The 72,089-nt window shown below is 36.0% G+C and overlaps 4 protein-coding genes across 8 annotated transcripts; 2 read left to right on the top strand and 2 right to left on the bottom strand.

Moving 5' to 3' along the window:
- Nucleotides 1-20,225: 20,225 nt before the first annotated feature.
- On the top strand, nucleotides 20,226-30,909 carry LOC110791020 (mitochondrial import inner membrane translocase subunit TIM44-2-like). 5 transcript variants are annotated; one of them, XM_021995782.2, is made up of 14 exons: nucleotides 20,226-20,451; nucleotides 20,527-20,633; nucleotides 24,196-24,279; nucleotides 24,911-24,986; nucleotides 26,767-26,829; nucleotides 27,184-27,600; nucleotides 27,677-27,745; nucleotides 28,066-28,130; nucleotides 28,229-28,297; nucleotides 28,376-28,448; nucleotides 28,558-28,662; nucleotides 29,733-29,804; nucleotides 29,905-29,967; nucleotides 30,496-30,909. In XM_021995782.2, the coding sequence occupies exons 1-14, from the start codon at nucleotides 20,374-20,376 to the stop codon at nucleotides 30,625-30,627; spliced, it is 1,473 nt and encodes a 490-aa protein (XP_021851474.1). In that variant the 5' UTR covers nucleotides 20,226-20,373; the 3' UTR covers nucleotides 30,628-30,909. The 5 variants fall into 5 exon arrangements, with proteins under 5 accessions (XP_021851474.1, XP_021851473.1, XP_021851476.1 ...); XM_021995781.2 differs by having other exon boundaries at nucleotides 20,521-20,633; XM_056828449.1 differs by having other exon boundaries at nucleotides 20,227-20,451; nucleotides 26,767-26,811.
- A 6,328-nt stretch (nucleotides 30,910-37,237) lies between these two features.
- On the top strand, nucleotides 37,238-43,871 carry LOC110791021 (protein BREAST CANCER SUSCEPTIBILITY 1 homolog). Its single transcript, XM_021995786.2, has 14 exons — nucleotides 37,238-37,473; nucleotides 37,652-37,705; nucleotides 37,807-37,877; nucleotides 38,663-38,776; nucleotides 39,524-40,002; nucleotides 40,304-40,411; nucleotides 40,538-41,452; nucleotides 41,533-41,630; nucleotides 41,881-42,067; nucleotides 42,177-42,274; nucleotides 42,375-42,498; nucleotides 42,586-42,751; nucleotides 42,871-42,989; nucleotides 43,314-43,871. Exons 1-14 carry the CDS (start codon nucleotides 37,418-37,420, stop codon nucleotides 43,647-43,649), a joined length of 2,925 nt encoding a protein of 974 aa, XP_021851478.2. The 5' UTR covers nucleotides 37,238-37,417; the 3' UTR covers nucleotides 43,650-43,871.
- Nucleotides 43,872-44,033: 162 nt separating this feature from the next.
- LOC110791013 (uncharacterized) lies at nucleotides 44,034-45,867 on the bottom strand. The gene is made up of 2 exons (XM_021995773.2): nucleotides 45,512-45,867; nucleotides 44,034-45,147 (listed from the first exon to the last, which is right to left on the bottom strand). The coding sequence occupies exons 1-2, from the start codon at nucleotides 45,588-45,590 to the stop codon at nucleotides 44,309-44,311; spliced, it is 918 nt and encodes a 305-aa protein (XP_021851465.1). The 5' UTR covers nucleotides 45,591-45,867; the 3' UTR covers nucleotides 44,034-44,308.
- A 20,305-nt stretch (nucleotides 45,868-66,172) lies between these two features.
- LOC130461857 (uncharacterized) lies at nucleotides 66,173-68,097 on the bottom strand. The gene is made up of 2 exons (XM_056830095.1): nucleotides 67,111-68,097; nucleotides 66,173-67,034 (listed from the first exon to the last, which is right to left on the bottom strand). Exons 1-2 carry the CDS (start codon nucleotides 67,241-67,243, stop codon nucleotides 66,844-66,846), a joined length of 324 nt encoding a protein of 107 aa, XP_056686073.1. The 5' UTR covers nucleotides 67,244-68,097; the 3' UTR covers nucleotides 66,173-66,843.
- Between the last annotated feature and the right edge of the window lie 3,992 nt (nucleotides 68,098-72,089).

The raw sequence follows: 72,089 nt of genomic DNA, 5'->3' as shown, positions 1-72,089 counted from the left end.
TGGACCTTTAATGGAGGGGACTACACCAAGTTCACCTATGAACTTCCTTAGCCAAATAGCTTCCTTTGCCCGCTTCATGTGCAGCAATGTACTCCGCTTCAGTTTTAGAATCCGCAATGGTGCTTTGCTTAGCACTTTTCCAGCTTACTGCACCTCTGTTGAGGCGGAAGACAAACCCAGACTGTGATCTGTAATCATCTTTTTCGGTTTGGAAACTTGCGTCCGTATAGCCTTTAACAATTAATTCATCATCTCTACCATAGACCAGGAAATCACCTTTGTGCCTTTTCAGGTACTTCAGAATATTCTTGGCAGCAGTCCAATGCGCCTCTCCTGGGTCTGACTGGTATCTGCTCGTAGCACTGAGTGCGTACGCAACATCCGGGCGTGTACATATCATAGCATACATTATTGAACCAATCAATTATGCATATGGAATCCCATTCATTCGTCTACGCTCATCTAGTGTTTTTGGGCACTGAGTCTTGCTTAGAGTCATTCCATGAGACATGGGTAGGTAGCCTCGAGTCTATCATATTGAACCTTTCAAGCACCATATTGATATAAGTGCTTTGACTGAGTCCAATCATCTTCTTAGATCTATCTCTGTAAATCTTGATGCCAAGTATGTACTGTGCTTCTCCTATATCCTTCATCGAAAAACATTTCCCAAGCCAAATCTTGACAGAGTTCAACATAGGAATGTCATTTCTGATAAGTAATATGTCGTCGACATATAATACTAGAAAAGAAATTTTTCTTCCACTGACCTTCTTCTATACACAAGATTCGTCTGCGTTCTTGATGAAACCAAAGTCACTGACTGCTTCATCAAAACGTATATTCCACCTCCTTGATGCTTGCTTCAATCCGTAGATTGATTTCTTAAGCTTGCATACCTTTTTAGCATTCTTTGGATCCTCAAAACCCTCAGGCTGTGTCATAAACACAGTTTCTATTAAAACGCCGTTTAAGAAAGCGGTTTTGACATCCATCTGCCATATTTCGTAATCGTAATATGCAGCGATTGCTAACATTATCCGAATAGACTTTAGCATTGCAACTGGTGAAAAGGTTTCATCGTAATCCACACCATGGACTTGCCTGTAACCTTTTGCAACCAATCTAGCTTTGAAAACTTCAAGTTTCCCATCCTTGTCCTTTTTCAGTTTGAAACCCCATTTGCTTCCTATGGCTTGGTAGCCATCTGGCAAATCGACCAAATCCAAACTTGGTTTTCAGACATGGAGTCTAATTCAGATTGCATGGCTTCTTGCCATTGCTTGGAGCTAGGGCTTGTCATAGCTTGTTCGTAAGTGGCAGGTTCATCACTTTCAAGTAATAGAACTTCATAGCTCTCGTTCGTCAAAATACCTAAGTATCTTTCCCGTTGAGATCTATATCTCTGCGATCTACGCGGGGTTACATTTCTAGATGGTCCTTGATTCTCACCAGATACTTCTAAAGATCACTGAGTTTCATCCTGAATGTCATCTTGAGCATTCTCTAGAGTTTGTTGTTCGACTCGAATTTCTTCGAGGTCTACTTTTCTCCCACTTGTCATTTTGGAAATGTGATCTCTTTCCAAAAAGATACCATCTCGAGCAACAAACACCTTGTTCTCAGATGTATTGTAGAAGTAATACCCCTTTGTTTCCTTTGGATAGCCCACAAGGATACATTTGTCAGATTTTGGATGAAGTTTGTCTGAAACTAATCGTTTGACGTATACTTCACATCCCCAAATCTTAAGAAAAGACACTTTTGGAGGCTTTCCAAACCATAACTCATATGGAGTCTTTTCAACAGCTTTAGACGGAGCTCTATTTATAGTGAGTGCAGTTCTATTTAGTGCATGTCCCCAAAATTCTATTGGAAGTTCGGCCTGACCCATCATTGATCTAACCATGTCTAGCAAGGTTCTATTCCTCCGTTCCGACACACCGTTCCATTGTGGCGTTCCAGGAGGAGTCAATTCTGATAGAATTCCACATTCTTTAGATGGTCATCAAATTCATAGCTCAGATATTCACCGCCTCTATCAGACCGCAGTGCCTTAATCTTCTTGCCTAATTGATTCTCTACTTCACTCTGAAATTCCTTGAATTTGTCAAAGGATTCAGACTTATGCTTCATTAGGTAGACATAACCATACCTACTAAAGTCATCAGTGAAAGTGATAAAAGTAGCTGAAACCACCTCTAGCATTTATACTCATTGGTCCACATACATCTGTATGGATTAAACCCAATAGTTCATTTGCTCTTTCTCCAAATTTAGAGAAAGGTTGCTTTGTCATTTTGCCAAGTAAACATTATTCGCACTTACCATAATCCTCTAAGTCAAATGGTTCTAGAATTCATTCCTTTTGAAGTCTTTCTATGCGTTTCAAGTTAATATGGCCTAATCGACAATGCCACAGATAGGTGAGATCTGAATCATCCTTTTTGGCCTTTTTGGTATTTATGTTATAAACTTGTTTGTCGTGATCTAGTAAATAAGTCAATTGACTAATCTAGCAGATCCATAAAACATCTTTTTAAAATAAAACGAACAACTATTGTCTTTTATTAAAAAGGAAAATCCCTTAGCATCTAAGCAAGAAACAGAAATGATGTTTTTAGTAAGACTTGGAACATGGAAACACTCTTCCAATTCCAAAACTAGCCCAGAGGGCAATGACAAATAATAAGTTCCTACAGCTAATGCAGCAATCCGTGTTCCATTTCCCACTCATAGGTCGACTTCACCCTTGCTTAATCTTCTACGTCTTCTTAGTCCATGTGAATTGGAACATAAGTGTGAGCCACAACCTGTATCTAATACCCAAGAAGTTGAATTAGCAAGTATACAATCTATAACGAAAATACCTGAAGATGGAATGACTGTTCCGTTATTCTGATCTTCCTTAAGCTTCAAGCAATCTCTCTTCCAATGCCCCTTCTTCTTGCAGTAGAAGCATTCAGATTCAGAAGTGGGTTGGCTCACCTTCTTCTTTTCAGATTTGGTGCCGCCTGGTTTCTTAGTCTGGCTGGCCTTGTTGCCACCTTTCTTAGCATTCCTCTTCTTGCCAGATTTCTTGAACTTGCCCCCACGCACCATAAGCACATCTTGCTTATTACTTTTGAGCGTCTTTTCAGCGGTCTTCAGCATACCGTGAAGCTCGGTGAGCGTTTTGTCCAGACTATTCATACTGTAGTTCAGCTTGAACTGATCATACCCGCTATGAAGAGAATGGAGGATGGTGTCTACATCCATTTCCTGAGAGAATTGCTGATCCAGCCGACTCATATTCTCAATGAGTCCAATCATTTTGAGAACATGTGGACTTACGGGCCCGCCTTTCTTAAGCTTGGTCTCAAGAATTTGCCTATGAGTCTCGAATCTTTCGACTCGAGCCAAATCTTGGAACATGTTCTTTAACTCACTGATGATCGTGAAAGCATCTGAGTTGATGAACGTTTTCTGTAGATCTGCACTCATGGTTGCAAGCATTAGACATTTCAAATCCTTGTTGGCATCAATCCAACGATTGAGGGCTGCCTGAGTGACCCCGTCGCCCGCGGCTTCGGGCATCGCCTTTTCCAGGACATACTCCTTTTCTTCCTGCATAAGAGCTATTTGCAAGTTCCTTTGCCAGTCAAGGAAGGTTTTCCCGTTCAACTTCTCCTTTTCGAGAATTGATCGGATGTTGAATGAATTGTTGTTTAATTTGCCATAGTTAAAACTACAAATGAAAAAGAATAAACAAATAAATAACCATTCACAGTTTCTCTTAATAAACTTTAAATTCTAGCAAACATGCATAATTTATCATCTATTAAGCATCTTATTCAAGTTTATGTGTTCCGGCAGGTGTGAATAAAATGATTCCAAGATCCTTAAATCATTGAAGAATTAAGCACATTATGTATTTAGACTCAATTCTAAAATATTTTAGGTAAGCAAAGCCTTTGCTAATAGTCTAGAAACTACTCTTGGTTGAGAGGTACGTCTAAGAACTTATTAGGTAAACCTATCTCATTTGCCACGACATAAAAGGACTCCTTACTTATATCGTTGAGTTTCACAAAAACTAACATGTACTCACAATTATTTGTGTACCTTACCCCTTATGGCGGAAAACTATTACTAAGATTGATGTAAAGGTTATCCAAGTAAGTGTTATTTTGGCATGCCACCTTTTAACTCAATTTTAAAGTTTGGAACTTAAGGCTCTTACTATGTTGGTTAGATTTTAAGTGAACTAAAATCCTTAATCATTCAACATAATCAAGCCACAATCTCATGCATAATTAAGACATATTTAAAGCAATAAATAACTTAAAACATGCATAAGATATAAATGTGATCTAGTATGGCTCGACTTCATCTTGAAGCTTCAACTTCAAAGTCCGTCTTGAAAATGGATTGGAAACTTCGTCTGGAATTCTCCATGGGAGGCGCCATTTTCTTCAAATAGGATAATCTATAATTAAACTAATTACAACTATTTGATGGTACGCAGACCATATTTAAATTAAAAACTTTGGTGCATTAGACTAATTTTACATTCAAATTAATGGTACGCAGACCATATTTACTATCCTATTTGGGTCATACTAGTCACTTTTCAATAACCTGCAAAACAATACATATACAATATATACCATTCACCCATTCATTATCATGAATGGCCCACATAGCTGGTTAGTAGAACATATTATGCATCACATAAACATTTGCAGCAATTAATCAAGGGTTCCAATAATCTACCAATTATTCAATCCTTATTAATTCTAATCAAGTTGTTTTAACCTTAAAGGAATGTAGACCTAATCAAAAGTTTATGGCTAAAAGGCTCCCACTTAAACCAATAAATTTACATGCTTTACTAATTTTAAATATAAAATTGTATTTCCTAGTCTAACCAGAAACATACAAATTTAATTAAAATTTAAAGCTCATATAAATTTATAATTGAATCCTTTAATTTATTTTCAGTTGAATTAATAAATGAATTTAAATTTATTCAAGGTTTTAATTTTAGTAAAATAATTAGTATAAATTAGAATTTATAATAATTAGATTATTCAAAATTAAATTCCGAGAAAACAATTTAAATTACAAATTTCAAAGTTAAATAAAATCGTTTCCGAACTGAAAATTCAAAACGCATCAATCGTAACACGACGAGGCACTTGGGCTTGCGCCCAAGCCCCATCGAGTCATGAGGCATCTGCGCCCCATCCATTGATTGCTCGGCATGCACGAGCAGGCCACACGCACCGCAGCCAGCCCAGGCCACGCTGCGCGCAGCCCGCCTCGCTTCAACGCGTCTGGTCTTGTCGCTGGGCGAGGCAGCGCGCGCTGTGACGCAGCACGCTCGCTGGCCACACGCGACTGATCGCCTGGCTCACGCCTTGCCTATCGCCCATCGAGTCACACACGGCCAGCACCTTTGCCTCGCGCCCGTGCCTCTTGCTTGTTGCTAGCTGCATTCGTACCACACGGGCGACGAGTTCCCTTGCTCGTCGTCGCGTGCCCGCACTATACAACACCCCTTAAGGGTAACATGTAGCGTCCATTGCTTTGTGCGTGCAACATTTATGAGCGAATTTCATAAAAATTAAAACTTTTTAATTCAAAATTAATGACAAATTAATAAATCATATTAATTTCATAATTTTAGGGCGAAAAAATCGAAAATTTATTAATCAATTAATTTCCGATTATCATGGATTCAAGTATAGGTCATAAAAATTTAAAATTTATTATAAATTAACAATTTTATGGTGGTTTTTAATCATGGATACCTAATTAAATCGTCAATTAATTATGAAAATCAAATCAATTCTAAATTATTCGAATTTCAACAAATTAATTACAATTACAAATTAGATTGTATAATTAACAAGCTTAGGCATTCAAATTTGTTAAACATATACAGTAGGTCAATCAAAAATTCAAGATTTAACAACAAGAAGCGCAAATATTTATTTTAACATCTTAAAATTACAAACTTTTGCGTTCGAAAAACTAAAACCTCCGAAAAGTCATAGTTAGGCTCGAATTTGGGAACTCTGGGTTCGGCCGAAAATTTTTTATTATTTTTGTCAAAATTTTAGAATGCCTTTTACATGCAGAATTTACACAAAAATTACTCGATTTCGTTGATAACGAAGAAAATGCCGAAAAACTACGTACATATAATTAAATAAACGCAAATTTGTAATTAATTACAATTACGAAAATTAATCACCTCTTTTAATTCCTTGCAGATTTATAAATTTTAACCATGTTAAGAAATTATTATGTAATTAATTAGAGGCTCGTGATACCACTGTTAGGGTATGATACATATAAATGAATATAAATCATGCGGAAAAACCATTAAAGCCAGGATTCCAAATTAATTGCCACATAACAATTAGCATAATTTAGGATGCATACTCTTTGTAGCGTGCCCTCCCTTGCTGCGCCCGAACCGAACAAGAACAAGTTTAGGACTCTAAGTGTCGTCCCTCCGTAGAAAGTCCACAGCACGTCCGGATCCGCCTTAGGTTTAATTAACTAGAATCACCCCAAAGGTACTATGTATTTTCGGTTATTATGAAGCAAATAAGTGACTGAATTTTATGCCTAAAACTCTCTTGAATACTTGAAAAACTCCTTATAAATCGTGAGCATTGATCACCTATTTATAGGGTATGGAAACGGGTATTGGAATCCTACTAGGAAACGAATTAATTAATTTGAATTTAATTAAAACTCTATTAATTAATTTATCTAGTAGATGTAGGAATTTAATCTTTAAACGAATCCTACACGTTTTAGGTTTCGTAGTAAGCACAAACACACACGAGCATGACCCGCATGCGCGCAGGCCATGCCCGCGCATACGCAAAGCCCACGAAGCCCACGCGTGCTTCCTTGTGCTCGCAGCCTAGGCGTGCGTTGGGCATGGCCTTTGCGCTGGGCCTGGCGTGGCCTTGGGCTGTTGTGAGGCGCGCCAGGTTGCTGGACGTGGGCCTGGCTTCGCGCTGGGCCTTCGTCTAGCAAGCTCGTCCGATGTTAATTCGTACGACGCGCTTCCGATTAATTTCCCGATTCCGGAATTCATTTCCGATACGAACAATATTTAACATTTCCGATTCCGGAATTAATTTCCATTTCGAACGAATATTTAATATTTCCGTTTCCGGAATCATTTTCTGATTCCGATAATATTTCGGATTCCGACAATATTTCCGTTTCCGGCAATATTTCAGATTCCGGCAATGTTTCCATTTCCGATAATATTTTCCGATACGTACCATGTTTCCGTTTCCGGCAACATCTACGACTTGGATAATATTTATATTTCCGATACGATCCATATTTTCGTTTCCGGCAATATCATCGTTTCCGGAGTATTCATTATTTGCCTTTGACGATCTCAGCTCCCACTGAAACCAAGATCCATCAATTCCGAATATCCATAGATGGAGTATTTAATGCCATTAAATACTTGATCCGTTTACGTACTATTTGTGTGACCCTACGAGTTCAGTCAAGAGTAAGCTGTGGATTAATATCATTAATCCACTTGAACTGAAGCGACCTCTAGCTAGGCATACAGTTCACTTGATCTCACTGAATTATTAACTTGTATAATTAATACTGAACCGCATTTATTAGACTTATCATTAAATTCATACTTGGACCAAGGGCATTATTTCCTTCAAAAACTAGGTCGTTGCTAGTCTTACTCCTAAATCAATCCAAATACCTAGACCAACCACTAAAAGCAAGTAAAGTGGCAAGCAAAGGGTCGAATCCACAGAGAATTGCGGGTTTCTTAGCTAAAAGTGATAATACGAGCTAGTTCGAAAAGGGGGTTGGTTGTTAAAAAGGAAAGTTCAAACTAAACAATTAGAACGATAAACAAGGGTTAAAAACACTAGGGAATTGGGGTTCACCAAGGGGCACATGCGATAGGGGATTAAGGATTACGAGGATCAACTAGACATGCAAAGACAAGACGAAAAGGGTAAACGATCTTTAATACTCTCAAACAATGAATCATGCTTCCGCATCAACCCAAGGGCTAAGAATCAATCAAAATAAATCCGATCGAAATCATACAACGCAGTGACTCACAATCCCTTGCCAAATCAATGCATCGTATTCCATTGACCTTACGTCTAACCAAGCAAGCAACAAGGAACCCCCCAACTTATGCATTTAATTGCAAAATCTAATAAATCCTACCTTAAAACCCCATACATGGAAACCCTAGGCTACACCCAAACCCCTAGATGAAGATTACTCACTCATGGAATTGACCACAAATTTCAACATGATAAATTCGATAGGAGTATGCATTTCCGAATAATCAAAGAAAAAATCTCTAACCAAATAGTTTAGGCTAATTTCATAATGGAAATCAAATCTATAAGCGAAACTGTAATCCCCCGTAAATTTATAAATTTTATTAATATATTTTAACGTATATTATTTATATTTAAATAAGAATTTATGAATTTTAAAAATAAATATATAATTAACGTATATTTATTTATTACATTTTAATATTTTCAACGATTTATGAAATTAAAATAATTTAAGAATTCGATGTTGAAAAGTTTTTTTTGAATTACGAAAACACAGTTGAATTTAGAAAGCAATCATAAGCGGTGTTGAATTCAAATACTAAAACCCAGATCCTAATCCTAGCCCACATGGAAAAAGCCCAAAGAAAATTACCCAAAACTCTTACCCTTTCACTTCACGTGAACCAGAAAAAAAAAAAAGAGTTCCAAACCCTGCTCTTCAACTTCACGTGGACTCTCATTGCACCGCCGCACCAGCCACCGCCGCCGTCAACCACAGTGCTGTTCCTCCTCGATCCAACGGTCGGTATTTCTCATTCTCCTTCGCTTGTTCTTTCATTCTCTTTTTAGTTTTATCCCTCCTCACTCGTCGTTCTGTTTGATGAGACAACAACCACAACCACCTGGTCACCGCGGTTGCGCCACCCCCCTTTCCGCGCCGCTGAGACGCCGCCATGCTTGCTGCGCCGGTACTCTCTTATTCCTCCTCCCTCTCTTGCTTATTCTTCCTTGATCTTGTTCGTTTTTCAACAACCTTACTCGGTCTTTTTATGTTTTCGCAAAGCCAGCACCACCACGCTGCCACCAGCGCACCTCCGTGTGCAACCCTACCGCCCAGCCACGCCTCCAGTCGTGCCCTCGTCCGCCGGCAGCCTTCCTCTCTCCTCTTTAATTCTTGGTTATTTCTTAAACTCTAAGTAACTAATTATTTTAATTATAGTTTGTTAATTTAAAATTATGTTCTTGAATCAAATTTAGAAATTTTATGGTTGAATATGATTTTCAGATTTGGTTATGATGTTATAAACGAATTATTTTCAATCTGGTTGATTAAAATATAAGTTAGGTCTTAATCATGTTTTATCAATTCGAATTATGTTTTCTTGAATTAAAGTTATGGTTTTTGTGATTTAAATTATAAATTTAAGATTATACGAATTATATAATAAAGTTATTAATTTTCAGATTATCTAAATACTTTGAAATATTGGTTTTTGATTGTTTAAAGTATGAAATTCAAGGTTTTTATGATTATAAATCATGGTAGGTTGAGTATGGATTAGTAAAATTATTGTTTTGATGTACTAGGAACGTAGATTGACCTTGGTGAAGTTTTTTAATGAATTTATATTGCTGAAAATTTAAACTACGATGTTTGCAAAAAGTTTTCAACGAATTTCAGTCACTAGTTCAATACTTATGATGCTAGGAAATCAAATGTTTAAGTTTTGATATTGGGGAAGGTTCTAAATATGCTTAGGATGCATTTAGAATGCTTTATTATGGTTGTCAATGATTAGAAATTGATTGGGATTATTTGTTGGTTATTTTAGGCGAAAAAATCTCTTTAGGCGACTTTTGAAAGTGTTAAAGTGGCCTATCAGTTTGTTTACACAAGGTACGTACATACCTGTGTGCTTGGAATGTGTGTTATTTGTTGAATCCATGTTGAAATTTGTTGATGAACTTGGTTATGTTGGAATTACATGTTTAATATTGTTGGATGGACGTGTTGAACATATATATTTCGTTATGAGAATTATAACATGTTAGTATGGATGATTGATACAGACATGTTGGTTGGGAACACTAGATTATTTTATATATATGTATATTGATTCAGATCGATTGATCGTTGTTCCCTTTTAGCTTTTCACTGCTTTATGAGGGCCGAGGACCTTGTTTAGTAAGTTGAAACCTTATACCCATATAGAAGGGTTGTTCAGTATTAAAGGAAAGGTTGAATTAATTGGAATAAGTCTTGATTGATACCTCTGTGATCACTTACTTAATTCCAAGATAAAAACAGTTGAGAATAATTGTTGATTGTATGACTTATGTGATTGTTGAGTCATAACAAAGTATTAATCTGTAAATCATGTAAAGTGAAACTGAGTAGCAATAGCTTTAGACTGTGCACGTCTAAAGTGACGGACAATCAGGAGTTGGGGTCATGGGTCGCCTATGGCTTTCTCTGGGCCGGATTGATCACCGGTCTATTTTAGTCAAAAGTTCCTCGATATCGCAGGTCATTGGGGTTTATGGAGTCGCGCCCGTACCTCGTCTTTCTTAATGAAGAAGTTTCTAGTAGACAACTCAGTCCATTGACTATTTCAATTAAAATAATATTAATGTTATAAAAGTCTAGTCTAGTCTAGTTAAGTGTGGTTCCAAATTATTATGTGTTGGTTGTCCATATTTACGTTATTAGTATCATGTTAGGATTGTTCGTTTAATAGGATCATGTTAGGATTATTATGGATTTAGTATGTAGTACTCAGCTTTGCTGATTACGTGCTTTTGCTTGTGCATGTTGATCATGGCTATGCCTTATTGATCTTGTGATGACCCAATCTTTGGTGAGCAGTCTCTAGGGATCAATAAGCATTGTCCATTGCAGGTTTGAAGATGATGCATCACTGGGGTTCGGGATATGGAGAGATTTGTGTAGTCGTTATTTTATTTCATTTGAATTTGGTTTTTGAACTTGTTTTAATGGACTTGAATTTGATTTGAACTAATTAGGTCGACTTCGGTTTGTTGGTTTTGGTAGTTGACTTATTTAAATTATTAAAGTTATTTATTATGTTTTCCGCTGCAAAATTCTGAATAAGCCGAAACTTTTTCACACGGGCGATAATGCCTTGATAATTCTCTACGTTTTATATTAAAAAGGTACTTTAGAAAAGGGAGAATTGTCGGGGTGTTACAAAGTGGTATCTAGAAGCTTATGGTTTTACTTCAATGATTTTAGGCGCCTAAACTAGCTAGTTTTCTAAAACGAATTTCCTAGAATTGAGCTCCTACTCATTATATCATTCAAAAATGCGTACTTTTTTTTTGGGGGACCAAATTCATTTTATTTTGTTTGAAAGAATATTAATATTTCTTATGTAAGTTCGAAATTGACTTATTTATTTGAAACTTTTCGTTTATTCGAATTAAGTACGTTCTTTTTCTTTTCGAATTTAATTAAATATATTTGAAATATAAAAAAAAAACAAAAAAAAAAAACTTTCTTTTATTTTATTTATTCGTTTTATAAAATTATTTCTTATTAATCGTTCTTGTTATTCTTTAAATTCTTCAATGTTTGACATATTATGATTTATTATGAGAGATGGGTAATATAGGAAAGGGCATATAGGATAGAATTATATGTGCATTAGTAGTAAATTGCTAGCATAAGAAGTTAATTGCTATGCGCATGTGTTAAATGTTTAAGTATTGCATGTAAATGTGCATAGAAATTGTTTGATTCCACCAAACTTATTGTTTTATTAAATTCTGATTATGCTTTGGTTGGGAAATCGTTAGTAAGATCTTAAGTTGTTTGTTTCATGAATAAAATGCTTCTTTCCAAGTACACCAACATAGGATCCTTCGAGAAAATCGACGAATACTGAGGATCTAGATTTCACTTTACAAATTTTCAAGGAAAGAACAGATAGACAAGATGCCTTAAACATTTGAAGTTGTAATAGTTAGTTTGTTCTTAAATGTTTTGGAGAATAAGTAGCAAAGCTACAACAGTTTAAAGTTAAAGAAATAGGAGTTTGAGTTATTATTTATTCTTTTCAGGGATGTAATAAACCTTTATAGAATTAGCAATAAAAGTTCAAGTATTATTTTCATTTTGAGAATTCCATAATACTCCAAGTTCTAAGTAGCACGCAAGATATTAATTCTTTTATTGTTTGCATACTCAATGTGAATTGTGGAACAATTGAATTGCCACAAGAATAATAAGTGATTTGAGTGCATAAAGGAAATGAGGGGAAATCTAGACCCTTATGACCGATATGATTCAAAATGTTATGCCTTAGGTGAATATTTTTCCTGGATGAGTGATGATTACTCTAATGATTGTGTACTTTCCTGGATAATTGTTTGTTGATGCGATCTCTATGGTCAAATCAAAAATTTCCTTTTAGAGAATACATATAAGTTATGCATCGAACCTCAAATAGAGTCAGTAATTTCAGGTCGCATAATAGAATGACCACCAACAATAATGACCTAGCTGTTGCTATTTGCCTCTTGGCGGAAAAGCTGACACATGAGAGAACTGAAGGCCCTTATCCTTCTGGGGGCATGTTTGAGAGACTAGCCAAGGTTAAGAAACATTACTTTAAAGGGCAAGCTTGTCCTACCTTCTTAGAAAATTAGGTTAGAGAGTTTGAGAAACTGTTTGGGGATGTGAACTGTCTTGAGAACATGAGAGTTGGTCAAATTGTACTGTATTTGAAAGATGAAGTTGATTTATGGTGGAGAGATAATAGAGCTAGGCTTAACGCTGCTGAGAGATTCAATTAGGATTCATTTTTTTACTGCCTTTTTATGGGGAAAGTTTTACCCTACCTTTATTGAGAAAGCAAAAAGCTTATGAATTCATAAACCTTAGAATGGGGAGCATGACCATCGTTGAATACTATAGCAAATTTATAGCGCTGTCGAGGTTTACACCTGAGGTTGTAGCCACAGAGAAGATAAAGGCTCATAGGTTTGAGCAAGAGTTGACCGATGAGATCCAGTTGGGATTAGGTGGAGAAACCTTTACACCTTTAGATAATGTGCATGAGAGAACCGCTCATATTTATGGTTTGCAGTCCATAAGGGACGAGAAAAATGTTATTGGGGAGAAAAGAAAAGAGTTTAATGTCCGGGAAAACCAAGGGAATTTCAAGAGGAATATGAATGAGAATAGGAATGGGAATGGAAATGGAAATTTTCGAGGAGGAAACAGTCAGGGGCACAACAATAGGAACCAATCTGAGAGAGTGTATCACTGTAAGATGTGCAATAGCAACCATCACAAGGCCCCGGGTAAACTTCCTGTGATAAGTCGAAATGAAGCTGAACGGCCTGCTGACTTAGTTTCTGTTACTTTTCTATTAACTCCGTGCTAGTTAGAAAGTTATTTGATTAGGGGAAGCTTATTCTTTTGTTTCGTCATCTCGTATTAGGAGTCTGAAGTTAGTAGATTTTGAGGTGATTGATTTACCTGTTAGTATACCTACTGGTGTAACCTTAAGGTGTACCAAGTTATTTAAGAACTTTCCTTTGAAGATAAAAGATTGCGTTTTCTTTCTGACTTGATAGAGTTTAATGGGAAACCTAGATGTAATTCTGGGAATGGATTGGCCAAGTTTTTACAAGGCTAAGGTAGATTGTGAAATTCCGAAATAAGTTTAAGGAACCCTATGGGAAGGTTGACCTCATGTAGACGTTTTGAGAAGTCCAAGAACCTTTAGTTATTTACGTAATGCAAGTGAGGAAATTGACGAATAGGGAGTGTGAACTATTTTTCTGTAGTGTGTTAGAGGTGAGTAAAGAAGTTGGAGTGAAAATCGAGGATGTTGCCATTGTGAGTGGATTCATTGATGTGTTTCCGAGTGAAATTGCAAATATGTTACCTGTTAGAGCCTTTGAGTTCACTATAGAGTTAGTTCCTAGAACGACACCTATATCTAAAGCACCATATAGAATGACACCTCCTGAAATGAGCGAATTAAGCCACAATTACAAGAGTCGTTTCGTTAAGGGGTATATTAGGCCTAGTGCATAACCGTGGGGAGCTCATGTGTTGTTTATTAAGGGAAAATAAGAGTATGGAATTATGCATCGATTTTAGGGAACTAAACACCGTCAAGAATAAGTATCATGTACCTAAGATAGATGACATTGGATCAATTGAATTGGGCGAGTGTTCTCGAAGACTGATTTGTGTTTGAAGTACCACCAATTGAGAATAGCTGATAAGGGCCTAAGACCTTATTTAGGACTCGTTATGGTCAATGTGAGTTTACAGTAATGCCTTTTGGGTTAACCAATGCACCTGCCATATTTATAGATTTGGTGAATATGATTTTCCACGAATTCCTAAATAAGTTCGTTGATGTATTTATCGACGATATCCTGATTTATTCAAAGAATGAGAAAGAACATGACGAACACTTGAGGGTTATTTTGGAGACGATTAAGAAGAATCTAGTTTTATGTGAATGAAGTATACAAATCTTGAAGTCATGTGGGTATAAGTGACACTGGCGGAAAAGTGAAGGACTAAATTGATTGAAAACTACGTTACGTAAGGGAATAAAATTAAGAGAAGATTCGAGTGGTCCAGGATCGTTAGAAATCGTGTGTTGTCTTGAAAAGATGGGAGGAATTATATGAATTAATGAAAGAGCTAAGAGTTAAGCCCAAAATTTATGCATACATGAAAGGCGTGATGAGGTTCGGTAAAAAGAAAAGTTGAGCAGAAGGAGTCTTTGTAGATCCTGCTAAGATTCAAGCTGTGAGTGAGTGACCTACTCCAAAGAACGTGTCTGATATCTGAAGTTTCCTAGGCTTAGCTGACTATTATAGGAGGTTTGTGAAAGACTTTTGGAAGGAAGCAAAATCAATGACAAACTTGTTGAAAAAGGAATCGAAATTCGAGTGAAGTGAGAAAAGTGAGGAAGCTTCTAGATTTTAAAAGACCATTTGACCTCCGCAGCTGTTGTCGCGTCAATTGAAACCTTTTGAAACTAAGATCTTTACCGACCATAAAAGTCTGAAATCTTGGCAAAAAGGTACAGTGAATCTTGGGGACGACATTGAAAATGAGTATTGCTTTCCACCCTGCAACCGATAGACAGATTGAGATTACTAACGGAATATATGTTGAAAACCTGTGTTATTGACTTTAAGGGTAATTGGGAAAACCACCTAGAGTTGATTGAATTTCTTGCAACAATATTTACTTTACGAGCTTTAAGATGGCACCTGTTGAGACATTGTGTGGAAAGAATGGTAGAAATCCTACATGCTACGATTTTAGTGGAAATATAGAATTGGGGACGTGATTCGTTGAAGTAGAAATATCCAAAGTTATTCCCTGAGGTGAGTTACGAGGGCGTAACTCGTTTTCTTTAAGGGGGGTAGAATGCGATAGAAATTCGCGCTTTTTACCTATTTTATGGCATTTTTATGCTCATTTTAGCAAATTTAACAAGTTGATACAAAGCAAATAGATTCTTCGCATAAGAAAAGGTGTTTATGAGTAACACAAACAGCTTTGAGTTGGAAAAAGAGTGCACATAGGTGGCACAAGTACTTCTCTAGTAAGAATAAGTTAAAAGCTTTTGGGGAAAATGTGGGGAATTTCGTGTCAAGTTTCGGGACGAAACTTCTTTTAAGAGGGGTAGATTGTAATCCCCCGTAAATTTATAAATTTTATTAATATATTTTAACGTATATTATTTATATTTAAATAAGAATTTATGAATTTTGAAAATAAATATATAATTAACGTATATTTATTTATTACATTTTAATATTTTCAACGATTTATGAAATTAAAATAATTTAAGAATTCGATGTTGAAAAGTTTTTTTTTGAATTACGAAAACACGGTTGAATTTAGAAAACAATCATAAGCGGTGTTGAATTCAAATACTAAAACCCAAATCCTAATCCTAGCCCACATGGAAAAAGCCCAAAGAAAATTACCCAAAACTCTTACCCTTTTCACTTCACGTGAACCAGAAAAAAAAAAAAAAAAAAAAAAAAAGAGTTCCAAACCCTGCTCTTCAACTTCACGTGGACTCTCATTGCACCGCCGCACCAGCCACCGTCGCCGTCAACCACAGTGCTGTTCCTCCTCGATCCGACGGTCGGTATTTCTCATTCTCCTTCGCTTGTTCTTTCATTCTCTTTTTAGTTTTATCCCTCCTCACTCGTCATTCTGTTTGATGAGACAACAACCACCACCACCTGGTCACCGCGGTTGCGCCACCCCCCTTTCCGCGCCGCTGAGACGCCGCCATGCTTGCTGCGCCGGTACTCTCTTATTCCTCCTCCCTCTCTTGCTTATTCTTCCTTGATCTTGTTCGTTTTTCAACAACCTTACTCGGTCTTTTTATGTTTTCGCAAAGCCAGCACCACCACGCTGCCACCAGCGCACCTCCGTGTGCAACCCTGCCGCCCAGCCACGCCTCCAGTCGTGCCCTCGTCCGCCGGCAGCCTTCCTCTCTCCTCTTTAATTCTTGGTTATTTCTTAAACTCTAAGTAACTAATTATTTTAATTATAGTTTGTTAATTTAAAATTATGTTCGAATCAAATTTAGAAATTTTATGGTTGAATATGATTTTCAGATTTGGTTATGATGTTATAAACGAATTATTTTCAATCTGGTTGATTAAAATATAAGTTAGGGCTTAATCATGTTTTATCAATTCGAATTATGTTTTCTTGAATTAAAGTTATGGTTTTTGTGATTTAAATTATAAATTTAAGATTATACGAATTATATAATAAAGTTATTAATTTTCAGATTATCTAAATACTTTGAAATATTGGTTTTTGATTGTTTAAAGTATGAAATTCAAGGTTTTTATGATTATAAATCATGGTAGGTTGAGTATGGATTAGTAAAATTATTGTTTTGATGTACTAGGAACGTAGATTGACCTTGGTGAAGTTTTTAAATGAATTTATATTGCTGAAAATTTAAAGTACGATGTTTGCAAAAAGTTTTCAACGAATTTCAGTCACTAGTTCAATACTTATGATGCTAGGAAATCAAATGTTTAAGTTTTGATATTGGGGAAGGTTCTAAATATGCTTAGGATGCATTTAGAATGCTTTATTATGGTTGTCAATGATTAGAAATTGATTGGGATTATTTGTTGGTTATTTTAGGCGAAAAATTCTCTTTAGGCGACTTTTGAAAGTGTTAAAGTGGTCTATCAGTTTGTTTACACAAGGTACGTACATACCTGTGTGCTTGGAATGTGTGTTATTTGTTGAATCCATGTTGAAATTTGTTGATGAACTTGGTTATGTTGGAATTACATGTTTAATATTGTTGGATGGACGTGTTGAACATATATATTTCGTTATGAGAATTATAACATGTTAGTATGGATGATTGATACAGACATGTTGGTTGGGAACACTAGATTATTTTATATATGTGTATATTGATTCAGATCGATTGATCGTTGTTCCCTTTTAGCTTTTCACTGCTTTATGAGGGCCGAGGACCTTGTTTAGTAAGTTGAAACCTTATACCCATATAGAAGGGTTGTTCAGTATTAAAGGAAAGGTTGAATTAATTGGAATAAGTCTTGATTGATACCTCTGTGATCACTTACTTAATTCCAAGATAAAAACAGTTGAGAATAATTGTTGATTGTATGACTTATGTGATTGTTGAGTCATAACAAAGTATTAATCTGTAAATCATGTAAAGTGAAACTGAGTAGCAATAGCTTTAGACTGTGCACGTCTAAAGTGACGGACAATCAGGAGTTGGGGTCATGGGTCGCCTATGGCTTTCTCTGGGCCGGATTGATCACCGGTCTATTTTAGTCAAAAGTTCCTCGATATCGCAGGTCATTGGGGTTTATGGAGTCGCGCCCGTACCTCGTCTTTCTTAGTGAAGAAGTTTCTAGTAGACAACTCAGTCCATTGACTATTTCAATTAAAATAATATTAATGTTATAAAAGTCTAGTCTAGTCTAGTTAAGTGTGGTTTCAAATTATTAAGTGTTGGTTGTCCTTATTTACGTTATTAGTATCATGTTAGGATTGTTCGTTTAATAGAATCATGTTAGGATTATTATGGATTTAGTATGTAGTACTCAGCTTTGCTGATTACGTGCTTTTGCTTGTGCATGTTGATCATGGCTATGCCTTATTGATCCTGTGATGACCCAATCTTTGGTGAGCAGTCTCTAGGGATGCATCACTGGGGTTCGGGATCTGGAGAGATTTGTGTAGTCGTTATTTTATTTCATTTGAATTTGGTTTTTGAACTTGTTTTAATGGACTTGAATTTGATTTGAACTAATTAGGTCGACTTCGGTTTGTTGGTTTTGGTAGTTGACTTATTTAAATTATTAAAGTTATTTATTATGTTTTCCTCTGCAAAATTCTGAATAAGCCGAAACGTTTTCACACGGGCGATAATGCCTTGATAATTCTCTACGTTTTATATTAAAAAGGTACTTTAGAAAAGGGAGAATTGTCGGGGTGTTACAGAAACCATCATCCACAATACAATCAAAATCACCAAATCTTAAAAGATTAGCAAAGAAACTAGTAAGTCTAATCGTAAAGGATTAGGAAAAGATAAATAATCAAACAAGTAGGAAGGAAAAACATAAAAAGTGCCTATTTTTGGGGGTTTTTTATTAATGAGAAAATAAGAGACAAAAGTAAGAAAAATCAGAAATTAATGACAATAAATGGAAATAAGAGTTGAGAATTTTTACAATGAAGCTTCAAATCCAAGATTAGGGAGAATCCCAAGCAATACAATGAGAAATGAATGAAGTTATCTCACTTTCTCTCTCTAAATTAAATTTCAGACTACTTTTGTAAAAAACTAGGTATTCTAAAAGTTCCTAAAATGCTTTAAATAGTCCCGAAAAAACGGCTCAGCGCTGGCAGCAGGTTCGGCCGAACATTAAGAAAGTTCGGCCGAACTAAGAGGCAGGTTCGGCCGAACCTGAGGAGGAACAGGAACTGCTCTTGGAGAGGTTCGACCGAACTTTTTAGGGGAGTTCGGCCGAACATAGGGAAGTTAGGCCGAACCTTCAGAATTGATCGGCCAAACTTCTGGGCTTGTTTGCTTCAGAAATTCTGCTTCAAGTTCGGCCGAACACTTCTGAAGTTCGGCCGAACATCTTGAGTTATTGATTCCTTGACTCCTTTTTTCCACTTCGAGCTTTCCTTGGGTACCGTTGACTTCCATTGACTTTTCCGTCCGTTTTACTTGTTTTCCTACACATTAACAAACCCGTGAAAAGCAAAAGTTTGACAAAAAAATAAGAAAAACAAGGCGAAAGGACGGTAATTAGGAAAAACTGAGTCAAATAAGCATGTAAGAGCAAAGGGGACTAAAATAAGCACAAAAGGGGAAGAAAACAAACAAAAACAAGAATAAAAAGAGGCAAAGTACTATCCTAAGAGTGACATAAATGTCACTCATCAAATCCACCAAAATAAAAGCAAATAAATACAAAATTAAACCAAAATTATGAGTATCTGATTCGTAATTATGTATCTTTGAATCTTTAAGCTGGAAAGTAATCGAAGAAGGAGCCGTGAAGAAGCAGACGAGAAGCTTGAAGCTGTGACGAGGAGACAGTGAGATGAAGCCGAGAAGATAGCAGAGACTCAGAGAAGATACTCGACAGAGAGGACTCGAGGAGACTGAGAGAGCGCGAGGAGAGCTAGAGGCCCAAAGAGGCGTCGCTCCTAAACAAAGGTTAGGGTTTTCGTGAAATGACTCAACGGGGGAGAACGTGAAATAAGGGGCTAAAAAAGGCGCTTAGGATTTTCCAGTTTTTTTTAGCTTTGTTTCTTGGGATTATTATTTGAGTAGGGTTAAAAAATTCTGAAAGTTCGATTTATTCGGTTTCAAACTTTTCACTCCAATCCAAACCATAAAATCAATTTTTTTTTAAAATCTCGGTCCAGAATCGAACCGAATAGGAAAAAAACCGAACCGAATTAGATATTCGATTCGATTTTCGGTTTTTTACTACCAAACTTTCACCCCTAGCACTAATGTCCTTCTAATGACCCTAACTCGACCCACTAAAAAAATTTGAATGACCCTCTAGCGACCCGCACCCTGCCCCGCCAATAACCAGGCCTACTCTGACTCTCCAAGCGAACAACAAAGCGGGGGCTTTTCTCCTTCTTTCTGTGTCGTCGTCTTCCTTTAAACGCTGGTTTTCCTCAAACTTTCTTTCCCAAATCCTAAAATTACGCCATTACTGCAATAGGTCTTCTCCAAAAATGGCGAGCAGAAAAATTGTTCGTGATTTCTTCTTCTCCAGACAACGCCTTTACCTCCAATTTTTACCACATCAGCAGGTTCTTCTTCTTCCCTCTAATTTGTCCTATTTTTTAGATTCTTTTCTGTGTTTTATAATTTAGCTTCAGTTGCAGCAATCGATTCCGAAGCTAAGGTTGATTACTGGAAATGGATATTCGTTGAATCGTCAATTTAGTGTGTTTAATGAGTTTTCCAACAAGATTAAAGGTGAAGCTACCAGGTAATTTCACCAACTTATGATTCTTTTTGGTGATTTTTTTTTTCATATTATTCTTCTAATTTACTTTCAATTTGAGTTCATTTTCTTTCTTTTGGTGCAAGTAATTAAATTACGTTGTCAGAGCTTATTGGGGTTTTTTCTTGGAGTATTAAAATGTTGTTCTAATTGTATTTTTATGTCGATTTGCTGAAAGACATACGGCTGTTCAGGAGACTTGAACAATTAAGGTTCAAAGGGATCACACTAAGTAGTGTTTGCTTTCAATTTGTGCAATAGCTGAAAACTCTGTGTTTCCTAATTCTTGCTGAATTGATTCTGTTACTAATTTCCAACTTGTTCTACCTCCTTGATATCAGAATAGCAGGCCTTTGTTTCGTATTTGAATCATCTTAGGTGTTGTGCTTCTCAACCCCCTTCCTTCCCAATTCCCAGCAATTGCAATAGCTAAACCCCTTAAAAAGTAGGTACATGATTATATTTGTGTCATTCAGTATGTGATTACTTGTTCAGGGCGTGCTCTATTGCAACATCTTCTTTTCTCTAAACCTTATTTTAAGTTTTGTAAATCCACGGACATTGCTCTAGGAAAATTTATAATCCTGCTGTGTTACTTACAGTTGTATAGAAAAGGATTACATTTGGAGTGAGAAGTGTTGTTGCAAAACTGATCACATGAATGTTTTATACGGAATAGTTGACATATTACGCAATTATGTCAATACTATGTAATACAAGAACTTGTTGTGACCAATGTACAAAAAAGCACAAAGCGCACTAAAGCGATATGAGTCCTAGAGCCTAAGCGCAAGCGCAAGGCACACGCTTCATCGAAGTGAAGCGCACTTTTAAAAATTAAAGGTTTCTTTACTATTATGCATATATATCTTGCGAAAATAACCACAAAAATATATAAACATCAGATTTGCTTCCAAAAATATATTACAGAGTACTTTTTTTTTTTAACAAAAATAAAACAAATAACATAGTGGCCTGTTTGGATATGGGCATTTCATTTCAAATGTTGGAATTGGGCCAAATCAGTTGTTTGGGAATGCAATGTATTTGGAATTGGATTTGGCCCAATTCCATACCTTTTAAGAATTAAGATCTAAACCTGGAATTTGAAATTCAACCTCAAACCCAGTCATTTCAATTCCTTGGGCTTTGGTCTGTCAAATCTCTCTCTCCTTCAGCCGACCCTATTGAGTATTGTCATCTACCTTTGTTCTTTCTGTTACAGAATCCTCAACTCATTTTCTCTCTCCTCCGGCCACCGTCTCACACTCTCACCACCGGTTCTCCACTACTCTCCCTCCTCTTTTGCAATCGATTTTCTCTTTCAGCCATTATTCATTTTATGTTTTTGATTTTATGCCGATCGAGAAAGACATGAATTGGCAAGTTCAAGGATACTTCAACCGATCAAATCAAATCGAAGAGCCCAAACCAACGACGTACTTTTCTCCATTCAAATCCAGAACCTTGCCATGTTTAATCTTCAGAAAACTACAATGACGATCAAACAGTGAAAATTAGAGATCTCAATAATCATACTCCTCTCCGATCTAAGTCGGTGTCTAAGGATGGAAATACATGATCAAATAGCATATGTACTCGTTGAGAATTAGTTCTTTTAATTGTGAAATAATATTTCAATTTCTACCCAAATAATTTGAAATGATGGAATTTGAGTTTTTATTTTTCCCAAACAAGTAATTTGGAATTGAATGCATGATTTGAAATGAAATACTTATATCCAAACACTACCTAGTGTTTTTCAAGAAGCTTGTGACTGTTGTCTTCTTTTTTTCCCTTTTTGTTTGGACCCTTTGCCCACTTTCTATTGATTAGGATTAATATAGGGTGGTCCAAAACACAATAACAACATAAAAAAAACCTTCCAGCATAAATAGAAAAAGAGAAAGAATTTAAACTGAAGCGCAAAAAAGCACGCTTCGTGCGCTTTGGCACGGTTCTTCCTAAACGCTTCCCCTAGGCCTAATTAAGCGCTTTGCGCTTAAGTTCACCTTTATACACATTGGTTCACTGGTTGTGAAGAATTTGCTGACAAGTTATACTGCCAAAAGAAGTACACATGGGGATGACTATTTATTTAGCAGTGAAATCAATATTAGCAGTTTAAGAGTATTTTAATAAGCAGTGGTTAAATATACTACTAATACAATCAGCTGTCTACTACTTCTTGCTACTAGTTCCAATATACTACTGTACTATCTGCTAATTTAAACAGAGCCCTGACATTTTTTAATAAATTCAGAAACCCTTTTTGGTAAATGTTCTTCCATTATCGAGAATCAGCAACCCCATCACCAATTAGTGATCTTTTATTTTAGTTGCTGAGTTCATTCTATTACTGGGTGATTTTGTTGGTGCGTTTGAATTCTTGTGCCAAAGGATGGGTATCGGCGCTATTATTTTATTTTACTCCCTTCATCCCACATTACTTGTTACACTTACCTTAGTACAAAGTTTTAGGTGATAAGTGGTTGTTTGATTATCAATTGTTATTTTATTGAAAAAGTAGATGTGATAGGAGTTAGTGGTGTATTGTTTTAATTGAATGAGAGAGGGTGTGGGGACCAAACTTTTGTTAGTGGGATGAGAGATACAATATAATAATTGTGGGGTCATACCTAATTTGGAATAACAAGTAATGTGGGACGAATGAAAAAAGAAAGTGTAATAAGTAATGTGGGACGGAGGGAACATATTTTATGTAGAATCTATTTTAACTTGTTAATTTTCTCCAAGACTTGCTGTTATTTGGTGAAATTGAGCAATGAAGTTTAAAAGGGATAATTTTAAAAAGTGAATGCTTTGCGTTTATAAAAGCTGAAAAACTTGTGTTGTTAGTTCTTGCTTGGGTATTTTAGTTCTTAAATTGATTTGACTACTAGGTGGTTGTTTTGTTTGTGCATATCTATTCTTGCGCCAAGGGAGGGGTATCAACTATAGAGCCACCACTAAAAAAGGCGCAACTCCTTTATCTTTAGAGTTTAGATAGTGAGGGATTCGTTAAAATTGTTGGCAGTAATGCCTCTTAGTTTGCTACTCTTTTGCACTGCCATGAAGGTTCAAAATTTGTGATTAAAGGAGTAAATTCAGCATGCCTAATCATGTAGTCCTTTCCCCGTCTTGAAATCAATTGATTCTGAAATCGAGGTTTAGAACTTTGGGTAGAGCTTGTATTTTATTTTTGCGTTCTTTTAATCTCTACTGGTCTTGATTGTCTCGGTTAAGGTTTTGATATGAAAAGTTTCTTTATTTATCTCAGTTTGATTTTGCATGCAATAACAATATTGAAGTTGAGCAATAGACACTATGAACTTAAATACAATGCTTTGGTACTTCTTAGGAATCAGATTCTATTTGACTTTTTGTTCAAGAACTATAAATTTCCCTCCATTTTGTTGATCTTTTTAATCAATTGATGTGAATCTAGTGGCTATTCATGGTTGTTTAATCTAGGCGCGGGTTTTCCCCTTTTTTATGCGTATTTGAAAATCTCTTTTTTAATCCCTCTTCTTTCATTGCATGATAGTAATAAGGAATTCCAACAATCAGTTAAGCAGCTGAAAGAGAAAGCAGAGGAGTTGAGAGGAGTAAAAGAAGATCTGAAAGTCAGGTAATCTTTTCAACTACTCCTTGGCAATATGGCGCTCTTTGACTTTTGTCTGGTTGAGTGTTTCTTTTAAAAAGGGAGGGAAGGAAGAGGGAGAGATACACCATCACTAGTTTGGTTATGAAATGGGGAAAGGGAAAGGAATCGGAATTTCTTTTTCTTGCTTATGACTAAATCCTTTCAAAATTGGAAAGATTTGGAAGGAATGCTAGTGCACTCCTCTTTGGCTCTTCTGCTCTTCCGTTATCTCTCCTTCCCTTCACTTTCCTCTATGTTAACCAAATACTTCCTCCGTTTCAAAATAGTTGCACCATTTTGGCTCTCACGTTTGTCAATGCATATCTTTGACATCAATATTTATAATTATGTATTAGTAAAAATTTATAACAAGTTGATATGTTTGAATTATACATTGAGTCAAACCAATACCAATTTATATGTTCAAATTTTGTTTTTCTTTATTAGCAAAAAATTATGGTCAAAGTATGATAAATAATTAGTTCCAAAAAGTCAAAATGGTGCAACTATTTAGAAACGGAGGTAGTACAGTAAATCTCGGTTGAAGCAGATGGCTACCAGCCTACCACTTGGTGATAGCTCATGTGAGGCCTGACATGATGAATGTTTTATGTAGAGTAAAGCAGACAACTGAGCAGCTACACAAGCATGTTGATGGTGTATGGACAGAAGCTGAAGAGACTGCAAAGAAGGTCTGTTCCTGAATTAAGTTTTAAATGTAGTCTTATTATAAGGCCAGGATTACTATCTGAACTCATTCTAACAAAAACAGTCACTATAAGTTGACTAATTTTATGAACTCATTCTAACAAAAGCATTTACTATAAGCTGACAAATTTTTGGTGCATGAGGATTTTCCTATTTCTCTAATATGCTAGATTTCTTCACAGATTTAGACGTTCTTCTTTTCCATCTTACTTTTACTTATTAAAAAAAGATTAGAAAAGCAAAGTTTTAGAAAGGTTCAACAAAATTAACACTTTGTTTGGATAAGAGGAAATGGAGAGAAAGGGAGGGGAACTCATTGTTTTGGGGGAAGGAATCTGTCCACAATTAGAGATATTTGGAGGGAAATGAAGCTCCACCTTCCCCCTCCCTTTCTTTCCATTCCCCCTCCTCTCCTTTCCCTCCCTCTCCTTTTCCTTCTAGCTTGCTATCCAAACTAAGTGTAAAATAAAGTCCGGCAAATTTCAAAAAGTTTAGAAGACTGTAAAGTAGTTTGGACAAGTTCACACATAAGTTCCGAGTCTTCTGACCTATTTAGAAAAGTTATGAATAGTTTATTAATAAGAGAGGTCTACAAAGTTCAGGGAAATTTTAAATGATCAGAAGAATTTTGGTAAGAAATTGTTATTCCAGGGAGCAGTGTATAAAAATTCCTGCTTAGGCGCTAAGGGGCAAGGCGTTTGGAACCAGCGCCCTTTATTGTTTTGGCGAGGCGCACCTTGAGTTGAGGCGCACTAAGGCACACAAAATTTTCACAAAATTTTTACTTTTTATTAGGGGTTGAGTGAGGCGCGTCTCAAGCAGCTGGGAATTTCAAAGCGTCTTGTTGCGCCTTGAGCCTTTCTATACATTGCCAGGGAGTAGGTCATAGTTGGTTGAAATGCTTAAACATGACTCCTTTTTCTTCTTGCTCCTGTTTTTTATGGGGGCCGGATTACTAGATGGTATATAAAATTAGGAAGGCTTGCCACATTGGTATAATAAAAAATTCCAGCAACTAGTTGGAATATTAAATAGAAAAAGAGCGTTAACAAATTCACCAAATTGTGTATATTGTGGTTTCCCCCATATTAACCTTTTTTCTGATATAATATTGTAGTGTTTAATACTTGTACTCTCTAATTAATTATGGATAGGTTAAATGTTTAGGCAGTAGAGAAATTATATTGTTATGTTATGGTGCCTTCTGTTACAATAATACTCCGTATCAGAAAATGATGTTGAAAGAGGGAAAATGTTTGAAAGTACAATTTATGGGCTAATTAAGATAAATATTTGGGTAAATTTTTCGATGTCTTTGTTTTATATACCAAAATGTTGCCGGATATTTTTATATCAATTTCAAAAACCCCCTTATTTGTATACACCAATTTGGTAATTCCGCCCTTCCTAAGGTAATCAATTCAAAACATACCTCCTACCATTGCTGTTTTCATGTCCACAATGTAGAGTCATTTTTCTCGTTTTGGTCATGATTTACATGTGAGGCCAGCCAGCTCCATTTCTGTTAACCAAGTTGGTCATTCGAACCATTTCTAATTAGCTGATTTAAATGACAATTATAGTTGAGCACTTGAGCATATCTCTCTATCATTTGAGCTGTATCCTATCTTTTCAATTGTGGCTTGTGGGGTATTTAAATTATTAACATGTAACTTTAATTTGCTTAAAGTCTCATTTGAATGAAAGAAATATGGAAGATTGTTTTACATTATTATCAACAAATATCTGTTTTACTTCCTGTAGGTTTCCACAAATATGAAAGAAAAGATATCATCTGCAAAAGAGGAGGTCTGCCTAGTTTCTTATGTACTCCCTCCATTTTTTGTTGGTTACACTTTCTATTTTCATCCCTTTTTTTGTTTGTTACACTTCTACTTTATTCTTATTTGGCAAAGTTTTGTCCCCTAATAACCCACACAAAACCCACTTGCAACATATCTCTCCTTTTTTTTTTATTACACCAAGCCCGCCTGTTTCACTCTCTCTCCTACCTTTTCTTACAAAACCCCACTAACTTTCTTCTCTCTTACTCTCCTAAATTCATTTATCTATGGTAACAGTAACCATAGAAAAAACAGAGGTCGTAGTTGATTTTTTTTTTCAATTAATACAAATTCTAAATCTGATGCAGATTTATATCTTCTGCATTTCCTTATGTAGGTTAAAGGGACTCTTGGTTTAGGGAGCCAAGAACCTTCAACATCTAACAATACTACGACAAATGATGGTGATAATGTTAAAGATGGGGCCAAACCTTCATCTGGTGAGGAACACCAGCAATCTGAGCCTAGTGGTACTGCAGAGACTTTATTTAGTACTTTTAGGTCAACATTCGCTTCATCTTCTCCCAAGATTTCATCAGCCTTTCAGAAATTAAAGGAAGCAAAGGTAGTCGACTTAGCCAAGAAAAGTTATACTATAGTAAAGGAAGAATTGAGTGGAAAGCCAAATAGAAGGAAAATAATGCAGTATGCTGCTTCAACGTCAACAGGAGAAACAAGTGACAGAACTGAAATTGTCGTGGTACCGGTGAAGCAGTCCCCATGGAACAAAAAGTTGGAGTCACTAAAAGAGAAGGTGAGTTTGCTGCTATATGTTGGTGCTGTTCTTGCTGTAAATGTTTATTGCTGATCTAGAATCTTGTTTTACCTAGATGCGAGGCAATCCAATGTTCAGACGCATCACTAAGATGGGTGAACCTGTAGTTACAAAGAGCCAGGAGGTATGCTTTAGATGTAATTGTTTATTGACTTGATTACAGCCTACATAGGGTTGAGCTTGCATTTTCTTTTATCATTTTGGATACATAGCTGGTTTTTTCTTTTTTTCCCCAATGTGTGTGTTACATATGTGTGGTGAAGAAGAGGATCGTGTGGATGACCACATAGGATAGGTTCCTGGTTCATGTAGCCGACACGTTCCTTTTGGGAATAAGGCTTTGGTTTTGATGTTCTTTTAGTTGTGTCATTTTTTTGATATTTTTGAGTTTCTTATTGTATCCCTAAAATTTGATTTGATAGTATTTCTTCAAATCTCTGTCAGTTGGCTGAAGATCTGCAGGAAAGATGGGAAACTAGTGACAGTCCTGTTATACATAAAATTCAGGAGTAAGTTCAGGTACACAAACTGCGTTAGTTCTGCATGTATGTGCTGATTAGATTAGTAAGCGAAATTTACGTTGGTGATTTCCTTTCTTTCATCTCAGTATTAACGACAAAGTTTTTGGAGAAAATGATTCTGGAATGTCATTCAAGGAGATACGTCGTCGTGATCCGTATGTATTTGTCAATAGTAATTATCTAGTTTTTGAACTTCTTTAATAGCACAACCAAATTTATCTCTTCTCTGCCAGATCTTTTTCTTTGCCTGAATTTGTAGCTGAGGTTCAGGAAGTCATCAAGCCAGTTCTGAATGCTTACCTTAAGGTAAATATTGAATACCTCATAAAAATTGCTGCACCTTATTTTTGCAATTGCCATTTCGTTTCCTTTGCAAACATCACTGTTAACATCTCTTTAAAATTGTTTCATCCAGGGGGACTTCAAAGTCTTGGAGAAATATTGTAGCTCTGAAGTAGTGGAACGGTGTAAAGCCGAGCATAAAGTTTTTCAAAGCCAGGATATTTTCTTTGATAATAAGGTCAGGTGCCGCAACTTAATCACATATTGATGTTGGCCTGAATCAGGCATGTAGTCTCATAATTGCCATTCTGGAGCTCCATTGAATGGAGTTTTTACAGAGCTCAAAACCTTTAATTCTTTCCTTGTGATTCTAATTTATATTTCAGTTAACACCTTAAATTGTTGTGTGACTTAATCCCTCCGTTTTTTTAAATGCATCACTCGCATGGGCGCATAGTTTTAGGAGATTCATGCATAATTATTATTGTGTTGTGCAAGTGGGATCATAAGATGACTCAGGATCACTTTTAGTATTGTTATTTTGATGAGGAAAAACATTTCTATATTCTGCAAGAATGTGTGCAAGTAGTGCACAAGCTGTCCAACCCAAAAGATAACAAATTTAAAATCTTTTTTAATATCTCCAATCAAATGATTGTTAAAAGCCCTAGCCATTTTGGCCCACAACTGTATTAGAAAAGTTAATTTATCCCAGAACAATCCCACATTACAATTTGACAAGCTCATGAAAGATACATGAGCTTTGTTCCAACCACACACAACACATAATCGCCATAATAGCATTTCCTCCCAGCAGCTTTTTCTCTTTTACCCTTCCAGACCAAAACATTTAGTGGACAATCACAGTGCAAAATAAACGTGAACATTATTCAGGATCATATGCTATTTCGACTTATCATCACCGGATCATGGAATGGGTCTTAATTCTGCTTTTAACCTATTGCTACTGGTTCTGGCACGTCTATCTTTCTAGAATTACTAACCATGAAAAATATTGGTCACCCTTTGGCTTGTATTTGTGGATAAACCTGACTATGTACCAGTGTGCCACCATGATCCAAAATCCAAAATGCAAAATGCAGATGCTTCACTTAACTTGTCCTGTATCTACAGATTTTAATGTTTCAGAAATATTAGTGGTTAACCTTGTTTGATTTCAAATGCATTTTTGGTGCTTATAACTGTATAGAAGTTGATTCTTTTGTTTTGTTCCTTGATATCTCTGATTCTTGCTTGTTTTAATTCTGTTGTATAAGCTTCCCTAATACATGTTGTCATTGAATGCAGATTTTGCATGTATCTGAGGTGGATGTAAGAGAGACTAAAATGATGGGGTCTAGTCCCATTATTATTCTTGCAGTGAGTAGTTTCAAGACTTTATTGGACTCCCGGCATACTATCTTTTCTCCTCAGCTGCGTGTTTTTTAACTGACATATGTTATTGATGTTTTTCATTTAGTTCCAAACGCAGCAAGTGTATTGTGTACGCAATAGACAAGGCTCGATAAAGGATGGAAGTCAGGTAAATTTAGAGTATTCTTCCTTTTTCTTTCCTTCTTTCATCTACACTTTTTTAATTTGTGTTGAATCGTATACTCTAAGTTGCTGGATGAAATAGTTGAATTTTTAGCTTGTATGCAAGAAAAGAAGTAGAAGGATATTTGTGTTTTTGGAATGCCTAACCAACAGCCTCTGAAGATAGGTGTTTGCCTTGTACTAAATTAGTAATAGTGAGAGCAACATGTAAGTTCCTTAACGCAAATTTACTAATGTTAGGGCTTTAAATTCAACTTTATACTCCCAGCTGGTGAAATTTGAGATTAGACTATTAGAGGAGGTTGCTGCTTATTATTGAGAGAGAGAATTTCCTGTCACATTATGAATGGCTTGTTACATATTTATGCTATTTCTTTCACAGTTTACATGAAATTCATACTTGGTACTGTATTATGTTTTGTTTTCTAGACTACTCCGTATTATATTACATCTTCCACGCCATAATAAAACAAAGTGACGTGAGGCTAATTTGGTTTGGTATTCTCTGGAGCAGGACACAATCCACACTGTATATTATGCGTGGGCTATGCAGCAAATGGACCCAGAAGATATAAATGATGATGCTATTTACTCAATGTGGAGGCTAAGAGAGATGCAACAAGTTGGTGTCGCTGCTCTGATTTAGAGAGTGTAGCCTTTATATTTTCCTCTGCTTATTACTTGATGGACGTATTGTTTCACTTTTTGCGGCTTTTAACGTCTAAGGGGAAGTTTGTTTTTTGAATAGGCAGATTTACATTATTTCTTTTAAGGCAATCCTCCTATTCTTTTGAGAAAAAGAAAAGTATAGGGAAATGATTTAGCTGTGAATTATGCACTGTCCAACTATGTTGAATTTTGAAAATAAAAACAATTCATACCATATATGATATATGATATATGATATATGGTTGCAATGTGCTGTATTGATCTTGATCTTACTTCTTTAGCCCTCTCAGCCTCGCAGAAAGCTTGTATACTCAAAGGTTGCAATGCGATTGTAGGCTTAGATTTGGTAGATTGTTTTCAGTTTGGTTCTCTTCTGATTATTGTAACTAACACAATACAAGTCTGAAAAGTTAGATTTATTGTTTGTATTTTTTGCTTATACTTTCTTCATTGTTGCCTTCGTGAATTTTGGCTTCTTCATTGTTGCCTTCGTCAAGTTAGTTTCATTGTTGGTTTCGTGAAGTTAGTTTCTTTGGAGATCGGAATTGTTCTTTTTTTATGTTCCCCCTATGAACGGGAGGAAGTCAAAATCCATAACGGTTATGTATTTGTAAATGTATTTGTAAAAATATAACAGCAAAAAAGGTTAATGAAATGGTACATGTTTTAATCGGAATGGTACTCTGTTTTTAATGAAATGATACTTTTTTTTAACGAAATGGTACATGTTTTTATCGAAATGGTACTCCGTTTACCGAAATGGTACTTTTTTTTAATGAATGGTACTCCCTCGTTTCTTTTTTATGTATCCATTTGGAATCTGGTGTGGTTTTTAAGAAAATTGGAATATTGATTTGTATGGGTATAAGTGTAATGATTGGGTGTAAGAGATTATAATAAATAAAGGAGTGAGAAAATAATAAAGAAATAAGGTAAGAGAGGAGAGTGATAATGATGGGTGATAAAGGAGGTGAGAGAGTGGGTATATGTGGAAGGGAAAAGAATTAAATATTATGGGTGGGGAAAATTAGGTGGGAATATGAGTAGAATCTTTAGGTATTTTGGTAATTAGATAGAAATGTAAGGGTATTTTAGGATAAAATGTATGTCCAAAAATAGAATAGATTCTAAATGGATACAACAATATGAAACGCTTAAAATGGAAACAGATCCAACAAAAAGAAACGGAGGGAGTACATGTTATTGACTAAATTGCCCCTGTGATGTGTTTTGAAACACCTCATAGAATGTTGCTACGACGCTCCCCTATGAAGGGTTACATGAATAAGTCTTCGGTTAGGGTTAAAGAGAGTCTTGTGATGTCGTGGCAGAACTAGGATTAGGTTATCTTCGAGCTTGTAAATCATCCTATCTATAGGTAGAATTTGTTTTGGGTCCAACCCACTTATGTACATGAGTAAGGTTAATACTTTTGTTTATATTTTCAAGTGAAAACTAGTTATTGCGCGATGCCCCGCTGATTATATGTAATTTGAGAATTAATCTTGATAAAAATTGAGTTAAATAAAAAAAATTAAAATAGTTTGATATTTAAAAACTTTTATTTTTATGTTTTATTTTTGTAATGGTGATTGAATATAAAATTTGATTAAATATCTTAGTAAACTAAATTTAAATTTAAAATGCAGTAGTCGGTTGTTATATTTAAATCACAATTACTCTTTTTTAATTAACTCTAAGAAAATGTAAATGAATTGGTTTGCTAAAAAAATACAATTGTAAATGAACCTGCAAAAATAAAACGTAAATATAAAAGAAAAAAAAAATGTAAGTATAGTGTAGTTTCATAAGAAATTATTAAAATATATAATTATGGTAGACATTAAAGTTTTAACACGGGTATTAATAAACGTCACTTATATGTTTTGAATTGCTTCAATACCATAAGTTGTGTTATTGGATTAGTGGTTAAATTAAGTTCTAGCATATGAACATGAGGTCATGGGTTCAAGCATTGATGTTAGCATTTCTTCATGTATTAATAACAGTATACGGAGTACATAATAGTATAGATAAGTATATTTTAGTTTCATAAGAAATTATTAAAATATATAATTATGGTAGGCATTAAAGATTTAATATAGGTATTAATAAACACCATTTAATAGCTTAAATATCATAAGTTGTGTTGTTGGATTAGTGGTTAAAGTTCTAACTTATGAACATGAGGTCATGAGTTTAAGCATTGATGTTATCATTTCTTTATATTTTTGTCAGAAAATATTATATGTCATTGTGGCTATGATTTGACGCCATGTCTATGGGCGAACAAGGGGGCTGGCGGGGGCCATGGTCTCCCCTTAATTCAAGTTTAAAACTAGTTTAACATTTTAGTAACAGTATTTTCTGGTAGGTTAGTTGGTATTAGACCGGTTCAATAGGCCGAATTCGGGCCAAGCTGGGCCGAAAGTTAAAAGGTCGGGCTGGCCCGGGTCAAGGTATGTAAGAATATTAAATGAGTTGGGCTGGGCTGGGGCGGGCCAAGCTGCACAATTAAAAAAATTATCCTTTGTTTCTCTCTCATTTAGATACAACCGAAACCCAAAATAAACTCAATCCTATTGGACTTTGCAAATGAGATGATATGAGCACAGTTCCCAAATCTTTGTATAATATCAAAAATAAATGAAAAATGAAGTAGGTAAATAAAATAATTATTCTTGTAAAAAGAAAGAATTATTCAACCAAATGTGGGAAGTATAATTGTTTGACGATGATGATGAATTGTGACGAAGAAAAACCCGGAAAAATGAATTTATAGGAAGAGAGAGAGAGAAGGAGAAATCTCAGTTAGAAGGGGAAGGCCCACGTAAGAGAGAGAAAGAGAGAGCTGAAACCTATCAGTTTTCCAGCAAGTAACCATTATAACTTAACCCTATAAGAACTCATCCCAAGCCCTTTAACAACCGTTTTTAACATCAACCCTTTAAGATCCCAACCCATTTATTAAAATAAAGGGCTTAACCCGCTTAAAAACGGGCTGGACTTAGGCTTCTAATGGGTATGTGGCTCGTTGAACAAGTGTAGATGGTATGCATTCTTTACAAATTACAGCAAGAGTTTTCCAATAGCAGCGTCCGATTCCTTGCAACATCTATTATTCTTTTTTAATAATTATTACGAACTATTATTCTTTTTGAGTGGTCTACAACTCCTAGAGTCCTAGTATTAATACAACGTGTGATTCGTATAATCACATCGGGGAAATGATTTTTCCACACGCACTATAAAAACACAAAAAACTATTCTCTACTCACATAGAAGTGTGCTAAAATCAACAAGGTGGTGTGCCAAAATCAGTTCCTGCCATATTGTGGTATTCAGTGTATATACGGAGTTGTAAATTTGTCAATATCTATCTCTCTCTTCTCCTAAAAGAAAAATAATTCACATTCTTGATTTATATTTCTACACTTTCGAGTAGAACTCTGAAAAACTCAAGAGTATTACTTTATTAAATTTTGGAATATTATGGGAATGAAATTTATAATCATTTCTAAGACAAACATAATATATTAGGTTTTGCCTATTTGCCCCCCCTCCAAAGTGCAATTTATGGTTCCGCCACTGACCATTCACTTGTCATGTAATGGGGCGGGATGACATGATATACCATTGAGTTTTAATAATATATAGATTCAATTTTCACTTAATTGATGTTGGCACGATGTTGGGTTATGTGTTAGATTTTCTTGGAAGCCTTGAGGAGTGTATAGTAGGCTTATGTCCTAAGAGAGGAGTTAGAGAAGCAGTCAAGCAAGAGAACATACACAAAATTTAGAAACAAAAAGAGAGAGGCAGGGGTTTTGAAAGAGAGTTGTTGTACATATTTTCAGGGACATACTTCACGAAACTGCCGATTGTCAAAGTTTCAACAGTCGGATTTTGTTCATGAATATTTTCTTATTTTGGTGTATGGTTGGCTTCCAACACCTTTTTCTTTTCTTTTACCCGTTCGAAGCTAATTCTTATTAATCTGTGAGTCAAGTGTCGTGTCAAGTGTCGAGTCTTGTCTCCATGATTACTTGTTATTAAATGGCTTTTGCATGTGGACTATTATATTGTTGAGTGAAGCATGTTAGACTAGGATTTCATTTTAGCTTGTTTGTACTCAGTTTTCGCTGACTTCGTGCTTCATGTCTTTCTGTCATGGCCTTTGCCTTAATGACCCTATGATGACCCATCATTGCATTTGCGTTGTTGGGGAGTAGATTTTAATAAACAGGTTTGTAGAGATAATTTGCGGGAGAATTGAAGTTATCATGAGATTGAGTTGAAGGATTATTTTCTCTTCCGTATTTATAAACTCTAAATTTATTTTCTAGTCATGACTACAATATTAATTTAAACCCTAGTTAATAGATTTTAAACTATTTAATGTTTGATTTTTGGGCCTTAATGGTTCCAAGTTGTTACACGACCATTAACTATTTATTATGTTTGAAAGTTAGTTAAATTCCGCTGTGTAATTCTGGTAAATAGCCTTAGCCATTATCACGGTGGCGGTAATATCTTGGTAATTCCTTTGTTTTAAGTTAGAAAATGTTTTATAAAAAGTAAGGAATTATTAGGGTGTTACAATTTCTATATTTCACGGCACGTTTTTACTATAAATAAGACCTCAAATCAACCGCTTAAGGGAACCAAATAATATTCTCATACTATACACAAGTTAAGCCTAAGCCTAAGACTTTCGTATATTCCGTATATTCCGTAGTTCCGCCGTATTTACTCTTGTTAAGCGGAACTCTGCTTGTCTAAGCACCTAAACTAAGCTTGGATCCTACCCAAGAGTCTAGTCAAGTCAAGGAAAGTACGTTGCATAAAAGGAAAACGAGTAAAGTCAAGTGGTTAGTTTCTGAGAACCGAATATAGCCAAAAACTATATTGTAACGTGCCATACTCTGTTTAATTGATTTAATCACCATTATAAATCTGTTAAGCTTAATCGGATTATTAATAACGCCTAAAAAGATATTTTTTTGACAATCCGGATTATTACGAGGTACCTTAAATCAATCTAAATCACATCTTGACATCTGCTTATTTAATTATTTGTGCATTAAAAGCAATCCAGATTAGTAATGTAGTATAACACATGTCCCGTCTTCGTTACGTTGAATTAGTAAGGACTAAGGACCGCTACATGGGCTAATACTGGGCACTCCCGTATTAGTAAATGTCCCCCAAACCCTCAATCTCTACTCCGCTGGATGTGTGTTGAGCGATCTCCACACCAGGGATCACAAATGGAACCTACGGCTGTTGTGGTCAAATACATGAGTCTGAGCTTTCAGCTTTAATTCCGTATCACAATAACCGGGTTTTGTCAATTTTACTCATTATCATTGAAAACTGAATGAAAACTCCAAAGACTAGTAAAAAGTGGCTAACGCCCACAGTTAGTCCCATTTTACCTAATTTATTTGCCACACATCCGCGAGGGAAGAGAACAAACGAGACCCTATATCCGTCTTTTTCCGACCCCTCACACTACCCTAGGCATCAAATTTCATGTAATTTATTTAACGGATTTTTCTTATCTCTTGGCCCAAATGTCAGTGAACATCACGATGGGTTGTAGACTTATACATGGGAGGTTATATTTCCCTTGTATTTGCAATTCCCATGCATTTTAACTTCCTAGGAATTGAATATTCAAATTAATAATTATAATTATAATTAAAAATTATTATTATTAATTAATATTATTATAAGTTAATAATTAATAATTATAAATTAATTATAAATTAATAATTAATAATTAATAATTATAATTATTAATAATTATTAATTAATAATAAATATATATTAATTATTAATTATTGATTATTAATTATTAATTAATAATTAATAAATAAAAATTGTTAATTATTGATTATTAAAATTAGGTATTAGTTAATTTTTATGAAGTACTCCCTCCATTCCTTTTTTATCTTCATGTTTCTATAAATGTCGTTCCTAAATGATCTTCCTGTTTCTACTTTTGGACATGACTTTTTACCATAAATTTCTCCATCATTCCTTATTTAATTCATTCACATTTCCCCATTCACCCACCCAACCCCACTTTTATGATTTTTTATTACTTTAAACAAAATATCTTCTCTCTCCTTCATTTCGTTATTACTTTCATTCATTTATTTATTACTTTCTCTTACACCCAATCACTATTCTTACATCCAATCATTACAAGATTCCATTTTCTTATTTTCCACCCCAAACTCCAAATAGGAAGATCATTTAGGAATGGAGGGAGTAGTTATTAATTATTAAATATTAAATTATTTATTATTTATTATTTATTACTTATTATTTTATTATAATAATAATTAGAAAAGTTCAGACCAGACCAGACCAACCCAGCATGAATCAGACTATACCAGACCAGACCAGCATGAATCAGACCAGACCAGACCAGCAAAAGAAAAAATCAGATCAAATCAGATCTATCCAAACGGGAACATAGCTTTCACTGCTTACAAGGAAAGCTAAAAGTTTGGCGGGGGTTTAAAATTTTGAAAAGTTTTGACATTTCCCACCAAACTTCTTTCACAATCTTCTCTCTCCCCCTCTCCTTAATTATATCCCCTTTCTACCCCTTTCTCTTTCGCTCACACTTTCACTTCCATTCCCTTCGAATTCCGCTAATTTATGTTCTCAACACCCGAATTTTCACCTTCAATCTCAAAACCTAAATACCCAAAATTCATCTTCTTCCTCAAACTAATTCCGTTAACAAGAATATGCCAGATTCGTCGCATCTTGAACGAATGGGCCGAGAGCTGAAATGCCCCATTTGGTATAATAGTCTTTCATTCTCCCCCTTCTATTTTTTATTTTATTTTAATACATTCTGTAATTTCTCAAATTTAAATCAAATCTGGATATTTCTATATATTTTTTTTAGAATTTTTCTGGATTATTTCGATTATTTTCACTTGTTTGAGTTGGAGTAACGTTAAAATTTCATTTTGCAGCTTGAGTTTGTTTGATTCTTCTGTTTCTCTTACCTGCAATCATGTTTTCTGCAAGTAAGTGACTGTGCTTATGTTTATTTCCCATTTTATCATATTTTTATTTGAGGGTTATACTTTGATAATTAATTGATTAATTTCCCAATTCTTAATTTCAGTGCATGCATTCACAAATCAATGAAATCTGGGTCCAATTGCCCAGTTTGTAAAGTGCCTTATCAGCGCCGAGGTCCGTTTACTCTACCCACTTCTTCTCTATGTTATTGAAGTACTTAATTTAAGAATAGCATTGATCAAATTATTCAAGTGTTCGGGTTCTTATTAACATGGATTTCTTCGAGCATTTGTCAGTTTTCATTGTGATTTGTTCATGCATTATAGTATTACACATATACTCATATACGAAGTATTTATAAGGGTAGCAAAAACTATCTTGAACATAGTCTGTATTATGGCATCTTGGTATTTTTGAAGGAAATTGAAGCTACAAAAATGTAAAGATGGGCTGAAAGGCAAACTAAGAATGTTGAAGAATGAGATTTGGAGGCTGTTTCATTAATTTATCTAAACATTTGGGTTTAAAAGTACCGAGAAATGTAATTACTCTAATGATGACAGGCTGTGACCTCCTAAAGTCCCTATATTGATGTTGTTAATGATTTTTCGAATTAACACGAACAATCAAACCTTTTCTTAGTCTCAGGTCATAAGAACCCAAATTGAGGTTGTTCTTCTCCAAGTGTTTGGTATCAACTATCAATTAAATGACCTTTGTTTCTATTGGCAGAGGGATATATTTCTATGGGCCTAAGAATATTTTGTTAGGCAATTAACTGCTGAAAATTAAGTTTAGCACTAAAAATTAGAACAAGAGTTGGATGTCTTAAGAAAAAGTACTTCAGGAAGGTTGGATCATTCTTGACTGCTAATCTCTGTGTAGTGTATCAATGACTTACTTATAAACGAGCTCCAATAACTTTCTTCTGAACGAGTTCCTTTGTTTCTATGCTGCAGAAATTCGCCCCGCTCCTCATATGGATAATCTTGTAAGCATCTACAAGAATATGGAAGTTGCTTCAGGGCTTACCCTCTTTGTTTCACAAAATGGACCTTCGACCAAATTGCCTCGTAAGTTTATCATCTCTTCTCTACATAAAGGATTTTACTATGAAGTATTGAAAATCTGCCTACACGGACAACAATTTTAGTCTTAGATGATTGTTGTAATTTACTAGAAAGAAGTTATTTTGCTTTTGCTTATCATATTTTTTAATTGTTTGTTCCTTGCATGGCTTAATGAAAAACACACAGTATTTGCTCATTGACCTGCTCATAGTCTGTATCAGTGGGCATTATTATTGGGTTATTTTCTTATCATATAGAGTTTTTTTGCTCTCTTAATAAAACTTAGCACGCAGATCTATCAGTTAACCTCATAATCTTTACCGTTCATGTTATGTGAACACATGCTTAGAGACTCATGGTTGCAATTTCAGTCGGGTGCACCTTATAAGAGACTTATAGAAAAATGCAAATACTCAAGATTTTGTTCTCTTGTCAAAGAATTGCAGCCAGTAATCAGTATGATTCTGTAGTTCTATCATAAGCTGTTTTGTTTGAATTTCAGGTTAACAAAGGGTAAGGAAATTCAAAATTTTGAATCAAAAGAAAAATCTTACAAAATGAGTTATATAGATAAATAGATTATTATTTTACTACTAAGATTTAAGGTAATCACAGCTCATCGTTACTATGTAACATTTCTCTTTGTATAGGTGTTACCTATCCTTGTTATGTGATGTCTGTCATTTCAGAAGCATTCTCTTTCAATGTATATCATTGTACAGCTATGAAGTTGTAGTTTTCATTTTGCAGCTGCAGAAATTCAGTCGAATGATGACTTGGATGCTATGAGGGAGGCTGGTGAAGAAACTCCTGAGATGAAGAAGTGCCAAAGGAGGGAAGTAACTCCTGTAGCATCAAAAATGAAATCAAAACGCTCTGGTCGCAACAGAGGAAAATCTTCATTTGCAACAAACAAAAGGGTTCAAGTGCCTGAGTCTCCCATTACTGAGAGTCCAGCAAGACAGGAAAAAGACGGACTTGGTCAAAAGAAAGTAGTAATCAACAATCTTGTAAATAAGTGTTCTACAATTCCGAGTGTATATCAGCTTTCAACTGATAAAGAAAGGCCACACATGTCACCTTTCTTCTGGTTACGTGAAGAAGTAGAAAGGTCAAGTATTCAAACTGATGAAGAGCAGTTGACATTGACATGTACCCCAGTAAAAGCCCCTTCTTTTAGTGATCTGAAGGACTCAGATGATGATGTCCCCCCACAAAATCCTTTGGAAGTAAGTATCGTAGTCTGTATCATGTTTCCACAAAGTTCAACTTAGCATATGTTCCATTTATGAGCTTAGTGTGTCTCAAAGCTCTGAAGTAAACAGTGATCTTTGTGATTGCCTTCTACCTTCTAAGTTGTTAGGCTATGGTGCAGTTCAACCTAGAATGACAGTGAACTATTTGATTTTAACGTTCATCTAATTATCTAGTCAGGATTTGGTTTTTGTTTTTATAAATTTTTTTAGTTATTTCATTTAAAAAAAATTAATTTATGGTCATGTTTGCTTATCATTTCACCTATTCTGGTAGGAGGAGCCACACAGCAAGTACAACACAGATATATTTGACAGCGAGATGTTTGAATGGACACAAAGAGAACGCTCTCCTGAACTTTGTCCAAGTCCCTTTAAGGAGCAGGTAGCTGGTCATTCTTCCATATCATAAGCTATGATGTTGATGAATCGTCCATTCAGTCTCCATTGTCCTATCTTTTGTTCTGAATTTTTCTTAGCTTTTTCTGGAATTAACTTGAGCTAAATGCAGGTTGAAGAGACAGATTGTGATACAGCTTCAAGAGATGCAGCTGCCATCAGAAAAACGAATATAGAGCAGCTAGCCAATGTTAATCCCCAAGAGAATAATAGTAACCTGTACAATGCGCCACTCAATAATGCTTATCCTAGAAGAAAAAGTAAAGGTAGCCGAAATAAGAGTAAAACTACTCACAAGAGAGGTGGAAAAGAAAACAAAGGCAGCCGAAGGAACAACATGGAAAATGAAAAGGCCCTTGGTGGTCCAAAAGCACCAAGTGACTTTATGCAATGCCAAGGATTTGATACTGGAATTCTTTTAAAAAGTTCAAAAGCTGCTGGTACTTATAAAACAAGACAATGTCAATCACTTGATGTGAATTTGATGAATGAAGTTGATGGTCACGTCCTTGCCAAGTTGCCTGCTGCTTCTGGAAGTAAAAGAAAAGACAAGAAATTGGGAAATATAAAGAGGAAAATTGACAGCATTGAGCACATATACGAGGGTGACTCACTGAAAAGAAAGAAGCAGATGAAGAACTTGGCACAGCCTGATAACATTGAGGAAAAATCTATCTCATTGAATGAAGTGTCTTTTGAAAAGCCTTGCAGAGTCATAAAAGGATCACACAAATGCAACGCCAGTCATAAACCTAAGAAAATTCGTCAATTGACATCCGTGCTTGAACAAAAGATTACTGAAAATGTTAACTTAAGAGGAAAGGTTGCTGATGGAGGTGAAAATGTAAATTCAAAGGTTGCCGGATCAGCTGAAGATAATGGTGTTTGTGGAAAATCTAACAATGATAACTCAGTAAATTCACTTAAGAACAGAAAGGTCCATTGCCAAAAACAAATGCCAGCTTTGCGCAAATGCGATACAGTTTCCATAAAATGTGCCTTTTGTCATTCATCTGAAGACACAGAGGTACTGTATTATATTGCAAATAGTCACTTTACAATTCCCTCTAGAAGATATTATTTTAACTTGTGGAATTACTTCTACAGGCTTCTGGTGAGATGGTTCACTACTCTGAAGGTAGACCAGTTTTAGCCAATCACACTGAAGGTTCTGTCATCCACTCACACAAAAATTGCACTGAATGGTATGTTTCTTAAAGATCCACAAGAATACTGGTCTGTCTGCATATTTTGTTTATTAATTGGCTGCTAAACAATTCTTGGACAGTTTGCGGAAAATTACAGTTAAGCTATTGACATGCTGCTAATTTTTGCTAATGTTAACAAGTCGTAAACAGTAACTTGTCTTTGTGTTTCATTGTAGGATAAAATAGAACCGCGTTTTTGTAATTTAGTACTTTGGTTGATAAAACATTGCAATTAACTCTGTTGTAGGGCCCCTAATGTTTATTTTGAAGATAATACTGCGGTCAACCTTGAAGAAGAATTGATGAGAAGCCGTAGGATTAAGTGCTCTTTGTGTGGAGTAAAGGGGGCCTCTCTGGGCTGTTATGAGAAGAGTTGTCGCAAAAGTTTCCATATCCCTTGTGCCAAAAAGCTTAAAGAGTGTCGTTGGGATGCCGTAAGTGCTTACTAGTTTGTCGTCAATCAGAAGCTTATCGACACAATTCAGTTTGAAACTTAGAATCCTAACCAAAATTTCACTCTGCTTCTGCCACTTTTTCCAACAGGATCACTTTGTCATATTATGTCCTCTTCACACCTCTTTAAAGTTACCCTGTGAATTGCCTACATCACAAATTAGAAGAGGAAAATATAAGTCGAAGGGGTATGTTAATCTGTAAGCCATTTCTATTGAGTTTCCCACCAGATATTTTCAGTCACAGTATGTTTTTGAAAATTCTATAATATACTATTTTCTTCTACAGGAAACTTCCCAGCCAAAGACCTCAATCTGCAGTTAAACATGCTACTAGTACAAATAGATGGGATTGTGGTCGGCCATTTGAGAAAGTAGTCCTCTGTTGTTCAGCTCTTTCAACGGTAGAGAAGGTAGGATAGTTATTTTTTGTCAGAATGTTGCCAAAATGGCAACACTATTTTTTAGATTTTTTACTCAATAAGAAGTGGGGTCTGCAGGAAGCTGTTTCTGAGTTAGCAAAGTCATCTGGAGCTGTGCTATTGGGAAGCTGGGATCCAAGTATTACTCATGTTATTGCATCGACGAATGAAAATGGAGCATGTAAAAGAACACTCAAAGTTATGATGGGGATCTTGGAAGGAAAATGGATATTAAGCATCAAATGTCAGTGCTCATTCCTTTTATACCAAGTTGTCACTTGTTAGTTTGAGTTGTAACCATTGGAAATCTTGTGTATAGCTTGGGTTTGCATTACTAAGTTTTTGAATATTTCGAGTTTGTAGGGGTTGAAGCATGCATGGCGGCCAAGAGACTAGTTGAGGGGACTCCATATGAAATCACTTGTGACATTCATGGTGTCCAGAATGGCCCTCTTTTAGGAAGACTAAGACATCTAAACGAGGTAAGTCTCAAACAGAAGTTATTTTTTTTCAAGCAACAGTTGAATGTAAATGTTTAGAAAATATGAGCATCAGTTTTCCAACGCTGAAGCATATTGAAAGCTAATTTAGTGGACTAAATCGAAAATCTTTGCGTTTCTGCCAAGTGTCAACAGCCGATGTAGAAGTTTTAGTACCAACCTACTTCACTTTTTAGTACTAGTAGCTTATTACCACGTAACCATTTAAATTCTTATTGTATAAGTTTCTAGTGAAATGTGCAATTATATGTAAACCATACTGTTTGCTTGAACCTAATTGTCCCTTGACAATGCTAAACATTGCAGGAAGCAAAGCTCTTTGTTGGATTCAATTTTTATTTGACTGTAGATTTTGAACCTGCATACAAGGGTTATCTACAAGACCTTATTACTGCAGCTGGAGGAACTGTTCTACACAGGAAGCCCATTGCAGAAACATATGGAATCGTTGTAAGTGCTTCATCAACTGTCATAGTCTACAGCATTGAGCCTCCTGCTAACTGTGATCTTCGTAAGAAGGATACAATTCTAAACTGCAGGCGATCTGATGCAGAAGCTCTTGCCATTTCAAGTGGTGCAAAACTGGCAAACAATTCATGGGTTCTGAATTGCATTGCTGGACATAAACTGCAAGATCTGTGAGTGGCATTGCTGCTTAATTTTTCACATGCCTTTTGGTGGTCAAAGCAGAAGTCCTTGTCGCAGCTTTTTACATTAATAAGTTAACTTTCAGAATATCTAACCATTAGGATTGTTAATTTATCCATCAAATTATAAAGCGGTGCAACACCTGTAAAGTCTCCTTTTAATATATGCACATATGTTTAAGTAATGGCTAAAAATCTGAGTTAATATCTGGTTAAATTGCTTGTGAATGTGAATGCCAATATCTTCTTATCCTTGATTTTCATAATGACATGTTTGTAACTCCTTGTAAAATTAGTTATTAGTTATTACTCGTAGTAGTTAGGACTTAGGAGAATGCAGAAGCTTATACAATGAGATAACTACTAAGAAAACTTGTGATTTGAAGCAAAGAGATGAAATAGGTGTGTCATATATACATAAAAACTGTATTTGCAAATTGGTTTGGTACACATGATACATATTGGTCCTCAGAAACATGTCCTTCAAAAATACATATTAGTCCATTTCCTTCTAAAGTAACAAATAACAAATAACAAATAACAAATAACAAATAAGAAATAACAAAACTTGATCGGGACAATTTTCTTGGAATGGGTTAACTGAACATGTATACAAATAGAAGTCTGAATCTTCCATTAAAACTCTGAAACAATTTACTTTGTTTCCTTCTTTAACCTTGTAATTTTCTCATGGAGTCTTTGAAAAACATGGTCCAATGAAGTGATGTTCTCTTCAACCTTTCCGAGTTTTTCACCCAAAGCAGAAGCAGAAGCAGAAGCAGAAACATGTTGGTTGAGGTTGTAGACAATGTCAATGCTATGTTTAACTTCATCTCCTAATTCTTCAATAGCAAATTGCATTACATCCCTTTCCTCTTTAACCTCTTTATGTTTCCTCTTCATCAACTTGTAACCTTCTAAAGACTTAACAAGTTGTTCAGAAAGCTCCTTATTCCTTTGTTGAGTTGCTGCATAATTGATGTTATTTTCTGAGCCATTCCCACTTATTTGAATCTCTTTATGATGATCAGCTACACAAGCTTGTATCTTAGTTGATAATCTTTCATTTTGTGCCCTAAGATCATTAATATGTTCCTCCATTTCATTAAGTTCTTGTACTTTCCTTGTAAGTTCCCTTGATATGATCTCTTTTTCCCTCCCTAAACTTGCACACATAATTCCTAGTCTCTTTTGTGCTGCATAACTTGTATTCAGATCTCTTCTTAGTTTTTCCTTTTCATCTAAGATCAATGTTTCATCTTTTTTATGTCCAGGTTTTGGAGGATTCACTCTTAGGTCTGTGTAGCAACGTCTAAGTTCCTTTCCTTTCTTGGCAGAAGATTGAGATTTTTGCATCCTTGTCTTAACATCTTCTAATATTGTCATTATTCCAGCAAATCTTTGTTCTTTTCTCTCATCCATGCTCCCTTTCACAGATGCTTCTTGATGATCTTGAATCAACTTCAATAACAACTTCACATTTGTTGAAATACCTATAAATTCATCTCATCAAAACTACATTTATTAAATCATAAATCATAAATCCATGTTCATGCATTATCATTTTTATATTTTACCTCTTTATATGCCTAATCTAATCAAAACTATCTTGTTCATCTAGATATACCCAAGGTTATATTTTGCTCATTCCAAATTGTCCAAATCAACAAATAAATAAAACATCATTGATTACTATACCCGGTAATAAGATTGAGACCTTGCACAATCAAACCAAATTCAACACCCCTCCTCTCCCAAATAAAAAAAAAACAAAAACATAAAACCCAGAAGGTCAAAAAAAAAAATCAAAAAAAGAAAACAACAATGAAGGGTAATGAAAAAAAGAAAAAAAATCACCTTCTAAGCTTAAATCTTCATTGCTGCTAGTTGACATGGGCAAAAGATCAGGAGATGAACTTACACGGGCCCCACTCATTTTTTCAGATTGGAAGATAATTTTGAGAAACTTAATATTAAATCTTAATAAGATAAGAGATTATTATATAGGCATAAAAAAAAATGAATTATATCTTGTAAAATGCATGAAAAAAGTTGGCATTTGCAATATCATATCTGGGTTTTCTCTGTAAGTGGGTTTGTATTTGAGTTGGTTTTGTTATTGTTCCGTGATAGTAGGATTGGATTTGATTATTTCTTGTTAAATACATCGTATGAGTTTGCTACTTTTTTGGTTCATTATTGATTTTATTAGTTATATTAAGTTTACCTAACAATAGAATTTGCTTGGATGTTGGCTAATATATATTAATATATATATATATATATAGTAAAGGTATAATATGAAATCTAAAAAGGGGACACTAAGTATTCAAAGTTTTCTTAATTAGAGAAGGACCTTACTATTTACCGCTCCATATTACTCAAAATCGCCTCATTTATTTACCCGTACACCCTTTTTTATTTACCTCCTCATTCAACATTTACCCATATACCCGCCTCAAATCTAACCACCACCGCTGGCCACCATCGCCGGCCACCACCCCCGGCCACCATTGCCGGCCACTACCATCACGTTGTAGGCGACGAAATGGCCGAGTGATCACAAGAGTTTTTTTTTTATCTGGATTTTTCTTTAGTTACTTATGCATTTTTAGCTTGTATCATGGTACATGCTTATGAATTATAAGCTTGTACCATGATACAGACTTATGAGTTTTTAGTTTCGACCAAGGAGTTAAAAATTCATAAGCCTGTACAATTTGAAGCAAATTCTTGCACGTATCATCGTTAACAATTGTAGATTTGTAGGACTAGTCGGAAAACAAAATTTGAAATTCTCAGCCGTACATACAAACTAGCCGTACCTACGTACAAACTAGCCGTACATGTCCTTTTGTCCTTGGATTCCTCTAGAAAATATAATACAAACTAGCCGTACCTACGTACAAACTAGCTTTAATTAAAGTTGTATTAATCATGCGTCAACTGATAAAAATTTGTCTGGTGATGCATATTACTACGTGTTTGCCCAGTAAGTAGCGGATCCAGAAATTCGAGATAGCGGGGTCACTATTTAAAAATTGATGAAAATTTCAATAAAATTATGTATTTTTGAAATTTTAACTATAAAAAAAAAGAAAAAAAAAATTCAAGTGGGGTCAAGGACCCCTCAAAGAGGTCCGTGGCTCCGCCACTGTTGCCCACTCATTCTCTCTCGGTCTCTCCCTCTCTTTTATTTCGGCATATAAGAGCAACTCCAATGGTTGCATTTAGGGACTTGCTTGTAATTTCCAAAACTTTCAAGCAAGTAGCTAAACCATTGGAGCAATTTTGTTAAATTAGTTAGAGAAAGCAAATTAGCTCTACCAAGCTAATTAGCTTGGAAAAAACAACTTTTTTTCCTAATTATTAGGAATGTAAACGTAAAAATAGAATAAAATAAATTAAAAAAAGAAGTTAAACAAAAATCAAGCTACTTGCTAACCATTGGAGCATGTTATTGCTAGAAAATATTGTTGCTTGAAAAATTGATGTGGCATACCAAGCTACAATGATATTAGCTAACTATTAAAGATGCTCTAAGTTTGAAACTTGCATAAAGAGAAGCTATTAAAATCGTGTTTACAGACCATTAAACAAATTACAAAACAAATGAAGTACATATGTACTGATTCTACTTCGTATTTCTTGTGAAAAAACGTTTTTGGTTTAGTTGATAAATAGAACGACAACTTTTGTGTAAGACCGCCTTACCGGAAAGACCACTTTGGTTGCTTAACTAATTGATTCAATTTCTTAACTAATTGGTTACATTACTTAATTAATTGATTCAATTGCTTAACTAATTAATTCCTTTGCTTAACTAATTGGTTTCAGTGCTTAACTAATTAGTTCAAGTGCTTAACTAATTGGTTCCATTGCTTAACTTATATGATACCAAAGTGGTCTTTTGTGTAAAACCGCCTTATAGAAAAGTTTGTATAAATCGAAATTTGATATCTGCTAGATTATGAAACTCCTTGAATTTGAATGTATTCCATCGATTTAATATATAGGGATTATAATAAGAGTCCTAATAGAATTATGAACATTAATATGACTAGAATTCTAATATACTTCCCAACAGATTAATCCTAACAGATTAATCCTAACAAATTTCTATCTTTATCATACCCCCGCAATCATAGCGGAAGGAGGTCATACGCTAAGACTGGATCTAAAATCCAAAAACCATTGTCGAGGAAGACCCTTAGTGAAAAGTCTACAAACTGATATCGCGAAGGAACATGCAATACCCGTACCTGGCCCAACGCCAATGTAACACCCCGACAATTCTCTCTTTTCTAAAATAACCTTTTAATATAAAACATAGAGAATTATCAAAGTATTATCGCCCGTGTGAAAACGTTACGGCTTATTCAGAATTTTGCAGCGGAAAACATAAAACTAACTTTTAGGTTCATAAATAATCTATTACATATTAGGTCCAAACCAATTAACTGAATTAAAGAAATACGAATAGTACGACAAATTTCAAATCCAAGTTAACAAATTAAATCACTTAATTAAACGAATAGAACTACAAGCTCTCTAATCCCGATCCCAATGATGCATCATCTTCAAACCTGTAGATGGGCAACGCTTATTGATCCTTAGAGACTGCTCACCAAAGATGGGTCATCACAGGATCAATAAGGCATAGCCATGATCAACACACACAAACAAAGCACGTAATCAGTAAAGCTGAGTACTACATACTAAAACAACAACGATCCTAGCATGATACTATCAAACCAACAACCCTAACATGATACTAATAAATATAAGTAAGGACAGGCAAAACATAATAAATTGACGATTATACTTGACTAGACTAAGCTAGGCTTAATAACCATAATATTATTTTAGTTGAAATAGACAATGGACCGAGTTGACCATCCAGAAGTCTTCACTAAGGAAGACGAGGTACGGGCGCGACTCCGTAACCTCAGTGACCTGCGATATCGAGGAACGTTTAAATAAAAATAGGACACGGTGATCAATCCGGTCCCAGAAAAGGCCATGGGCTACCACCATGAACCCCAACTCCTGTTTGTCCGTCACTTCAGACGTGCACAGTCTAAAGCTATTGCTATTCAGTTTCACTTTACATGATTTACAAATTGAGATTCCGTTATGACTCAACCATTACATAAGACAGACAATTCACATTTGTTCACAACTGTTTTTATCTTGGAATTAAGTAGGTGATCATAAAAGTATCAATCAAGACTCATTCCAACTTAACCAACCTTTCCTTTAACCATGAGCAACCCTGTATATGGGCATAAAGTTTCAACTTACTAAACAAGGTCCTCCGCCCTTATAAAGTAGTGAAAAGTTAGAAAGGGAACAACAACCAATCGATCCAAACCAATCATATAGAATAATCTAGTGTTCCCAACCAACATGTTTGTATCAATCATCCATACTAACATGTTACCGTTCTCATAGTGCAAAATAAGTTCAATAAGTTGTCCAACAGTATTAAACACGCACATTCAATATAACCCAGTTCGTCCATAATATCAACATCACCAAGTTCAACAATAATATCAACATAACCAAGTTCAACAACAAGATTCAACATGGTTTCAACAATTAGCACCCATTCCAAGCACACAGGTATGTACGTACCTTGTGTAAACAAACTGCAAGACCACTTTAATAATTCAAAAGTCGCCTACGGAGAATTCTCCACCTAACAACCAACAAATAATCCCAATCAATTTCTAATCATTGGCAACCATAATAAAGCATTCTAAATGCATCCTAAACATATTTAGAACATTCCCCAATATCAAAACTTAAACCTTTGATTTCCTAGCATCATAATTATTGAATTAGTGATTGAAATCCGTTGAAAACTTTTTGCAAACATCGTACTTTAAACTTTCAGCAATATAAATTCATTTAAAAACTTCACTAAGACCAATTAACGTTCTTAGAACGTTGAAACAATCAATTTCAAAATCCCTAATCATCCCACCATGATTTCCAACCATTAAAGACTTAAAATTTCCGCTTTAACTAATTCAAATCGTTATTTCAATGCATTTATATAAACTGAAAATTAAATTTACTATTTAAACATAATATAAAAATATGAAATTCGAATTAAATCATAGAAATTCTAAATTCAATTTAATTAAAATATAACTTAAATTAATAACATAAATTTAGAATATTTAATTGAATTACTTAGGGTTCAAGAAATTAACCCAACAAAGATTCAAGGGAAGGCTGGCCGACGGCAATGGCTGGTGCACGCGGCGGCAGGTGGTCGCGGCTGGCGGCGAGGCTGCAACGGTGGTGACTGACTTCCGCAAGAAGTAAAGAGGAGCAAAGGAGGAAAGGCGAACGAGTGGACAACGACGGCTTGCGCAACAGTGTGGACGGTGGTTGGCTAGGGGCAGCGCGGTGGTGCGTGCGGCGACTGCGGTGGCTGTGCGAAACAGAATCCGCGATTAAGGGAAGCAAGCAACGAAATAAAAGGGGGAAAAAGGACGAAAGAGAGGGGGAAGGAGGAGACGAAATTACCGAGCAGTGAGGGTCCGACGACGAATGACAACAGCGGCGGCTCGTCGGACGGTCGGAGGTTAGGGCGGTGCTAGGCGGAGGAGTACGGTGGTGGCTGAAGCAAAGAGAGAAGAAAGGTTTTTGGGTTTTGTGGTTTCACGTGAAGGAGCAAGGGTTTAGGTGTTTTGTTTTTCACGTGAAATTGAAAGAGGGGAGAGTGGAGGAGAGTTGTGGGTTTGATATTTTGGGCTTTACCAAGTTGGGCTTGGCTTAGGATTAAGGTTGTTTGAATCCAAAATGATTAGGATTGTTTTCTAAATTCAATCGATCGTGTTTTCGTAATTCGAATTCTTTTCATCATAAAATTCTAAAATTATTTTAGTTTCATAAATCGTTGAAATATTTAAAACGTATAAAAATAAATATTCGTAACTTAAATATTTATTTCTAAAATTCGTAAATTCTATTTAAATATAATTAACTATACGTTAAAATATATTAATAAAATGTATAAAATTACGGGGATTACAATCTACCCCTCTTAAAAGAAGTTTCGTCCCGAAACTTGACACGAAAATTCACCCATTTCTCAAAAGTTTTCAACTTATTCTTACTGGAGAAGTACTTGTGCCACTAATGTGCACTCTTTTTCCAACTTAAAGTTACTTGTAATATTCACGAACACATTTTCTTGTGCGGAGAATCTATGTACTTTGCATCAGCATGAATTAGTTGTTAAAAATAAGCATAAAAATGCATAAAAACACCATAAAAATAGGTAAAAGCGCGAATTTCTATCGCATTTTACCCCCCTTAAAGAAAACGAGTTACGCCCTCGTAACTCATCCCAGAGAATGACTTTGGATATTTCTACTTCAACGAATCATGCCCCCAAAGCTATATTTCCACTAGAATCGTAGCAAGTGGGATTTCTACACTTCTTTCCACACAATGCCTCAACAGGTTCCATCTTAAAGCTCGCAGAGTAACTATTGTTCCAAGAAATTCAATCAAATCTAGATGATCTCCCAACTGCTCTTTAAAGTCAATAGTTTATGCTCTCAACATATCTCCCATGGTTTGGTTAGTGCTCTCAGGCTGACCATCGGTTGCAGGGTGGAAAACAGTATCATTTTCAATGTTGTCCCCAAGATTCAATTATACTCTTTTTGCCAAAATTTCAGGCTTTTATGGTCGGTAAGGATCTCAAATGCTTTCATATAAAGGTAATGTTTCCAAATCTTCAAAGCGAACACAATAACAGTTAGCTCTAGGTTATGGGTAGGGTAATTTGTCTCATAAGGTTTCAACTGAAGCGACAACAGGTGCGGAGGTCAAACGCTCTTTTAAAATCTAGAAGCTTCCTCACTTTTCTCACTTCACTCAAATTTTGATTCCTTTTTCAACAAGTTTGCCATTGGTTTTGCTCTCTTCTAAAGTCTTCACAACCTCTTATAACAGTCAAATAGGCCTAGGAAACTTCAAATATTAGACACGTTCTTTGGAGTAGGTCACTCACTCACAGCTCGAACCTTAGCAGGATCTACAGACACTCCTTCTGCTCAACTTTCCTTTTCTACTGAACCTCATTACGCCTTTCATGGATTTATAACTCTTGGGCTTAAATCCTAGTATTTCACCAATTCATATATTCCCCTCTTTTCAAGACAACAAATTTCTAACAATCCTGGACCACTCGAATCTTCTCTTAATTTTACTCCCTTACGTAACGTGGTTTTCGATCAATATAGTCCTTCACTTTTCCACCGGTGTCACTTATACGCACATGACTTCAAGATTTGTGTACTTCATTCACATAAAACTAGATTCTATCTAAGCGTCTCCAAAGTAATCCTCAAGATTTCATTATGCTCTTTTCATTCCTTGAATAAATCAGGATACCATCAGTAACATAATAACGAACTTAATTCGGAATTCGTAGAAAATCTTATTCATCAAATCCATAATTATGGCAGGTGCATTGGTTAACCCAAAAGACATTACTCTAAACCCATAATGACAATAACGAGTCCTAATGAGGTCTTAGGTATATCTTTATCAGCTATCCTCAATTGGTGATACTTCAAACACAAATCATTCTTCGAGAACACACTCGCCCAGTTCAATTGATCCAATAGATACTTGCTCTTGATGATGTTTAGCTCCCTAAAATCGATGCATAATTCCATACTCTTATCTTTCTCCTTAACAAACAACACAGGAGCTCCCCACGGTGATGCACTAGGCCTAATATATTCCTTGACCAAACAACTCTTGCAACTTTGTCTTAATTAGCTCATTTCAGGAGGTGTCATTCTATATGGTGCTCTAGATATATGCGTCATTCTAGGAACTAAGTCTATAGGGGACTCAACGACTCTTAGCAAGTGGCATACCTGCAATCTCACTAGGAAACACATCCATGAATTCATTCAAAGTTGGAACATCCTCGATCTTCATTCCGACTTCTTAACTCACATCTAGCTCCTACAGAAAAATAGTTCACACTCCTTATCATCAATTTCCTCACTTGCATTGCAGAAATAACCCCAAGGTTCTTGGTTTTCCCAAAACGTTTGTATGAGGTCAAATTTCCAATAGGGTTCCTTATACTTAGTTTCTGAATTACAAACTCTAACTTGGCCCTGAACAAACTTAGCCAATCCATCCCCAAAATTACATATAGGTTTCCCAGATTAAACTCTATCAAATCGGAAAGAAAACGCAATCTTTTATCTTCAAAGGCGGATTCTTAAACAACTTGGTACACCTTATGGTTACACCAGTAGGTATACTAACAGGTAAATCAATTACTCAAAATCTACCAAATTCAGACTCTTAACAACAGATGACGAAACAAAAGAATAAGTTGCTCTCGAATCACATAATGTTTTAACTAGCACAGAGTTAATAGAAAAAGTACCATGAACTACGTCTGCAGAATATTCAGCTTCATTTCTAGTCATCAAGAACGGTTTGCCCGGAGTCTTATTCTGGTTGTTGTTATCATTTGCGGGCTTATTATAGTTTCCTTGATTGTTTTGTGCCCCTCCAGGCTTTGAATCTTGTCTTCCAGACTGGTTAAACCTCACTTGATTTTCACTTCCATTACCATTTTGTTCCTTTTTCTGCTTGGTGAAGCACTCATACTCCCTATGGCCCCTTTTCTGACAATAGTTGCATGTCACTAATTCTCCCTTGCAGTTTTTACCAGGATGGTTGTTGTTGCATCTCTTACAGTGATGCACTCTCTCAGATTGGTTGCTATTGTTGTGCCCCTGATTGTTCCTCTGTTGAAAATTTCCATTTCCACCCTCATTCCTGTTCACTTTCGTACTTTTCTTGAAATTCCCTTGGTTTTTCCCAGCATTAAACTCTTTTCTTTTCTCCCCAACCACATTTTTCTTGTCCCTTCTAGACTGCAATTCATAAATATGGGTGGTTTTCTCACGCACATTATCTAGGGATGTAAGGGTTTCTCCATCTAATCCCAACTGAATCTCATTGGTCAACCCTTGCTCAAACCTCTGAGCCTTTAGCTCCTCAGTAGCTACCACCTCAGGTGCAAACCTCGACAAAGTTATAAACTTACTATAGTATTCAGCGATAGTCATACTCCCCATCCCAAGGTTTATGAATTCTTGCGCTTTTCGTTTTGTTATGAAAGGAGGATAAAACTTTTCCCTCAACGCAACAACAAATGAGTCCCAATTAAATCCTTCAACAACACTTAGCCTAGTTCCATTCTCTTTCCACCATAGATCGGCCTCATCTTTTAGGTAAAGGACAGCTTGACCTATTTTCATATTTTCAGGACAGTTTACCACCCAAAATAGTTTTTCAAACTCCCTAATCCAGTTTTCTAGGAAGGTCGGGTCTGCTTGCCCCTTGAAGTATGGTGGCTTAACTTTCGCAAGCCTTTCAAACATGTCTCCTGCAGAATCGGGGCGCTCAGTTCTTTCCTGGGCTAGTTTTTCCGCCAAGAGGCGAAAGACAGCTAGGTCATTACTGTTGGTCATCCTAGAACGCGACCTGAAATTAATATACTCTAATTCAGGTTCAAAACTTTACTTATATTATCCTCTAGCAATGTAATATCACACCAACATCCAAAATTCACATAAAATGAACAATCATCTACGAATGATATTTGCATGCAGAACATTCAGCTGAGAAACAAGGAATAACTTCAATCATCACGAATAATAAGGTAGAATAAAGAAGAAAACATTCCCCTTGCGTGCCCGTAATAAACTTTGATCCTTTGGATAATCCATAATCTAACTTTTATTCCTCAAAAGAATGTCGATAACAATCCTAAATATTAACACACACCTGTTCTCAAAATAAAGTAAAAAGGTTCTACGATATAAACATAAACTATGGTTGGGCGAATTGTCCAACATTTTCTCACACGCAACTAAATATGTAAGCAAAGTTAAAGGGAGACATCATCGGACTTGTCCTTTGATTCGTTATAATCGTCTAGGGTGAACAACTCATACTTAAGTTCATCTTCATCATCCATATCAAAATAATAAGCTTCTTTTCTTGGCCTTGAGGATCTTCGTAGACCTTGAAGTTGATGATTATTTTCCTCTAGCTCAGGCTCGGGCTCGGGCTCAGGTTCAAGCTCAAACTCAAACTCAATCTCAGGCTCAGAATCAGATTCAACCCTCAGAAAGGCTTTGTAGATATCCATTTTTGTTTGACCCACAGCACGGTCATACTCACGAATTGCCTCATCATCACTACCATATGCACTTGTTTTCATTACTTCGCGACAAATGTGCTCTAGACTACGAATTCTACTGTCAGGTTCATAATTCATCACCTTTTCATCATCACTCATAATAAGATTGGAGTCACCATCACTTAGAACGATAGGGCTGGAGTCATCATCACTCAGAACGATAGGGTGATAGTTGCTCCCTACTCTATTCTCTTCTATGTCAGACATGATTAGTGATCTATGACGATTAAACATAGTTTCTATGTTAGTAATTAGTACTCTCACTTACCGTACGATCCCACAATATACCATAAGTAAGAATAATAGCAATCGCAAAGCATAGGAAGGACACAAACAGTTAGTAGGCAGATAAAGTACAATCATGTTGATATAATGCAAACACAATGCTTCTATTCTATATGCCCTTTCCTATACTACCCATCTCTCATAATAAATCATAGTAAAACACTGAAACGTTTAAAGAATAAAACGAGAATGAATAATAAAAACGATTTTTTTTTTATATATATATATATATATATACATATTTCGAATGTATTTAATTAAATTTCGAAAAGAAAAGGAACGTACTTAATTCGAATAAATGAAAAGTTTCAAATTAATAAGTTAATTTCGAATTTAAATAAGAAATATAAATATGCTTTCAAACAAAATTAAAATGAATTTGGTCCCCCAAAAAAAAGTACGCATTTTTTGAATGATATAATACGTAGAAGCTCAATTCTAGGAAATTTGTTTTAGGAACCTAGCTAGTTTAGGCGCCTAATAATTTGAAAAGCAGACACGAAAAGTCAGTAAAACCTTTAGCTCAAAAATACCACTTTGTAACACCCCGACAATTCTCTCTTTTCTAAAATAACCTTTTAATATAAAACATAGAGAATTATCAAAGTATTATCGCCCGTGTGAAAACGTTACGCTTATTCAGAATTTTGCAGCGGAAAACATAAAACTAACTTTTAGGTTCATAAATAATCTATTACATATTAGGTCCAAACCAATTAACTGAATTAAAGAAATACGAATAGTACGACAAATTTCAAATCCAAGTTAACAAATTAAATCACTTAATTAAACGAATAGAACTACAAGCTCTCTAATCCCGATCCCAATGATGCATCATCTTCAAACCTGTAGATGGGCAACGCTTATTGATCCTTAGAGACTGCTCACCAAAGATGGGTCATCACAGGATCAATAAGGCATAGCCATGATCAACACACACAAACAAAGCACGTAATCAGTAAAGCTGAGTACTACATACTAAAACAACAACGATCCTAGCATGATACTATCAAACCAACAACCCTAACATGATACTAATAAATATAAGTAAGGACAGGCAAAACATAATAAATTGACGATTATACTTGACTAGACTAAGCTAGGCTTAATAACCATAATATTATTTTAGTTGAAATAGACAATGGACCGAGTTGACCATCCAGAAGTCTTCACTAAGGAAGACGAGGTACGGGCGCGACTCCGTAACCTCAGTGACCTGCGATATCGAGGAACGTTTAAATAAAAATAGGACACGGTGATCAATCCGGTCCCAGAAAAGGCCATGGGCTACCACCATGAACCCCAACTCCTGTTTGTCCGTCACTTCAGACGTGCACAGTCTAAAGCTATTGCTATTCAGTTTCACTTTACATGATTTACAAATTGAGATTCCGTTATGACTCAACCATTACATAAGACAGACAATTCACATTTGTTCACAACTGTTTTTATCTTGGAATTAAGTAGGTGATCATAAAAGTATCAATCAAGACTCATTCCAACTTAACCAACCTTTCCTTTAACCATGAGCAACCCTGTATATGGGCATAAAGTTTCAACTTACTAAATAAGGTCCTCCGCCCTTATAAAGTAGTGAAAAGTTAGAAAGGGAACAACAACCAATCGATCCAAACCAATCATATAGAATAATCTAGTGTTCCCAACCAACATGTTTGTATCAATCATCCATACTAACATGTTACCGTTCTCATAGTGCAAAATAAGTTCAATAAGTTGTCCAACAGTATTAAACACGCACATTCAATATAACCCAGTTCGTCCATAATATCAACATCACCAAGTTCAACAATAATATCAACATAACCAAGTTCAACAACAAGATTCAACATGGTTTCAACAATTAGCACCCATTCCAAGCACACAGGTATGTACGTACCTTGTGTAAACAAACTGCAAGACCACTTTAATAATTCAAAAGTCGCCTACGGAGAATTCTCCACCTAACAACCAACAAATAATCCCAATCAATTTCTAATCATTGGCAACCATAATAAAGCATTCTAAATGCATCCTAAACATATTTAGAACATTCCCCAATATCAAAACTTAAACCTTTGATTTCCTAGCATCATAATTATTGAATTAGTGATTGAAATCCGTTGAAAACTTTTTGCAAACATCGTACTTTAAACTTTCAGCAATATAAATTCATTTAAAAACTTCACTAAGACCAATTAACGTTCTTAGAACGTTGAAACAATCAATTTCAAAATCCCTAATCATCCCACCATGATTTCCAACCATTAAAGACTTAAAATTCCCGCTTTAACTAATTCAAATCGTTATTTCAATGCATTTATATAAACTGAAAATTAAATTTACTATTTAAACATAATATAAAAATATGAAATTCGAATTAAATCATAGAAATTCTAAATTCAATTTAATTAAAATATAACTTAAATTAATAACATAAATTTAGAATATTTAATTGAATTACTTAGGGTTCAAGAAATTAACCCAACAAAGATTCAAGGGAAGGCTGGCCGACGGCAATGGCTGGTGCACGCGGCGGCAGGTGGTCGCGGCTGGCGGCGAGGCTGCAACGGTGGTGACTGACTTCCGCAAGAAGTAAAGAGGAGCAAAGGAGGAAAGGCGAACGAGTGGACAACGACGGCTTGCGCAACAGTGTGGACGGTGGTTGGCTAGGGGCAGCGCGGTGGTGCGTGCGGCGACTGCGGTGGCTGTGCGAAACAGAATCCGCGATTAAGGGAAGCAAGCAACGAAATAAAAGGGGGAAAAAGGACGAAAGAGAGGGGGAAGGAGGAGACGAAATTACCGAGCAGTGAGGGTCCGACGACGAATGACAACAGCGGCGGCTCGTCGGACGGTCGGAGGTTAGGGCGGTGCTAGGCGGAGGAGTACGGTGGTGGCTGAAGCAAAGAGAGAAGAAAGGTTTTTGGGTTTTGTGGTTTCACGTGAAGGAGCAAGGGTTTAGGTGTTTTGTTTTTCACGTGAAATTGAAAGAGGGGAGAGTGGAGGAGAGTTGTGGGTTTGATATTTTGGGCTTTACCAAGTTGGGCTTGGCTTAGGATTAAGGTTGTTTGAATCCAAAATGATTAGGATTGTTTTCTAAATTCAATCGATCGTGTTTTCGTAATTCGAATTCTTTTCATCATAAAATTCTAAAATTATTTTAGTTTCATAAATCGTTGAAATATTTAAAACGTATAAAAATAAATATTCGTAACTTAAATATTTATTTCTAAAATTCGTAAATTCTATTTAAATATAATTAACTATACGTTAAAATATATTAATAAAATGTATAAAATTACGGGGATTACAGCCAATTTCCCATGAACAAAATGGATGTCTATTTTCGCATGTTTGGTGCGTTGATGTTGGACGGGATTGCTAGATAAATAAATAGCACTACTATTATCACAATAAGCAATGGTGGCCTGACGTAGATGGCAATGTAACTCAAGAAGCAGGTTATGTAACCAACACGCCTCTGCAACGACATTTGCGACGCCTCTATATTCTGCCTCTGCACTCGATCTAGAAAGAGTAAGCTGACGCTTAGACGACCAAGAAATAAGATTGTCCCCTAAGAAACAAGATTAACCTGAAGTCGAACGGCGAGTGTCGGGACACCCACCCCAATCTGCATCAGTATATGTAATCAAGCGCAAAGTAGGTGTAGGATATAAGTGTAATCCGTGATCAATTGTGCCCTGAATATAAAGCAGGATGCGCTTTAATGCATTCAAATGAGTCTTGCGGGGATCATGCATAAAAAGACACACCTATTGCACCGCATAGACAATGTTAGGGCGAGTAAATGTAAGGTATTGTATAGCACCTGCCAGACTGCGGTACTGAGTAGGGTCCGCCATAGGAGGACCAGAATCTTCACTAAGCTTTGCGTTAGTGTCAACGGGAGTGGCTGCAGGCTTACAAGTCCCCATGTCCGCACGTTCCCAAATTTTCTGTGCATACTTGTGCTGAGAGAGTAGCATATAAGAAGGAGTACGGGAGACAGAAATGCCCAAAAAATAATTTGTAGGCCCCAAATCAGACATTGGGAATTTTGTTTTCAAATGGGATATCAATCGGTCACGCAAAGCATCGGATGATGTGCATAAAATAATGTCATCAACATAAAGTAAAAAGTAAGACGACCATATCATCACCATGCTTAAAAGTGAATAAAGATGTGTCACTTTTTGCAATGACGAAATCCATCTGTAAAAGAAAATGTGCAAACCGTTGGTACCATGCACGGGGAGCCTGTTTCAGGGCACATAGTGCCTTATGGAGAAAGTAGACATAATTGGGAGCCCGTCTATCAACAAAACCTGGTGGTTGATGCATATAAACGGTCTCCTGGAGATCACCATGTAAGAAAGAATTTTTAACATCAAGTTGGTGAATAGAGCAACGCCTTGCCATAACAAGGCCCAAAACGGTGCGAATAGTTGTCGGCTTGACCACCGGGCTAAATGTTTCATCACAATCTACTCCCTATTCCTGTGACCTGGCATCACAAACAAATCTAGCTTTGTGCAGTAGAAGGTCACCTTTATCATTTTCTTTATGAGAAAAAATCCACATGCAATTAACAATATTCACCCCGATAGGTTTAGGCACTAATTCCCATGTCCCAGTATTAATTAAAGCACCATACTCATCCTGCATCGCCATATTCGAGTTACGGTCAGTCAAGGTTGCTTGTGATTATTTGGGATGGGTGAGCGAGTTAGAGTTAGGCCAGCGGGTTGCACAGTGAGTCCATATTTAGGATTTGGTTTAAAAATTCTATGGTGACTCCTAGTGATACGGGGTGAAGGTGGGGCCGGTCTGGTGGGTTGGATGGGGCGCACGCCGCCCAATGGAGGTGGGGGGGGGGTAGCGGAGCTGGGCTGAGCTGGGGGTCCGCTGGCAGGTAGGGAGTTAGTTCAACCCAAAAGGAACTTGAGTTATATTGGCATGCTGGCCTGGGAGGGGAGGGGAGTAAGTCTGTTGGGTTGTGTTGCTTACTGGCCTCACTGGCCACTGCTAAGTTGGGCCGCAAGAGCTGGGGTAATGGGCACTAGAAGATCGCGGGTAATGGGCATGCCTAGGGAGGTGGGTTGCAAAGGTGTGGTGTGTTGGCCACTAGAAGATCGCAGGTTGGGCGTGGCGAATTTCTCAGGCCCACGGCCCAACCGCGGATTAGGTTGCCCACCTACACCCATGGATGGACTAGTGGGCCTCCTCTATTTGGGCCAGCAGAGGTTTGTTGCAAGCATAAAGGAGAAAATAGTGGGCTGGGCTCTTGTGAGTCTAGAAAAGAGTAGTCTTGTTCTTTAAATTGGCCCAAGTTGCGAAAGAGAAATGTTTGTTCATCAAATGTAACATGACAATAAAGGATCATTTTCATAGAGAAGAGTTCTAGACACTGCCCCAATGGTTTAAAGGATAGCCTAGGAAGACACAAGGAGTGGACCGGAGGGCTAGCTTGTGTTTGGCCGTGGCTAGAGATTTGGAAAACATAGACACCCAAAAATTCTAATATGGTCATAAGAGGGGATTTTGCGGAATAAAACTTATGAGGGTGTTTTATTATGTAATGTCTTAGTGGGTAGTATGTTAACTAAGTACGTTGCCGTTTCTAAGGAATCAACCCAGTAAAGTGGGGGAAGGGAAGCATGAAAGAGAAGGGTGCGAGACATGTTATTTAAAGTTTTAATCATGCGTTTTACCATTCAATGAGGAGGTGCGAGGACAAGAAAATCGAAAACGTATTCCATTTTGAACACAAAATAATTTAAACAAGTCGTTGTCAAATTCCCTCCCATGGTCACATTGAAAGGTCTTAGCGGGACGTTCAAATTGAGTAATAACGTATTGGCGGAAATTCAAGAAAGGTTGGAAAGCTTAATATTTATATTGCAGTGGTATTGTCTAAACAAAATGAGTACAATCATCTAAAAGTACTAAATAATATGTATGGCCTTTAGTGCTACTAATAGTACAAGTCCATAAATCAGCATGAATAATATCAAAAGCAGAAGTTGTAGTACTTAACGAATTATGAAACGGAAAACGAGAGTGTTTTTCTAATTGACAAGAATTGCAAAAATTGGAATTGTGTTATTTATATATTACAACCAATAAATTGTTTAGACCTAAGAAAGCTTAAAATATGTGCTTCGGGATGTCCAAGACGATCATGCCAAGTATTTGAGGGTGAGGCTGTGAGGGCAGTTGCAAGACAGGTGGAAGGAGTGGTGGTGGTGACATGATAGAGTTTCCCACTGCTATTACATCTCGTGATTATATTCCTCGTACGAAGATCCTTCACAGAAAAACCATTAGGGTCAAATTCAATTGAAATCTTATTGTCACTAGTGAATTTACGTAATGAAATTAATTTTTTAATTTTTTGGGGAGCATGAAGGACATCATGAAGTGCTAAAGGGGGGATGGGGTGGGGTAAGGTGGTGTGACCATAACCTGTAATCGGAATGCGATGACCATACCAACTAAAATATGATTATTAGTGCTTAAATTAAAAAGGGGCATGAGTATACCTCCGTTATTGGTCATATGAGATGAAACACCTGAATCCATGTACTAAGATTGATCTTGAGGTAAGGTCATTGTTGCAAATGAATACTCCAAGTCTGTTGGAGTCATGAGCTCGTTGTACTACTGTTGTTGTTGCTAATTGCTTTGCAGTACGTGGCTGGGCCCAACAGGCTTGTCTTGGTGCTGGCCCAAGCAAGGAAGGGGGATGTGGTAGGCTGTAGGCCTGTTGAGTTTGCTGATTTGCCCACTGTTGTGGTCCAACCTGTTGGGGATATGGATAAGGGGTTGTAGCCCACTGCGTGTGCTGGACAGGCCAAGGCTGGTCAGTTGGGCCGACCCATTGTTGGTGCTGCATGTTAATGTTAGGTTGGGCGTACGAGCCAAGGAAAATTAAAGACTATATTGTTTGTGTAAAAAAATAAAAATTATATTTTTGTGGAAACAGTGGTCTATAACCTTAGCTCTGATACCATGCTAGATTACGAGAAACTTCTTGAATTGGAGTGTATTCCATTGATCAAATATATACGCAATTTGGATGGTGGACTATGGTGCACAGTCAGTTAGGGGACTGTCACCTCTTCCAAAACGCAGAACATTGTGAACAAAACGCGGATCAATTTATAAGAAAAATATCGGGAAGAACATCACTTAATACTCCATGTACACGAAATTTCGGGGGGGGGGGGGGGAATTCTGGAAAATAAGACTCCTAAAATTCCGCTTGTTCTTCAGTCAAATATTCTCTCTCAATCTTCCCTAACAACCTCAATGTTCATCCCTAAATTCTCTCCAAACTACTAGAAAATAAATATTGGCTCAATTTTATCCCAGTATAATCTTTTTAGCTTTCCTATATAAAAGGAGATTGATAATAGGGGGTTCATTTTGAAGAAATACAAATCCCGAATTGAACTCCATGGCTGAAGAGTACGAACACGACGAACCCAGAAGAAGAACGCATTCAAAAATCGTATGTATATACTACTCCCTACATTCCTTTTTGTTAGGTTATGGTACATATGAACAACATAAATCATGCGGAAAAACCTTAATGCCAGGAATCATATTAATTGCACATAATCATATAATTAGTCTAGGATGCATACACTTTGTAGCGTGCCCTCCCTAGCTGCGCCCGAGCCGAACAAGAACAAGTCTTTAGGACTCCAAGTGTCGTCCCTCCGTAGAAAGTCCACAGCACGTCCGGATCCGCCTTAAGATTGACCAACTAGAATCACCCTTAAGGTACTTAGAATTTTCGGCTAAATAGGGCAACAGTGTGACTGAAATTTCGCTCTCAAAATGTCACTCTGAATACTTGAAAAACTCGTCTATAAATTGTGAACCTAGGCACATATTTATAGGGCTATGGAAAAGGATTTAGAATCCTATTAGGATACTAATTAGTTTAATTAGAATTTCATTAAAACTCTTTTAAACTAGTTCTATCTATTTAGGATTAGGATTTAATCATAGAACGAATTCCATTAGCTTTAGGATTCGTATCGAACACAAACGTTGCACGAGCACGAGCGTGCCGCACAACCCGCGCAGGCCTTGCGGCCCACACGAGCAGGCGCAACTCGCAGCCCATGAGCGTCAGCCCACCCCCGCGCACGCGCCATGGCCTTGTGCTGGGCCTGGCGAGGCTTTGGCAGCGTTGTGTTGGGCGCTTGGCTTGTTGGACGAGGGTCTGGCTTCGTGCTGGGCCTTCGTCTAGCAAGTCTCGTCCGATGCTAATTCGTACGATGCGCTTCCGATTAATTTCCCGATTCCGGAATTCATTTCCGATACGAACAATATTTAACATTTCCGATTCCGGAATTAATTTCCGTTTCGAACAAATATTTAATATTTCCATTTCCGGAATTATTTTCCGATTCAAATAATATTTCCGATTCCGACAATATTTCCGTTTCCGGCAATATTTTAGAATCCGACAATAATTTCTTTTCCGATAATATTTTCCGATACGTACCATGTTTCCGTTTCCGGCAACATCTACGACTTGGATAATATTTATATTTCCGATACGATCCATATTTCCGTTTTCGGCAATATCATCGTTTCCGGAGTATTGATTGTTTGCCTTTGACGATCTTAGCTCCCACTGAAACCAAGATCCGTCGATTCCGAATATCCATAGATGGAGTATTTAATGCCATTAAATACTTGATCCGTTTACGTACTATTTGTGTGACCCTACGGGTTCAGTCAAGAGTAAGCTGTGGATTAATATCATTAATTCCACTTGAACTGAAGCGGCCTCTAGCTAGGCATTCAGCTCACTTGATCTCACTGAATTATTAACTTGTTAATTAATACTGAACCGTATTTATTAGACTTAACATTAAATGCATACTTGGACCAAGGGCATTATTTCCTTCACTTTTTGTTGTTCCCGTTTTCTTTTTGGGCATTTCTTTTTTTTTTGTTCCCCTACTGGATCTTTACTATTTTTGGCCATTGTTTTTTATCAAATTACCCTAAGATTCTCCACTATTTACCCAAAAACCCTAAGATTCTACCCTTTTTCCACCCTCAAAATCCCAAACTCCCTTATTTAATTATTTTCCCATTCCCCATAACCCCACCCACTACCCGTCCCTTTCACTCTTCTCTCATTCACTTCACCCCCTCACCTATTTGATTTCTCTCACTCTCTCATTTTTGTACTCTCTCTCTCTTCATTTTCTTGCTCCGTTTCTCTCCTCCTCTCACGTTTTCACTCTCTCTCCTCCAAAACATCTCTCTGTTCTTCAGATCTAGAAGTGAGATCGCCGCCACCACCACAACCAAACCTCCGCCGCATGTATTATGACTTTAGATGGTGAAATTCAACCATAAAACTCTAAATCTAGAGTTTTCATGGTCGAATTTGACCTCTAAATCCTCAAAATCGTGAGGGATAGTAAGGATCAAGTGGGTATTAATTTATTTTGTGTGTGTTTTTTTGTCGAATTTTCTGGGTGATTTTTGTCGAAATTTTGGGTTGATTTTGGTCGATTTTTTGGCTGAATTTTTGGGTTAAATTTGGTCGAATTTGGTGGTTGATTTTGGGTTTAATTTTCTCGAACTTCAAGGTTTAATTTTCTCGAATTTGGTCGAATTTCTGGGTTTAATTTTCTCGAATTTGGTCGAATTTCTGAGTTTAATTTTGCTCGATTTTTTTGGGTTGATTTGAGTTTTTTGGGTTGATTTTTGTTGATTTTTTTTTTAAAATTTGGGTTGATTTTGGTCGAATTATGGGTTGAATTTTGTTGATTTTGTCAAATGGTTGAATTTCTTGTCAAATGTTTGGGTTTTTTGGGTTTAATTTTTTGGTTGATTGTTGTCGAATTTCTTGGTTGATTTTTGTTGAACTTTTGGGTTGATTTGGTCGACTTTTTGTCTTGATTTTGGTCGATTTTTTTGGTTGAATTTGGTCGTATCTTGGGGTTGATTTTTTACGAAATTTTGGGTTGATTTTGCCGAATTTTTGGTCGAATCTCTTGGTTGATTTTGTCTAATTTTCTGGGTTTTTTTTTGTTGAACTTTGTTGATTTTTTGGGTTTTGTTTGGTCGAAATTTGTTGATTTTTCTGGGTTTTTTGGTTGAATTTTGTTGATTTTTTTGTTGAATTTGGTTTAATTTTGTCTAATTTTATGGGTTTTTTGGTCGATTTTTTTTTTAATTTTCTGGTTCCAATTTAATCTGTTTGTTTTGTTATTAATAATAAAATATCTCCTATTTATCTTATTTCTTTAATATTTTCTCTCTCCTTAGTTTTTTTAAACATATAATCTCTTACATTTAATCATTATTCTTACACCCAATCATTACTCACATCCCAATACAACCAAAGATTCCAGTTTTCTTAAAAACCACCCAACATCTCTTAGGGGAACAACAAAAAGGAATGGATGGAGTACTTATTTATAAACAATGGTTCATATCTTCATGTTTGTAGATTGAAGTTATTGCTAGTACTCCACTACTCCATATAAATCCTACGTAGATTGAAGTTAGTGCTAGTACTCCATACTCCATGTACACGAAATCCTACTATAAAAACAATAATAATAATAATAATATGCACTCTTAGTATTAATTCTACGGAAAATGTTTGGTTGACCCTAAGGGCTAGCAACTCTTAAGATACATATAACATAAAATAATATATAAGTGTAATTAATTGGAGAGAGAAAGTGTTGTAAGGTGAGTTTCAATGCATTTGTAACCAATCATAATTCAATATTTAAAGGGTTACCAACCCTTAGGATTACTCTATCATTGTCCTCACTTCTACCAAGCATCTAGATTGGGGTGGAATTTTCAAGCATTGAATGGTCTCAAAATTGTTTCCGAGTAGTGTTTGGTCATGCGTGTCAGGGATAAGGACAAACATCGTAACTGAATAATGATTTGCAGTAATAACATGAAGTTGATTTTATTAGCAAAAGAAATGAAGAAACAAGCAGAAAGGAATCCAGCAGTGGGTATCTTTAAAAGTTTATACCCAATCAGGATACCTAAGGTACAGAACCAACCTGAGGTTCCTTGAGACCAGTCAGGTAAATCTTCAGTCTTTGTATGACCAATGTCATGATTCATGAAGGTTATAAAAATATTAATGCAGTAAGATGCATTCGAAAGCATAAAGCAAACAGAAGATTTTAAATCCAAGTCCTATATTAATTACGAGAAAGAAAAAATTAGCAGAAATGATTGTTGCATGATTGTTCAAGCTGAAACTAAGTACTCATAGCTGATTCAACCATCTAATCTAGGCTTGAGCTGAAAATAATTGTTGTACGAACTCAATACTCATAGCTGATTCAACCATATAACCTAATGGCCTGTTGCAGATGCAATAGCTTGTGTAGCAGCCTCCTGCTCTTCAACATTTATTGGTACACTCTCCAAATGAATAAAAAATCGTGTGACGTTGTTGACAGATATCCGATACACGCTGACTGTGTCACCCGATTTAATTTTGTAACACCTCTTGAAAAGCCCCTAGTCGGAGCCACCAAGGCTCAGTTTCCTTGTCTTACCACGCCAAAAACAATCGAAAGACCACACCCTTTGCAGGTTCGTCTGGAACAGCTCAATGGACCTTGGTTGACCTATAGAATAAAACAAGGTAGGGACTCTCAACCCCCTGGGAGTAAGGTCTTTGTACAGCAAGCACTTGGTTGACTGGCACATTCATGAGCCAGTGTCCCCAATGAGAAGGCTCCCACAAGCAGATCCGTCTGGATCTGTCGCGGGTCAAACTCGCGATACGCTGCAAAATACCTACACAAAAGAAATGTAAGAAATAAATATAAAACTTGTAAAACCCAAAAATCAAACGACTATAAATTTGAAATACCTTCAGGAGCATGGTCAGCCACCTGGTCAGTGACCTGGTCAGCCACTTGGTCAGTGACCTGGTTAGTGACCTGGTCAGTGACCTGGTCAACCACCTGGCCAGCCACCTCAGCTGATGTAAGTAAAAACTCCATCTATTTTGGAATTTGGAGGAAGGAAGTTCAAGATGGCAATCCTTGAAGAGCTTCAACTTTAGGCTGACAGAACCACAACCTTCCTGTGTCAATAACCCAATTCATCATTAATTCAAAGAGTATATCAGTACCTAACACCAACACTTTGCTTAATATCTCCTCAAATTAACATAGGCTATTTCCATCGTTTAGCTATTAGTGTAATTATTAAATTAAGGAACTATAAAGTTTCAAAGTTAGCAATTATGCACAGAAGATTCTTCAAAAGAAATGCAAATTCCTACAGCAAAAAGTAGCTCCTGGTATTTACAAACTCATAAATCAAGATATCACTAACACTCCAACTTCTATAACCAACATACACAATGACCATCAATAAATTATTTGGGCTAGACACTTTTGCACATACGAAGTATGACATATTTATGTGCAACCAAGTCCAAGTAACATAGAGAGAAACTATACCCTAGCTAAGAGTTTTTCTTTTACATCAACAATCGGTGCACCCCCTAGAAGAAAAAGAACATTGGACCATACCAGGTGAATGTTTGAAATATTACCCTACACCTCTAAGTAAAAACTAAATTCTTGAACTACCATCCCCATATTTTACCAAATTGTAAAATAATTATGCACTTAGAAAGACACACAATATACATATGATACAATTCAAACGAAATATATAAATATCTCAAATAATAGCAAAATCTGATAGAAATTTGAGGACGCACGCGGAAGTTTTGATGGACCTCAATTATATAACAAAGTTGCATTTTTATCATTGATTACATTTATAAGAATTGAACAACAATATTTGGTTTGGTAGAACACTTGTTTCTACCTCTCATATTTTGTGGGAGCTCTCTTGATTGGCTCACTCTCTCAACTTATGCATACAACTTATTTATAGTTGGTGTATCCTACTTTCTAGATTTTTCTACACTTATATAATATTACATAATTTCACATCACATGTCCTAGATGCTTCTAGATACACCATCACTTGATTTTTCATTACTCGTGTAGATTTTTCTAGAGTAACCTCTAACACTCCCCCTTAATCTACAAAAATCTTGTACTCCAAAATGTTTATCTTTTGAAAAACTCGTTGATGCACTTGTCACCAACCATCAATCATCATGAACGCTTGAGTTCCAATAATGTTGGCACCCGTGTTACCAACCTCCATCTTCTCAATACATTTTATTAATATTAATGATCTTCTCGTTGGTATCCATGTTACCAACTATCCCACTGATGCACATGTCACCAGTTATCTCCTGAAATTTTTCCTCAAATTTTATTTTGTTATTGGTGCTCATGTCACCAATCATCCCGCTAATGCTCTTATCATTAGCAAACTTCAAAATTTTCTTTCAAAATATTTTCTTCTACATTTTCTCCAAATTTTTCTTTTGGTGTGGTGCTCATGTCACCACCCATCACTGCTAATGCTCATGTCATTAGCAAACTCCAAAACTCTCTTTGTGAATATTTTTTTTATCTCTATTTTTTTCTTGTCACCAACATACTCTGCTAATGCCCGTTCCTTCAAATAATTTTTTCTCAAGCCTATTTTTTCTTGAGCTTTTTCCATCCTTTTCTCATTTTTATCATCAACTTTTATTTTTCTCCATTTTCCTCCATAAATTTCTTTCTTCTAATTTAATTTTTCCATATTTGTTATTCTTTAAGAAATTTTTGATTTAAAACTTACCTCTTTTCTCTTCCATATTTTCTTCAAATCTTGTAACCCTTCATGTCTTGGGTCTTCGGTCTTCAATTTTGTCGTAATCACTTTTTCGGCTTTGGTACCATGAGAGAAATTTGAGGACGCACGCGAAAGTTTTGATGGACCTCAATTATATAACAAAGTTGCATTTTTATCATTGATTACATTAATAAGAATTGAACAACAATATTTTGTTTGGTAGAACACTTGTTTCTACCTCTCATATTTTGTGGGAGCTCATTTTTTATTTTTATTTTTTATTTTTTATTTTTTATTTTTTATTTTTATTTTTTTATATTTTTTTATATAACAAAGTTGCATTTTTATCATTTATTACATTAATAAGAATTGAACAACAATATTTGGTTTGGTAGAACACTTGTTTCTACCTCTCATATTTTGTGGGAGCTCATTATTTATTTAATTTTTTTATTTTTAGGGTAGAAATAAGAGAGCTCACTTGAAAAAAAAAATCAGGAGATAACTGGTGAGATGTGCATCAGTGGATAGTTGGTAACATGAATTGTTTTTTCAAATTTTATTTTGCTATTGGTGCTCATGTCACCAACCATCCCGCTAATGCTCTTTTCATTAGCAAACTTCAAAATTTTCTTCAAAATATTTTCTTCTACATTTTCTTCATTGCCATTTGTTTCTCCAAATTTTTCTTTTGTTGTGATGCTCATGGCACCACCCATCACTGCTAAAGCTCATGTCATTAGAAAACTCCAAAATTCTCTTTGTGATTTTTTTTTCCACCAATCTACTTGCTAATGCCCTTTGTCATTAGCATCCTTCAAATACTTTCTTCTTCAAAAACATATTTTCTTCTTCAAGTTTTTTTCATTCCTTCCTTATTTTTATCATCAACTTTTATTTTTCTTCATTTTTTTCCATAAATTTATTCTTTTAGTTTAATTTTCCCACATTTGTTATCATCTTTAAGATATTTTAGATTTAGAACTTACCTCCTTTCTCTTCCATATTTTCTTCAAATCTTGTAACCCTTCATGTCTTGGGTCTTCGGTCTTCAATCTTGTCGTAATCCCTTTTCCGGTTCTGATACCATGATAGAAATTTGAGGACGCACGCGGAAGTTTTGATGGACCCGAATAATATAAAAAAATTGTATTTTTATCATTGATCACATTAAGAATTTTACAACAATATTTGCGAGAGCTCATGTCTCTCACTTATCTCTGTGGTAGAACCCTTGTTTCTACCCCTCATATTTATGGGAGCTCTCTTGATTGGCTCACATATTAAATTTGAAAAAAAATAATTCATGTCTCTCACTTATCTCTGTGGTAGAACACTTGTTTCTACCTCTCATATTTTGTGGGAGCTCTGATACCATGATAGAAATTTGAGGACGCACGCAGAAGTTTTGATGGAAAAGTCATATGTACGCAAGTTTCTTTACCAACATTAGTGTCTTGTTTTTTTATTATTTATTTTCTAGTTAAAAAGAATTGTAATTAGAAAATCAATAGTATTTTGGTATGTAACAATTTCTAGAATTATTTGGTCTAGGGGACAGTATAATTCTGGTAGAGTTGTGTTTCTAGTTTAACCTATAAAAGGGGGTTTAGGCCTAGCTAGAAAATAAGTGGGAAAATACATTGGTGAGAGGAATCATCAATTGAAAGGTTATTGTATTATTTTACAGGAACTTAATAACACGATATTATTTGAGGAGAGGAAATACAAATTTCCTCACAAACACTTGTGTCTTTAATTTTGTTTTTTCTATTTGTTCTACATTGTATTTGCAGGGTTTGTTCCTAAACGTTCTTGGCACGTATTTGGTTATAACAACTAAAATCAACATTTTCAATACATTTATAAATTATAAAATCGAGGCTTTAAGAGGACAAGGATTATAACTAATTTTCAAAAGCTTTAATAATTTAAGATCAGTAGCTAGCGGGATTAAACAGGTTACGGTAAACGGTTGAGATTAAACAGGTTTTCCTCATGTTGAAATTGTTCGGATTGTAACGAACGGGTCATTAACGGGGTTTGAATCCATTCGATTCGGGTTGAAATAGTCCGGGTTGCTGCGGAGCGATTTGTTATCGGTTTTGATCTTAGTTGGTTTAACATTTTTGGATCGGTTCGGGTTGAATATAATCTGGTCCGATCGAATTTCAGGTTCTAGCTCGTTGGTTATTAACGGTTCAAACTTTAAACGATCGGACCAATCCAACGAGTTTTGGCGACTAGGAATCAAACCAATCGAAAGAGTCTAACCGTTCGGGTTGAGAATCGACGGCTCTACTTATAGTACAATGTAGGAGTGAAAAGCAGGAACTAGGAAGGGGAGTGGTTGGAGTAATCTACCTAAATCAGGGGCGTACCCAAATATAAAATGATGCCTCCGTACTCCTTTATACATTGAACTAGAGCTGAAACTGATCCTATCAAAAACACCGACCTGAATCGATCGATCCCGTAACCGACCATGACCCGAAATTTTGATAAAATAGGTAACACGAAACCCGACCCGAAAAAATCGTTAACCAATTTTAACCAGGTGTTGTATGACCTGAACTCAACACCTGACCGAAAGATGACCGATAACCTAAATGACCCGACCGAAACGAACCCAATTCGATACCCGACCCGACAATGACCTTAACCCGATTTTTACCACATAGCCTGTTAGTGACTCAACCTGTGGAGTAAATATTTTACGCTTGAATATTATGAGATGACCAAATCAGTTATTGGCTAGATCTTAACCCGTGTTCGAGAGTGAACCCGACACAAAAATTATCCGATCCGAACTTGACCCCAAACCGAGATTAACTGCCACAAACCCGATTCAAGCCTGACTGTAAAAGATCCAAAACCGAAATTGAACCCGACGGAACATGACACTACCTGAACCCGACTTGTACCCGAAATGAAAAAAACACCCGACATGACCCAACCGAACCCGACCTGAAACCGAGTGATAAAGTGACCCGACACGACCCGACTTGATCATGATCCAAGACCCGAGATGACCTAAACCGGACCTGACCCGACCCGATGACCTGCTTTGACAACTCTACATTGAACTTGTGTTACCCTATCTACATTATTATATACTCCATCCTTCCCAAATTA

This window comes from Spinacia oleracea, chromosome 5 (assembly GCF_020520425.1).
Source record: "Spinacia oleracea cultivar Varoflay chromosome 5, BTI_SOV_V1, whole genome shotgun sequence".
Lineage (NCBI taxonomy): Eukaryota > Viridiplantae > Streptophyta > Magnoliopsida > Caryophyllales > Amaranthaceae > Spinacia > Spinacia oleracea.
The sequence above is the reverse complement of the archived record's forward strand: the minus strand, read 5'-3'. Positions and strand labels throughout refer to the sequence as shown.

Excerpts from the sequence above, each read along its gene's own strand:
- LOC110791020 (XM_021995781.2), top strand. The coding sequence starts at position 20,374 with ATGGCGAGCAGAAAAATTGTTCGTGATTTCTTCTTCTCCAGACAACGC. Across the intron at positions 27,746-28,065 it reads TAGTTACAAAGAGCCAGGAG|TTGGCTGAAGATCTGCAGGA; the intron begins GTATGCTTTAGA and ends AATCTCTGTCAG. Across the intron at positions 29,805-29,904 it reads GTCCCATTATTATTCTTGCA|TTCCAAACGCAGCAAGTGTA; the intron begins GTGAGTAGTTTC and ends TTTTTCATTTAG.
- LOC110791021 (XM_021995786.2), top strand. The coding sequence starts at position 37,418 with ATGCCAGATTCGTCGCATCTTGAACGAATGGGCCGAGAGCTGAAATGC. Across the intron at positions 37,474-37,651 it reads GAGCTGAAATGCCCCATTTG|CTTGAGTTTGTTTGATTCTT; the intron begins GTATAATAGTCT and ends TTCATTTTGCAG. Across the intron at positions 42,275-42,374 it reads GGAAAATATAAGTCGAAGGG|GAAACTTCCCAGCCAAAGAC; the intron begins GTATGTTAATCT and ends TTTCTTCTACAG.
- LOC110791013 (XM_021995773.2), bottom strand. The coding sequence starts at position 45,590 with ATGAGTGGGGCCCGTGTAAGTTCATCTCCTGATCTTTTGCCCATGTCA. Across the intron at positions 45,148-45,511 it reads TGAAGATTTAAGCTTAGAAG|GTATTTCAACAAATGTGAAG; the intron begins GTGATTTTTTTT and ends ATGAATTTATAG.
- LOC130461857 (XM_056830095.1), bottom strand. The coding sequence starts at position 67,243 with ATGGAGTTTTTACTTACATCAGCTGAGGTGGCTGGCCAGGTGGTTGAC. Across the intron at positions 67,035-67,110 it reads GGCTGACCATGCTCCTGAAG|GTATTTTGCAGCGTATCGCG; the intron begins GTATTTCAAATT and ends TCTTTTGTGTAG.